At 37.7% G+C, this 72,089-nt stretch overlaps 2 protein-coding genes, 1 long non-coding RNA gene and 2 pseudogenes across 7 annotated transcripts in view; 3 read left to right on the top strand and 2 right to left on the bottom strand.

Moving 5' to 3' along the window:
• Positions 1–15,360: 15,360 nt before the first annotated feature.
• On the bottom strand, positions 15,361–16,404 carry LOC149848088 (uncharacterized). Its single transcript, XR_016432589.1, has 2 exons — positions 15,647–16,404; positions 15,361–15,555 (listed from the first exon to the last, which is right to left on the bottom strand). It is a non-coding gene; the product is annotated as an uncharacterized LOC149848088 (long non-coding RNA).
• Positions 16,405–17,890: 1,486 nt separating this feature from the next.
• Positions 17,891–30,691, top strand: LOC149848089 (exocyst complex component EXO70H1 pseudogene; annotated as a pseudogene).
• Positions 30,692–31,660: 969 nt separating this feature from the next.
• Positions 31,661–48,987, top strand: LOC149848090 (mitochondrial pyruvate carrier 1-like). Of its 3 annotated transcripts, none has more exons than XM_090018577.1 (5): positions 31,661–31,781; positions 35,380–35,502; positions 36,692–36,746; positions 36,837–36,972; positions 48,668–48,987. In XM_090018577.1, exons 2-5 carry the CDS (start codon positions 35,410–35,412, stop codon positions 48,702–48,704), a joined length of 321 nt encoding a protein of 106 aa, XP_089874703.1. In that variant the 5' UTR covers positions 31,661–31,781; positions 35,380–35,409; the 3' UTR covers positions 48,705–48,987. The 3 variants fall into 3 exon arrangements, with proteins under 3 accessions (XP_089874703.1, XP_089874658.1, XP_089874748.1); XM_090018532.1 differs by lacking the exon at positions 48,668–48,987 and adding an exon at positions 45,891–46,275; XM_090018622.1 differs by lacking the exon at positions 48,668–48,987 and having other exon boundaries at positions 36,837–36,976.
• Positions 48,730–53,416, bottom strand: LOC149848091 (putative pectate lyase 5 pseudogene; annotated as a pseudogene).
• A 13,999-nt stretch (positions 53,417–67,415) lies between these two features.
• The window catches only part of LOC149848092 (eukaryotic translation initiation factor 5-like), an 11,196-nt gene continuing 6,522 nt past the window's right edge, over positions 67,416–72,089 (top strand). Inside the window, exon 1 of one of the 3 annotated variants that reach the window (XM_090018867.1) lies at positions 67,416–67,485. The gene's annotated coding sequence lies outside the window, so the exon portion shown is untranslated. Of the gene's footprint in view, positions 67,486–67,607; positions 67,676–72,089 lie in introns of those variants that run through there. The other 2 variants (XM_090018725.1, XM_090018796.1) reach the window with 2 other exon arrangements.

Below are 72,089 nucleotides of genomic sequence, written 5' to 3' on the forward strand. Positions count from 1 at the left end.
ACACACCATGCGACGTACGTGTATGAGCATGGAAATGCAAAGAAGAAACAACTATAATTGAAATGCTAAAAACTACCTCTAATCCGCATTCCCTACGCATTTTATCAAATGCATGCAAAGTATAAGGCTTCATGCTTCATACGAATCATGCATAGCAATCTTTTTTTTTTTCAAATAAAAATGACAAAATAGATATGAAATCTCACCGTGTACTCTTCCGGAACTTCAAAAGAAAAACATGTTGATCTCCTCTTTGCTATATTGTGTAGGGTGGAGTCCGTTGGCAAAACCCTTGAGGTCCTAGTACCCACAAAAGAATACACCAGTTTCGACCTTGCATGAAGGGATGCCACCTGTTGGTTTTAAACTTATGATATCTGGTCAACTTAGTGACATCCGCAAGTCACCCCTACCTGATGAGTGGTGCCCTGTGGCATAGTGACAAAGATCACGAGATTTATGAAAATCTCGCGATAATATCGTGAGAAATTGCCCGAAAGTTTAAAACGGTAATTTCTTGTGAGTTTTTCATAATCTCGCGAGAATTATGAAAAAACATAAATACCGCAAATTAAACACGATATTTATGTTTTAAACGGCTATTTATCGTGAAAAAATATGTATTTTTATTTTTTAATAAATTTTATTAATATTTTCTTATAAAAAATAAACTTAATATTTTTAATTTATTTTTTTATTACAAAAAATTTGCCGAAAAAACATGAGATTTATGAAAAAATTTCAATTTCTCGCAAGCTTTTTGAAAAAAGAGAAATTGCCGTTTAAAACGTTTGTCACTATGCCCTGTGGGCAAGCGGTCTAACTTTTTGACACAATAAGTCTTTAGCAATATTTGACATGCAGCCAGCCATCCAATGAAGAACTTGAAGGGATCTAGATATGGATCTAGGTCTGAAATCATTTTTGATGGTGCTATGCCAAACAAAACAATTGGGACCTCCCTTTCTCTAATGCGACAGGTGACTAAACCACAAAAGTTTGAAGGGATCTCGATTTAGGTTTCAAAGCAATTTTGATGGTGTGGCTTTAGGTTTCAAATCACGTTCTGTCACAAAGACTAGTGGACACGAGGATATACGACTCGCAAGTCTGATTTTTTTTGAAAAATAGGACAGGACACATTTTTTAATTCTAAATCAATAAAATATAATTATTTGATATTTAATGTTAAAAATGCACTTTCATTGAAAAACCTTAAAAGATGAAAAATAATAATTTAATATTACACTATTGTCCATACATATCAGTGTCTTGTCCACAGCTCTCTCTCTCAATATATATATATATATATATATTTTGATGTGAGAAGTTGGTGACTAAATTACAGTGGCATTTAATGCCTCAATTTTTAGATCTGAGGATTGGGTTTTGTGTAGATTTGCAAACGGGTTAGATTCAGGATGGATTTTTTTGCAAATTTTGGCTGTCCTAAATCCGATCTGATCTGACTTGTCAATGTATTTTGGGATCCTAAATACAAACTGTTTGCATCCCTAATTTGTGTGATGCCTGTTTTATGTAATACAGAGATCTCTAATCATTGAGCTTGTGATCTAAGAAAGGCGTTAGATACATTTAGGGTGCGTTTGAAATCTAGGAATTCTCAGATCCTTGATTTGAGCTGGCATGGAGGGTGTTGATGTGGTACGGACCTCACACCAAGATCCCTTGGTTGATCAAATTTAGGATCTCAAATCCAACGGCTGAAAATCTTGAGATCTTCACTTTGATGAGAGTAAAAGGGAGGGGATATGACAAATGACCTCTCCTTTCGTTTTAACATCTTGGATTTCATATTCAAGGGATCTTTGAGCAAATCACCAGTATTTGGTAGATCTATGAGCAAGTCTCGAAATTTTTTTTTTAACCCTGGCCGAAGGGAAGAAAAACTCTGGGTAAGGAACCCACGACCACCCTGCCTTCCATGGCCCACCTCTGAAAGCCATAGACCAATGTTGTCAGTATCGGTGCATATCGGCCGATACTTATCATATTTCTCAGAAAATCGATACGTATCACCCCTGAATCGGCTATTTTTTAAATAAATGTAAAATTACTAAAAACAAAATTTCAGTATTATTTTAATAGTTTTAACATGTGTCACATTCTGATTGACACATAATATTTTTAACATTTTTTTGCTGATGCAGAACGATTCACTTGAGTATCCGTATAGGCTGATACAGCTGAATGGTTGGCAAAACGATTCAGGGACGATACCAATACCGACAACATTGCTATAGACACACCCGTGCAAGGCCCCATTATTTTTTTTTCTGAAAAATTATCTTTATTTTAGCATATTAGGGTTAAAAATACATGAAACTTAGACCCTAGGATCTAATCGCTTTGGTTTATTATAGGCATTCAAGCATAGTCCATGCTGGACTGGGACCCATCTAACTCTGTCCGGGATGTAAAATTTGAATAGGATAAGAGATTTGGATTTGGATTCAGACTTGGATGGTGAAGAACTCGTATTAAATTTGGATTCAGATATCCATCGTCGGATTCAGTGGCAAAAACCAGAAACCATATTCGCATCCAATTATAGTCGGATGTGGTTTCATCATTTCAAATCTGACTACATGAAGTCAGATTCGTTCAGATATGGATAAAATCCGATTAATTGACATCCGTAGATCACGGTGATGTTCCACATGAAGGGTCCGAGTCGATACACTTTTCTCTGTGTTCGCCCCCATCTCCCAAAAGCGTGATAACATAAATGACTCAACTCATATCAAAACGCCTCAAGATTGATAGGAGAAAATGATTGTGTGACTCAGCTGTTGTGTTTACAAACTAAGCACCGAGAACAGGCTTAGATGTTACAGATAAAATTGAAAGGGTGGGCAACGGCTTGCCAGGTCAAATCCCGGCCTGTCAATTGACGGGCTGGGCCTAAACGCGGTTTGGGCCTGGTCATTGAAAAAACCCCATTAGGCCCGTGGGCCTAGTTAGATTGAGTCGTGCCGGGCTCATGTGTGTATATATATTAATGCATTCCTTAGGCTTCCTTTTATGTTAGGCTTCTTCAAAAATAGTAGTTTTAAGTATTTTTTCTAATGTCTAACACCGTAGGATGCGATCTTTAGGTTTTGTTTAGTGAGAACTGACTTTTGAATCGTCAAAATCTGACCTGTATACATGTTTTTTAGGTGATCTAAAATCAATGCCTATAAGGTACCAGTTTTTTTCAACTCAGAAAATTTTATTTTTTAATCAAAAAACATGATCCAAGAGTCGAGTCCCACTAAATCTAGCATGCTAAATACATCTAATGGTTCAGATCTATCATAAAATACTTAAAACCTAAGCCCAAGCTTGGCCCATTGCCCACCTTTTCCTAAGCCAAACAGTTGAGATTATCCCCAAAAGGATCTCCTTAATATACAAGTGGAAGAATCAATATATGTGTTTGATCATTGAGAGGGCATTTTGATTTGCAGATTGGCCTGGACAAAGACACCTTGTCATGTTCGGTATGCAGACAACCTTGGAGAAAGATGGGAAATACCGCTAAAATGTTTTCTCTTTTTCAAAAGAGTTTGTCTTGTTATGTCCTGCAAAACTCACCCGGCGATATCGAGTGAAAAAGGAAAAAAGAAAAGAAAAGAGGAGTCCTGAACGAATGGAGAAGACGGTTCTCCAACCATCTCAATCACTCATTGCAGAAAGAGGGTGAGAATAAACCTCACCCCCATGATCATCGGGTGAAGGGGGGTGAGGTTATCCTCAAGGTGTGCCGTGTTGCCCTACTTGATCGAGAGAGGAGATTGCAGTGAGTGGGTGAGAAAGAGAGAGAGAGAGACAGCCGTCAGAGCACCGCAGGTAACAACCACCTATTCCCTCCTATTTTTTATTTTTATTTTTTTGTCTTCCTTAAGCGGTTGACAAGTTCGAGGAGAGATAGTCGGCAACCATGGTTGCCAACATCATAACAGAGAGGGAGATAGAGAGAGAGAGAGATAAGGGGAGAGAGAGAGAAAAGGGAAGGAAGTCAACAATAGAGGTTGCCGACAATCTCGACCCTCGACAGGAAGAGTCAGCAGAGCCGACTCGATCTGGGGTATACGAGACCGAGTCTGGTTTGTCAAGACTCAAAAGTGAACTTAACCGAAACGACTTGGTCTGACCAAACGGGTCTGAGTGTGAACCCAGACCGAGTCAGGTTTGACTAAGATGGACTTGGTCCGAGTCAATCCATACTGAATCGAGCCAACGAGTCTTGAACCCAACTCAGTTAACCAAACCAGACCAGGTCGAGTTTGATAGGGTCTCGATTCGTTGTTTGGGTCTAGATAGAACTGGACTAGATCGGGTCTAGGTTCAGTTCAATCCAGTTGACCTGGACTGATCCAAGTTGAACAAAAACCAGACAAAATTGGATATGGATCTAGTATGGAGCTGTATGGAGTAGTCATGGATCCAGATCGGAACATGATCTAGATCTAGTTTGAGATTATTCAGACTAGTTCTGGATTCAACATATAATTGGATCTGGATTTAGTCCGTAGTTGAATGGATTAGTTCTAGATCTAGATCAAAAGTAGGTTTTAATCAAATCTAACAATTCTGGATCCAGAGCAAAACTAGATTTGGACCCAGTTTGTAATTTATTATAGATCTAGTTTGAAACTGATTTGGATCCAGTTCAGTTTGTTCCTGACTAAGAAAGAACTGAACTAGTTCAGTTTGTTTTTTATTGAAACAAAACTGAACCTAGTTAGAACAGTTGGATCCAGTTCAGTTTGTTCCTGACTAAGAAAGAACTGAACTAGTTCAGTTTGTTTTTTATTGAAACAAAACTGAACCTAGTTAGAACAATTAGATCCAGTCCAGTTACGCCAAATTGGATATAAATCCACACTTGTTAGTAATTAGATCCATTATGTATTTTTGAGAATTCAATTGAGTTTGAACCCAAACCCAGTTGGGTCTAGACTAGGTTTAGTAAACCTTTTAAACTTAAACCAAACTTGTTTTGACGTAAGATGAGTTAAATCAAATCACATATTTGAAATAACCAAATTATCCTTGTATACCCAATATCCAATTAGGTAAAATAGGCATAACTTTGCACTCTGAACTCAAAATTGAGTGTGGTTTGATGCGTTGGATTCATATTATAAATATGAATCTTTCTGTACTATGATTCTGATAAAACTAAGAGAATGAAAATTGAGGTCAGATAGATCACCTCAGGAGAGATATTTTGATAATTTTGTCAAAATATAAATAATGTATGTGTATTAATATAAAAATGCTTGTGTGATGATCAGATTATATTGTTAGAGTCACTTGAGACTCGATTGTGACTAGAGTGTAATATTCACATTTGAGGTAAGAGATATTATAAGTGATCTTAGCTGTGAATAAATCATATTGTGTTGTGTATTATCATTGTTTGTTGTATGTTAGTATGGTTTAAAATATATATTTTTATTGTGAGCAAGATATGCATAGAATGACCATTGCAATAAAATGAATGTATACAACATAGTTTGATGATAATGTCATGCATGTTAGAAAGAATGATTAACTTTTTACAACATATTTATGTTATACTCTTTGAATAACATGCATGGTGATAAGAATTATAATAGGCTTGAGTTTTTTTTGTGTAGTCTTTTTGTCTGAATTTGAATAGCGATTAGCATGCTTAAACCCTTAAATTTTAGAAGTGACAAACTGTGAAAAGTGTTGCTTGGTTCGCGGTCAAAGTGCAACTATCATGGAGAGTAAGCCACCAGTGATATAATAATGTAGAGACTCTACCTCATTGCATGGTTAATATAATACAAAGTGTGAACCCTAGCGTAATCTTAAGATTGATAATGAGACCCGTTGTGATTCTTTCATGTTGGCATTCGTAAAAGAATGAGTGTGACACGAACTTATGAGTAATATTCAAGGTAATGAACATATGATATGACTTAGGGTTTTATATTCATATAATATCTGAGATATGAGTTAGTATTTTATATTCATATAATATCTGAGATATGAGTTAGGGTTTTATATTCATATAATATCTGAGACTCTAGACAACCATAGATGATTGAAAGTCATTTATGGTTAGGATGTAGCATGAATCATGTCAAGTTTGACCTCTTTGCTAGCTACTGGTGGGGTCCCCATTTTAGTTTCACTGCACTATTTGGTGATCTAGAGACCATTGGGAGCGTATGGTTAATAGTATGGCAAACAATGTAGAATTGAAGCATTTTACACGAGTTACTATGATCATAGACGTATATGACCGATATAGCCGACCTAGTGGTATAAGTGAGTGTTAGATTGAAAGAGTTAATGAGCAAATTTAAAAGATGCAAAACTTGTGTGGCGTGTCAAAATTTAAACTCAGATTAGGAGCTTAAAGTCCAATACAGTTGTAAGTTAAAATCATTTATTACTTATAAATATTCTTTTTAAGTTATATACTCACCCCTTTAATAATTACAATTATAGGTTTCAGGTACACTAGCGGATGCAGGACAAGATCAACTACTTCGACAATGCAACAACGATATCTATTAGTTTTATTTTTTGTTATTAAACATTTATATAATCTTTATTTTCATATGTTATGAATGGTGAACCTTGTTAAAGAATTTGATGTTTATTAAAGAAAAAAAAATAGTCATGTTTTCTCTGTGTGAACTTTGTCTGCTTTCCTCTCAGAAATAATACCAACCGAACCTAGACTCTAGCGGTCCCGGGTAGGGGTGTTACATGTCCTCTCCTTTTCTAAGGGGTGGGGGAACACTCTTGGACACGAGAAAACATCTTTGAGGGATATTTTTCTTTTAAATTACCCTCCCTACATTTGCGTGAGAGTGTGTGGGCCCTATGCATTTCGTGGATGGTTGTCTGCACTATAAAATGCTCCCTGAGGGTGTATTTGATTGTGCATCGCCCATCAAATGTTGGATGCACCAAATGCACATATTTCATGTCTGTCACAACGAGCATGGGACACCACAAATTCTAACCTCTCTCTCTCTCTTTTGTTCTTCCTCTTCTTCTTTGTTCCTCTCTCTCTTTACTTTCTTCTTTGTTCTTTGTTATTGTTCTTCTTCTTATTATTATTAAATTTTTATTGATTATTGTTTTTTCTTTGGTTTATATTGATTAAGGTTTTTTCTTTGATTTTTATTGATTAGGGTTTTTTTTTCACTGATTAGGGCTTTGAGTCAAATATCTTTAATTAGGGAATTTGTTATTTTATTTTATTTTATTGGGGTTTTCTTTGATTTGATTAAGATTTTTTTCTTGATTAGGGCCTTGAATCAAATATCTTTAATTAGAGCTTTTGATGTTTAATTTTATTAGAGTTTTTTTTTTAATTTTTTATTATAGTTTTGAATATTAAAATTTTAATTAGGGCTTCTTATACTTAATTTGATTAGGGCTTTTCTTATATTTGACTAAGGTTGTTTTTCTTTAATCCTTTTTATTAGGGATGAATTAAATATTTTTATATTTAATTTTATAGTTTATTTATGTTTTTTATTTTATTATTTATTTTTCTTGTAGTTTAGGGTTTTCCCTTTATTTATATTTTATTTTGTTGCATTTTAGGATTTTATAATTTATTTATGGTTTTTGCATTTGTACATATAAAAATATGAATTCTTATCTTTTTCTCAAATTACCTAAAATTTGAACTTTTTTGTACTTGGATTCAATTTGAGATCCATAATTTTTTTGATAAACTTTCATAATTAGATCCAATATAACATTGATGAAAGTATTTATATATAAAAAATAAATAAATTTTTATTTTTTCAAATTACCCGAATTTCAAATATTTTTTAGTTTTTGGATCCAATCCTAGATCCATATCTGAAGCTAAAATTCATAATAAACATGTTAAAACACTCATGATTGAGTGGGTCGAGTTGTATGATCCAAAATAAAGTTACCTGGCTCATCATTCATATATGTCAATTGTCTGTACAGTGTAAAAGTCAAATTCTGGACACAAAAAACACAATTTCTTCTTCAGTCGAAATAAACTTTGAACATAATACAATTGATATAGAACACGCTTTTTTCTGTTATGTCCTGCTGCTCTGTCCAGTTTTAGACGCACCATCAAATACAAAATTCTAAATGAGTACAGGTGATTACACACATAACTTATGGCACAAAGACACTAGGATTCAATGACACAACATTGTTCTACTTGCAAGTTAGAGCTTTTTTGTCCAAAATAGGACATGAGAACAAAGATATTTTTAATTTTGTTTAAAGGACTATTTTTTGATACTTTAATATATAAAAATGCTTTTTGTTGAAATATTATTAACAATAAAGAACTACTAAAAACTATGTCATAGGGACGTGCCATTTTTTTCGGTGTATTATTTTAATAAAAGAATATTTTTGATGTTAAAATATTAAAAAAATGGTTATTTGTTGATTAAAAAATAAAACATTTCGTCTCCTTGTGTCCCATTTTTGAAAAAAAAAAGAACTTTCGAGTCCCGCATCCTTGAGTCCAAGAATCATTGTGACAGAGAATAAAAATGTTAAAATAATGACCGTATTGATCCGTATCCTAATCAACATGCCATAACGTGTCCGGTCGTGTTACCATGGACACACGGCCAAAATGCTAGTGCCCCTGCTGCTATGCAAGTGGCAGCATGACATCAGATGGGCTTGACGTTTGGGTTTATTTTTAGTCCTTCGACAGACCAAGATCAATCCCACCCAGGCCAGAGAGAGCGATCGGGACTCTTGAGCCCAACGGTTCACCCAACGGTCAAAAATCGGTGGAGCCGAGAGAGAGAGAGAGCTCCAATGGTCACATCAACCGTACGACTCTTGGCATCCATCCCATTCCTCTTTAAAATTTAGTGCTCTCTCTCTCTCTCTCTCAAAAGCTGATTCATTGCCGGAGCGTCGCCGGCAATTTACTTTTTCGGTGTCCCCTAGTTGATCCTCCCACTCCCTACATTCCTATACCTTGTTGTTTTGCGCCAATGGAGAGAAGTTCTCCGATTAGCCTTATTCTCTTCATGGCGTTCGTCGCCTCCGGTTCCGCTCAGTCTCCGCCGACGATCTCGCCTCCGTTTCATGTATCGCCCTCGCTTTCTCCGCCGGTTTCCCCCGCTACTCCGGTCGAATCCGGAAGCCCGGTGACGTCCCCGCCGTCTTTTATCTCTCCGGCCGCTTCTCCGACGGTCTTCCTCACTCCGGCCGCTTCCCCATCGAGTCCCGCTGCACCGATGGCCTCCCCTCCGTCGATTTTGCTTTCGCCGGCGAACCCCATTGCACCGACTGCCTCTTCCCCATCGACCGTGCTTTCTCCAGCCGATTCTCCACCGAGCCCCCTCTCTCCGACTGCTGCCTCCCCCCTCGCTCCGACTGCTGCCTCCCCGTCGATCATCCTCACTCCGGCTGCTTCTCCACCGAGCACCCTCGCTCCGACCGCTGCTTCCCCATCGATCATCCTCACTCCGACCGCTTCTCCGTCAAGCCACACCATTCCGACCGCTCCTTCCCCGTTGATCTTTGTTTCTCCGGCCGCTTCTCCGGCGACACCCATTGCTCCAACGGCCGCTACCCCATCGGTATCGGTTCCTCCAGCCGGCTCTCCAGCGAGCCCCATTGCTCCGATAGCCGCTTCTCCATCGGTCTCGGTTCCTCCAGCCGGCTCTCCGGCGAGCCCCATTGCTCCGATAGCCGCTTCTCCATCGATCTCCACTCCGGCTGGTTCTCCCGCAAGCCCAATTGCACCGATAACCGCTTCTCCATCGATCTCCACTCCTCCGGCCGGTTCTCCCGCAAGCCCAATTGCACCATCAGCCTCCCCGTCAAGCTCCGCCTCTCCGTCAGCCGCAGCGCCGGCGGGATTGCCACCTTCTCCGCCTCGGACGGATGAAGCGCCATCGAGCCCGGCCACCGCTTCGCCAGCCCAGAGCCCGATTAACGACTTTAGCGGCTCGCCGGCGAGGTCCGCCAGGGAGTTCGTGGTGGCGCTGCTGGTCGCTGCTGCGTGCGTGGTAATCTCGGCTTATCACTAATTAAGAGGAGGTTAATTAATTCGTTGGTATCTCTGTATAGGGATTATTAGTTATTTTAGTTTAATTTAAATCACCATGTAGTATCATATTATGATATCCGTAGCGTCGTTGGTGGGGGATCTGTGTGTGCCCTCTATGTTAGTGTCGGTGGCGTCCGTACGAGTCGCTATTTGTTGTTTCGTGATGGACAGTGATTCTTTTGTTGTTGGTTGTGGCCCATTCTATACACTTTCAACCGATGGTGATTTCCTCTTTTCAAGTTTAGTGCCTTGTATTCTCTACGTTGTGTTCTTTTTTCTTTGTTTTACTCGTTTGAGAGAGAGAGAGAGAGAGAGATTTGTCTGTGCTCAAGTGAAGGGGTAAGTGATTTGTGCCAATCTAAAAAGTCAGTGCACCAATGACTTGCTGCCACACCTGCACGCACATGTATATATGCGTTTGATTAGGTTGGTGCAAGCATTTGTTTGGGTGCGAGGAGTCTGGATCGGGTGCACATGGCACAAGATTTGTGCACTTGATTGCCATCCATCAGGCTGTCCCCAAACCAAGATGGAGGGTGATCAGGTGCTTAATGCACAAATATTTGTGCAATCCTATTGCACCTGATCTTTTCACTGCGAGCAGTATCATGTTGCTTGCACCTGATCTTTTCTCTGCGAGCGCAGTATCTGTTCGATACTCCAATCTGATTCAATACACATAATCAAACTTTGAAGCGTGTCTTTCTAATGAGAAACGTGGGCAGTGATGCAGATGTTTGGAATGCTGGTTTCCGCCTAAACCGGGCTGGATCCAGTTAAGCATCTGGAGGCTTTAAGCGCGGCGGTATGGTTTCACCATTCGCTCCTACACCGTCGTCATATATATTTATTCAGGTTGTTTCTCCAAGTCTGGTTCTACGGAGGAAGAAGATGCCCAGGGGTGGTCAGAAGTTTCGAAGGACGATACCAGGAGCATATGATGTTCCTCAAGAAGTGAGGACTATTTTGTATAGTTATGATAAGAGTGAATGCACAAAAACCACAGTTTAGTTTCAATTTCATTGCAAAATATAGATGGCAAAGGGGGGGGATACAAAAATCTTGGAAAGATCACCCCCCACATTGGTTTCCCAAGGGGGAGGAAATATAATTTTGTTAATGATTTTATACGAAATTGAAAGAAACAGGTAGGGGGGCCTGCCTAACCCCAGCTTGCCTTTAAAAAAAAAAATGTACGTTACAAGCTCTTGGGTTTTCAAGATCTACTCAGACTGCACTGATATTCCATCACAAGAAAAACAAGTTTTTATGACGAAAATGGATATTCAAACCCTGCATTTTTATCAACCCCCTTTAGTGTGTAATATAGCTGTCATATGCTAGTGGAACTGGATCCAAAGTTGGTGTGCAGAGGCTGGTGTAAAAATTGCTGGCAAGAGAGTCCGCTATGTTTAGAGAAAATCCTTGTGAAGTGGGCTGGGCTATCTGTATATGAAGATTCTTTTAACAGTTAAAGATCAACTGTGTAAAAAGTTGAAGTGGCCTTTAAGATTTCCTGCGTAAACTTTTAAATGTATTCATTCTTTCTTGTTTATGGGAAATGATAGTTTAGATCAAATCAATTTACAGAGCTAACCCCTGTCCAGTGTCTGGTAGAGCTAAGGGGAGGGGGGCTTCCATCCTTATTCCCCTTATCCCCATCTCCGCCCAGGCTAACGGGGCCTTGCTTATTCCGGGGGCGGGGGGGGGGGGGGGGGGTGGGTGGGGGGGAGTGGAGCCTCGAGAAGCACTGTTGAGAGGAAGATCCCTTGCCCCTCTTCATTCTCTACAGGGGTCTTTGCCCACATGGAAGCGGGGCAAAGATGGAAGAGAAGGTAGCTTGCCTACCAAGCTTTTGGCCGGCCTAAAAATGACTCTATGTTAGCTATAGCCGCCTACTATAGTATAACGCAAGCCTACTTATTAACACTTCTAATGAGGGGCGGGCGAGCACCATTAAGTGAAGCTATCCGCACGGATAGCTGATAGAGTTAACCCTTGCCGATAGGGATGGCAGTGGGGCGGGGCTGGGCGGGGGACAAGGTTTCCACCCCCGCCCCGCCTCAAAATTTTATCCTCCACCCCCGCCCCGCCTCCGCGGCGGGGATGGATTTTATCCTCCACCCCCGCCTTCATCCCCGTTTCATGTCCTCCACCCCCGCCCCGTCCCCGTCCCCGCCCCGTCCCCGTCCCCGTCCCCGTCCCCGTCCCCGTCAAATTGCATCCCTACTTACAAATCATTCACGTTAATATTCCAGTTGATGATAAATGAATTCATCCACATGGAAAACAGTCAAGATAACGCATAACCTATAAACTTGCTACAGCTCTTTCCACGAAATTCATGGTATCAAACCAACACCAACAGAGAAATCAGGCCTTAGCTCTACAATAGCAGAAACTCAACAATACCGCCAAGGGTGACAAACCCAACTTGACTAGAAAAAAACATGTTGTTAGAGTTTTTTTGGGTATCTCAGTGAAATCAGGCCATTTTGTTCACAACAAATCTAAGAAAGTTTCAACCTTCATTTACTATTTTTTAGCTTTTAATTTTTGCAATGTGCCAAAACTCCACGCAGTCATGAAAAACAAGGCAATAAATGCACCCTTTCCCCCCACCCCCAGACCAAAGCATAAGTCTCACAAATATTCATTCAAGCAAGGGAAGGTGTTTGTAAACATAATGGATCATATGTTAAAAACCAATATAACCTGTAATACCACTATTAGTTCATAGCTACCTTATTTTAGCTCAATTATTCCATATAGCAACAGAGAAAACCCAACTTTTGATCAACATATCCATTTTTCTTCTGTAATTTGCAGATGCTCACAGTCACAGGTAACACTGCACTAAGTAGATTCAAATTATTTTTGAAGCTATTGTGACAAAAAAGGCGGAAAAACTTTGGGATTGAAGAGCTACAAACAGCATAGTGACGTGCCTGAGACTTTGTCAGACCTGCTAAAACCTACACATATAATTTGTAAAAACATTGAAATTTTGATGAAAAACTTCTAAGATCTTGTGAAAAATAAAGCTCAAAAGGCTATTTTCTGCTAGAGGTCATCACTATTCACCATATGACATGCCATATCTAGCATACCAATAGTATTGGGCACTTTAAAGTTAGAAAATAATCATGCCAACCCATGTCAAGAAGTGTTGGTGTCGGTGTCAGTATCAAACATGACTGAACACAAAAGTGTCGGACTTCTAGGCGTCTCCAAATAACATTTTGGTTCAGGATCCAAGAAATGGAACTTGGCCACAATATCTAGATAGCATTGGATTTACATTAACTTGGTTAATGTAGCAACATGCCCTTATCTCAATGGTACATAAATAATCAGCAGTCTTTCTTTAGCAACTGTTATAAGTAATCAGCATATGTGAACCAAACACTTACATATCAAAGCTATTTTAGATTGGACAGAATAATCCTTGAAGATAAGTTCTAACAAGTGACCTACTTGGATTTTGTGAACTTTATCAACTATCATGGGCTATAGTAGCCAAAATTCTCTTTAATCAAGCATACAGCAGATAACCATTGAACGTCCAGCTTGGCCTACTAACGAGACTATATATCAAACTAAGGGCATCTCCTTACAAATTACATGCATGAACAGCTTAAGCATCAGCAAATCCACAGCTAGACCTATTAAGATGTTTCACTGAGATACCGCATAGGTCTGAGCACTCACCCTGGCAGAAGTAAAATTGTGTCATCTACAGGAACTTTCATGAATAAAGGCAACTCGTGTAAGTTTGTAACTCATTGAGCAGCAATCTTCCCTTTCCCCATCTTCAAGTCATTTCTTACAACCAAGACCTGTGGAATAGTCAAATGCACTATATCATTAGCTGCAATACAACATTAAGTGATTTTGTTGAACATCAAAGAATTACCATTAGCTCATTAAACTCTAAATATCATCAGCATTGATAGCATTTGTATCTTCTACTTCACTTTCCTATGAACCAAACAAAATAGATTTTGTTAACAAGTAATAGTAGCAGATAAAAGAAGTGAGTAAAAGAATAAAATTTACCACATCCATATCTTCTAAGAATGTGTAACATTGTGGATCCTTCGATGATGATGAACCTATAAATTAAAAATAATGCATTAGTTATACATTATAACATAAGCATTCACTAATTATAAAAAAATGAAATTTCATTACCTCGTGCTTCAGCCCACAACCAATTTTGAGAGCACATTAAAGCCTCTACTGTAGTTGGAAGGAGTTTACTACGATGTGGACTGATCACCCTTCCGCCTGTACTAAAAGCAGACTCTGAAGCAACTGAGGAGACAGGAATGACAAATATATCCTTTGCAATCATTTGTAGAAGAGGATACTTGGGACCACTTGACTTCCAAAATGATAGTATATCAAAATCTGGAGTTCTTGGCATCATCCCATCTTCTAAGTAATGTTCAAATTCTGATCTCCCACATGCTTTTTCAATATCTTTAGATTGTATAAACTTATCAAAGTCAGAAAGATCATCAATTAGTGAACATTTGGATCCAATACTTGATTGAGGAGGAGGAGGAAAAAGTTCAGGTTCATTGGAGTTGTTTTCTTGTTTTTCGTATTCACTAATCAACTCCACACAAAGATTCTTAATCCTCATAATTTCATTTAAAGCCTCATTGTCTCCATAAATCTTCTTGTAATAATATTCCAACATGCTCAACTTGTATCTTGGATCTAAAACAGTGGCCACTCCCATAATACCATGGATCACACTCCAATACTTATTAAATTTTTCTAGCATTCTAAGCGCCATGTTTTTCACAACATCTTTTGGATCATTTAGCCACTTAGTCATCTCAACTCTAATCCCACAAATAGTTGGAAAGTAGGCATTTGCTGTAGGATACTTTGTACCTGAAAATAATTCTGTTGCACGATGAAATAACTCTAATTTCTCACAATTGTCTTGTGCCACCTCCCAATCCTCTTCCGTCGGACAACGCTTGTAGTGGAGATCTCGATATGTCAAACGAGTAAAAACATCTTTATAAAGCAAAGCAGTTTGAAGCATGATAAAAGTTGAGTTCCATCGAGTTTTAACATCAAGAGCAAGTTTTTTGGTAATTGAAATATGCATTTGATGAGCAGACTCTTCAAATCTTTGTATTCTCATGGGAGATGATGTCCAATAAGCAACACTATCACGAATTCTTTCAATTCTTTCTCCAATCACATTCAAACCATCTTGGACAATCAAGTTGAGAATATGGGCACAACAACGCATATGAAACAACCGTCCATGTAATATTAATGAACCAAATGGAAGTTTATCCAATAAAATATCTACAACTGCATCATTAGTGGTGCAATTATCCATCGTCAAACTTATCAACTTTCTATCAAGGTTCCACTCAAACAAACAATCCATCAAACACTCAGCAAGAACTTCTTTGGTATGTCGATAAGGTACATATAAAAACCTGAACATAATTTAATAAGGCGATTAAATATTGATATTGCAAAAACATGTTAGTAAGAATTAAAAAAAAATGATTGACATTTGACAAGTACCTTATGATTCGACTTTGCAATCTCCAAGAATTATCAATGAAGTGTGCAGTGATAGCCATGTATCCCTTCTTTTGATTGGAAGATGTCCACATGTCTGTAGTGATGGCAATTCTACTCTTAGTTTTTTCCAACAATTTTATTGTCTTGTCTCGTTCCACATTATAAATTTTGTGAATATCTTTCTTTACAGTGTTTCGAGTAATCATTTTGAACAAGGGTTGAAGAGTATTAGAATATTTTCTAAACCCATAATGATCAACCATACTAAGAGGATATTCATGTAGAATAATCATCATAGCAAGATCCCTTCTTCCAGCATCTTGAACAAATTGCCAATTCTCTATTGTTTTTTCGGCATTCACTGTAGCATTGTTTGTAGCCAAAATATATTGCTTCATATTATTATGCTTAAGCCTAGGACAAATCTTAATATGATCATGCAAATGAGTAGTTCCAGCCTTGGCACCACCAGCAAGACATTTATGACAATGATTGCACTCTGACTTATCCTTTCCACCAATCTTTTTCCTAGTGAAATGTTTTCATACAACTGATTTATGCCTACTTGTCTGTTCAAGTGCAAATCTACCTGAATCAGTTGATTGATCTTCATTATCTTCCATTGAAACATGGTTGCTATCAACTGGTGTAACCAGAGCTTGAGACATACTATGTGAACTGGAAGGTTGAGAACTTAATTTATTGGTTAATGGTTCTTCCTCTTCCATATCAAATTACTGGCCACCAACTTATAGATCTACAAAACATTCACAAAAAAGAGACTATCAACAAATATTAAGACTGCTTATCAGATATGAACTTTAATTGATTTCTCCATAATTAAATTTTATACAGAAACAACTTGAACCAACCAAAACCAACCAAAATTGAAAATGGCTTGGATGTTAGCAGGTGCAATAAGCTTGAAACTTCGATGAAAAATATTTAATAAAGAGAAAGGCACGCTATCAAGTAGTAGAGTGACACATAATTATCATACAGTCCAAGCTGAATATTTAGTATATCCAAATATTTTCACTGTACTCCAAATAAAAGGAAAATATCATTATAAACTTACCACGATTTATAGCAATGTACAGATCCAGACAACCAGACTAGAAAATAAAAAACATGACCTTTAAGGACAAGCTATTACCAACCATGGATTAATCCTTACAACTTTAAATTAATCCCCAAGAAATGCAGTTGAAAAATGCAAAAGCATTCCAGTCAGGCTTGCATGATTATCATAGTACATTCAAGGTACAGGTCAACTTGAGCACATTTGATATCAAAGATGCATCTGGACTGGCCTAAGGGTTATGACCATGTCAAGGTGGACGATTTTGCATGTGGCAACAAAAAATAAAACAACCAAGTTTTAAGAACAAGGGAATCTTAGGGCTCGGACATTCTAGAAATAGCATTGAACCAGGTGTTTCGCAAACCAAATTATAGTTGCACTAGTAAGCATAATTGTAAGCTGCCCAGAAAATATTTCTAGCTGATTACTTTATATAATTTATCGTAATTTAATCAGGAAACATTGACAGAATGAATTTCTTGAAAAATTAGCTTGGATTCAATTGCTTTCATACATCTTCATTTAATCGAGTTAGATTTTTGTGGTCACTTGCATAAATCAGAAAATCGCCTCACATGGTGACTTATAGACTAACAAGAAGAATGGTATCCAAGCCATGAAGTAAAAGCATTAAGAAAAGGAAGCATCCTTCACGAAACCTAGGATTTTAAACTTAGGGTACATTTGGATGATAAAAAAAAAGTAAAAAAGTCACGGTTTTTGTCATTCCAACTATTTATGTACTACCAAATACCAACAAAAAGTTCCAGATTTTCATCAAATCTAGGGAGTGGTTACATGAAACCAAGTGTGCAAAATTTCCAAGATTCTTAACATTTCTACTAATAGAAGATTCAAAATTCCACATTTCTCAAATATCAGCTTTGGAAAATTCCTGTTTTTCTTTTTCTCGACAAGCTACCTTGCTTGCTCTCTACCATATTTTAACCCCTTTCAATTTGCAAAGTAACAAAGGCTAACGCTTGATCACCTATCCCACCCAGGCCAAGCAAGTAGTTACTCTTATCACCTGACCTACTCATGATCAAGCGGGCGCTATGCTCTAAACTATTCAAGCTAAAAGAGAACTTACGCTGCTCCGACGATGCAAGGCTACAGACGGGGAAAGGAAAAAGAAAAGAGGGAGGAGATGGTCGGCGATGGCCAACGGTGGTCGGCGACGGCCAATGGTGGTCGGCGACAGCCCGGCTCCAATGACAGTGCGGATGGGGATTGGGGAAGGGGAAGAGACGATGGCCCTGCTCGGCGGCTCCAGGGTTAGGATTAGGAAGTTAGGGTTAGTAAATAAAACAACTAAGAGTATAAGGGTTGGGGGCGGGGATGGGGCGGGGCCGGGACGGGGATGGGGCGGGGCGGGGCCGGGACGGGGATGGGCCGGGGCCGGGGCGGGGATGGGCCGGGGCGGGGATGGGGCGGGGATGGGGCGGGGCGGGGCGGGGCGGGGCGGGGCGGGGGAACGTGCACGTCCATCCCCGCCTCCACCCCCGGACGGGGATGGATTTTAACCTTCGTCCCCGCCTCCATCCCCGTTTCATACCCTCCATCCCCGGTCCAAACGGGGCGAGGCGGGGCGGGGCCCCGCTTTCCCCCGGTCCACTGCCATCCCTACTTGCCGAACCCCCTAGCTCGTTCTTCATCAGATGGAGTCTCGCTGTTTCTTTCCACTCATCGGATGATGATATGGACAAAGTATCGTTCCGCACTTCCAAGTCTCGCTGTCGCCGCTCTAACTATCTATGTTGTTCGGAAGGTCAACTCACTCGCAGTCGCTTTTTGTTCGACGCGGAGCTCGATTAATGGGCTCGCTCGCTTCGTCAAGCTCTTGCCCATTAATCGAGTGTAGACGATCACTCTACGCTCGTTGCCTACTCTCGACCCTTCACTGCCCACTTCTAGCTTCTCTTCTATAGTGGCCCTTCAAGCCTTTGGTGTAGTTGAACATTGGTTTTATGAACCGCAAGCCCCACACTCCAGAAAGAAAGAGTACCTTATGTATGGAGTAATATGGATGGAGTCAGCCTCACTCCTAGTTTCGCTGACTTGGATGAAGTCAGCCTCACTCCTTCCTTCAAGTCGTGACGGATCCTTGGCACTAAGAATTGAGTTTTTTAGAATTGAGTTTTTTTTTACTTTATCAACGACAAAGGAGTTTCCAAGGGCGAACAGCCCCCCTCCCCTTCTATAAAAAAAAGCAGATAGTCAAAAGTAAACCAAACCGTAACTTTTCCAAAGGTTACCTTTTGAATCCAAGTAGCGACGAAAGGAGCCTCCTTTGATTCATTCTATGTCCTGCCCTCGGGACCGGATGGTGCTGGAGGACTATCTTCTGCGGTTCTATATTATCACCATCCATTCCATACAATATAGTAGATCTTAACGAGCGTGAGTTATCTCTATATGAAGATTCTTTTAACAGTTAAAAGATCAACTGTGTAAAAAGTTGAAGTGGCCTTTAAGATTTCCTGCGTAAACTTTTAAATGTATTCATTCTTTCTTGTTTATGGGAAAATGATAGTTTGGATTAAATCAATTTATAACTAAAAATTTTATTTTTTTTATTAGCAAGTTTTAGTACCATAAGAGCTGATGAATTTTTAACTCTTAATCATGAAAAGAACCTCATCTAATCTATGATAAAAATGTCTAATCTATGATAAAAATGTCTGTAAGTTCATATTAAGCAAACACTTGGGCGTCTATATATAAAGTGATTTAGGATGGTTTTTAGGAAATAAAGACTGTTTAGGATCAACTAGTTTTTCATAGAACTGTTACCCTAAATAAGGGGCATTGGAATTTTATCATCTTACTTTCCAAACTCAATCCAAGATATCATTTTCCTGTTGGAAATTGACAAAAAAAAAAGGGACATGTTTGAAGTGGAAACTGCAATGAGTGGCAAAAAAGCTTTCTTTAGGGCTGGTTTTTGAAACTCATGCAGAGTGTCAAGCACTCGCACTTCTTCAGAATATGATTGCAGAAAAGAAAAGGTTGGTGACCGACACTGAGAGTTGGCCGACAGATAAAATGCTGCTATGCCTAGACGCACGTTAACTTTTTCTACCCCCTCAAAATTTCCATTTTTATTATTTGTAAAATTCTCATCCTTCACACAAATGACAGCACTACTGCAAGCTTGACCTCTAGGTTCACTTATTGGTCATCTTATCACCTTATTTCTCTTTGCATCAAGTTCACAAATCTCGTTCTCAGGAAAATCTGTGCAAGGGAAAATCTCGCGATATTTTGAAAATTTTAGTTTTTCTTGATAGAATTTTCGGAAAATGTCAACTCATACAAAAATGAATAAATATATAAAAGATGCATAAGAAGTGTAAATAAAAACATAAATAATAGAAAAATCTGTGCCATATTTTTGGTACTGTGTCAACCATTGAGAATATATATCGCTATAAAGTTGTGATATTTTCAAAATATCGGCGATGTTTCCATCGATAGTGTATATTCAGGGGAGGAGGTTAGGTTTAGCCCGGAATTTCCAGCCCGGACCTGGATCGGTTGATTCTACTTGCTATTGCAATGGACGGTTGAAGATGGGAGGTGCCTTTGTTCCATTTAAATTATGGAGATGATAAACAAGATAAGATGTCGGTCGCAGTTGAAAGAAGCCATGCATACAAACAGACTGCTAGTCCTCCCAAGTCTCAAAAAAAAAAGCCAAAAACAAACAAAAACAAAGCTTCTCTGCCACCATAGTTATAAAAACACCATTAAATTCAAAAGGCAGATTCTCACCTTCTTATTTGTTGCAGGCATTGTCAGCTTTAGGAGCTCTCCCATCTAATTCATTCAATGGGGTTAGCTTTATGTCTTCTTCTAAGCATGCAGCATTAACCCTGACACGGGGCCACCAAGGTTACGGTAGCATCCCTTACAGCAAGGTTGCCAATGCGTAGCATAGGCCTCGGGGCAGGGTCTTAGCCTCGAAGTTTTACACTGCAGGCACGATGACTGTTGGTATGGCGGGCTGATCAGCCACAAGGTCTTCGTGCCAGGTGCAGTTTCTTCGAGTTATAAATAAAAAAAAGGTTGAATCATGTCGATTTGGGTCGGGTTGTATTAGATCTGATTCTAAACCAGGTCTAAAAGTCAGATTCAAACCCTACCTGATCTAATTCAGGTCTGGTATTGCTTGGAATTGTTGACCTACAGGTTAGCATGTTCAAGTATGTATTGGTTCAGGTTTGGGTTGGTTCAAGAATAAAATAGGTTCAGATACATAATCAGGACGAGATTGGGTCATTTTGGTTTTATAATATGGGAAACCATTTGGGTTGGGTAAAAAAAAAGTTTGGATCTGCATTTATAATACCCAATACCCATTTTCATTACAAGTCCATATTTTGGACCCACCTGAACTCATGAGTCTAATAAAATTAGGATTGGGTCATTTATAATCGGTTTGAGATGTCGGGTATGCCTGACCAAGTTGTGTACACCCCTAAGCCGGATGTAAGGATGTCAATGGGTTGAATGTAACCTGATATCTGACCCAAATCCGAATCTGATTAATTAGTCAGATTTGGTAGCCATTAATCCAAGTTTGATTAAAAATCTAATTCAAATTTGGTATTAATTTTGCATTGAAGTCCGAATCCAATAAAGTTAGATCCGATTAAATTGGATTCAGTAATGCCTAGATCTGACCTGTTGACATCCCGAGAAGGATGTGCCCCCAGTTGATAGGAGAGCAGATCCAATACTCTGCAACGGTACTTGGTCAAATGTATGAATGCCACGGATTCCCAACATCCCTCATCCTCTGCCTGAGGATGCATGACACCCATTGATTGGACCGAGTATCTTGCAAGGTGTTCTATCCGATCACTGAATATGCTCTCGATTGGTAGGGAGACCTCAAAGATTTTACCAACCAAATGCCTTACAATGTGTGTGATTGGTGATGGAGGAGTTACTTCGTCTGACCTCAACTAAATATTATTTGGGTTGACCTAAATCAAACCTGATTAATGCGTGCTACAGATTTGAGCTATGATTTTTGCTCAATATCCAACTCAACTGGGCTGTATTGTGCAAGTATTCTTGAATATATATATCTTTGGTGTGGATGTGCATGTGGTATAAATGAGTTGAAACTCATAGTTACAAGTTGTTTCGACCCAATCTAACCCTGCAGATGTGTTCAACATAGTTAATTTGTTAAAGATCCACCCTTGGATTATATTTTTTCAGCATAAAAATGCTTTTATTTAAGTCATGAAAATTCAATGTGTTTCTGGCCATTGATTTTTAAATCACCAAAAATATTGTACATACATTGGTAATTTAAAAGTTGTTTTCCACCAAGCCCATCATGTAGATTTTATAAGGTGAAAAAATTTAAAAAACACAAACAAAAAGATTTCACTCATTTTAGTCCATTGATATCGTATGCACATCTAACTTATGTATAACATTAAACTAGTTATGTTTAACACAAAATTAATTTAACCTTATTAAAATGATTAAAAATACCCTTAAAATAAAATATTACTCTTTTTGAGCATTATAAGTCTTTTGAATTAGGAAAGAATTGACAGGTCAAATACCTTTTTCAAAAAAGTAACTTTATAAAAGCTATCAAAGTTATCTTTTTTTATCTCATAAAGTAACACTGCATTTTAAAAAAATGTTATTATTTTTAAAGGTGTTCTAATCATTTTGTGCTGGTATGATCACACCCAAAACTCATGAGTCATACTATGAAACTTTGGGAGAGGGTGATTGAGTCTAGGTTGAGGAAGGTTGTCATGATATCAGAGAATCAATTTGGTTTTATGCCTGGAAGATCAACTATGAAAGCTATACGTCTTCTTAGACAACTTATTGAGAGAAATAAAGAACAGAACAAAGATTTGCATATAGTTTTTATTGATTTGGAGAAGGCATACGATAGAGTGCATAGGGACGTTCTCTGGTGGACAATGATGAAGAAAAATGTTTCTCTCAAGTACATTAGTATAATTAAAGATATATATGAATGAGTAGTAACCAATGTCCACATTTGTGGAGGGGTGACAACCAATTTTCCTATAACGGTTGGGTTACATCAAGGATATGCTTTAAGCCCTTTCCTATTTGCTATAGTGATGGATGAGCTTACGAGATCAATTTAAGAAAATCTGCCGTGGTGTATGTTGTTTGCTGATGATATTGTTTTGATTGATGAGTCTAGAGCTGGGGTTAATGCTAAGTTAGAATTATGGAGACAGACATTGGAAGCAAGAGGTTTTAAGTTGAGTACGAGTAAGACAGAATACATGAAATGTTGGTTTAGTAAGCAACGAAGTAGTGATGGGAGTGTAATGAAACTTGGTGAGCAAGAAATACCGGTGGATGATTGTTTCAAATATTTGGGATCTATCATTCAAAAGTATGGAGAAATTGACGGAGATGTAAATCATAGGATAATGGTTGGGTGGAAGAAATGAAAGAGTGCAATTGGAGTGTTGTGCGCTCGTAGATTGCCATTGCGGTTGAAGGAAAAGTTTTATAGGACGACTATTAGGCCCGCTTTACTATATGGTACGGAATGTTGGGCTGCCAAGAGACAGCATATTCAAAAAATGAGTGTAGTTGAGATGCGTATGCTGAGATGGATGTGTGAAAATACAATAAAAGATAAGATCCAGAACAAGGAGATACGTAAGAAGGTAGGCGTTGCACTCATTGAAAATAACATAAGAGAGAATCGTTTACGGTGGTTTGGACATATTCGGCGAAGGCCTAATGATGCTCCAGTTAGAAGAATGGAGAAATGATAAAATATACTAGTTAAAAGAGGTCGGGTAGGCCTAGGAAGACATGAATGAATGTGATAGGAAAAGATATGAATGCTTTGAACCTCATCGAGGACATGGCATTGGATATAAATGATTGGAGGAGAAGGATTCATGTGAAAGACCCAGAATGATTTTCTTTTTTTGTTCATATCGCCGACCCCAATTATTTTGGGATGAAGGCATAGTTGTTGTTGTTGTTGTGTTCTAATCATTTTGATAAAGTTGAATTCATCTAATATAAAACAAAACTAGTTTAATCTTAAATTAACCTATATATATATAAGTAATATTTGCTACCTTATGAGTAGGAAATCACTTAATGAAAAATATAATTTTTTTATTTGTTTTTCAATTTTTTTACATATCTATTTTTCTAGATGTGATCTACACATTAAGGTGTGTAGCAACTGACCTTTGAATTATGTTTTACTATTGTATATGTCGGATTTTATGCCTTATAGCGTACCAAAAATTTAAACCTCAAAAACTATATTTTTACATTGAAAAACTATAATTTAAAGGTTGATTCCTACCATTTTGAGCACATCCATACGGCCATATTTTAGTCAAAACAACTTTTCCTTATGAGTTTCAACGAAATGGTTCCTTACCCTCGAGGGTTGCAGATGTTATCCCATGCATGTAGTTAGGAAAATACGTCGTTATATTCTATGATGCCATATGATGGTCTAGACTCTTGTTTGTATATATCTAGTTACCAAATGTTAAATCTTACTGTATAAGTTTAACATCATTTATTTGTTTTGTTAAAAGGTTTTATTATATCTTCAGACGGTGAAAAATCATGGGCTCACAATTCATAAAGATAACGGTGGTTTAAAAAATGATAGAAAATAAAAGGTTTTATCTTTTACACATGAATATAATAAAAATAAAACATGATTAAATGTGTCTGCCAAACTAAGTTAGTGTGATACACTATTATATATATCGTAGCTATGACTATTTAATCTGAGTGGGTTCACGGGCGTGTTAATGGGTTGGAGTCCTGACCTTTGACTGCATTCAGTGGTTACTATGGCCGACAAAGTACAATGACCCAGAGATCGATGCTGAAGGTCGCTTTGAGGGATAGCGAGTCTGTACTTCTAAAATGTATGGTTGTCTCGGGGGCTATGTGATAAACACATGGTGGTAATTGAGTTGTAACAGAGTTAACACCAACTTTAAGACAATGCAATTTGTAAAATAACTTCAGCCCCCCACCTCCAATCCTTCCAGCCCAGCGATTCCATGTATTTAGGGAGGGTTTTAAGATAACTTCAGGACGTCAGGTCCTCTATTAAAAAACATTGTAATAAAAGAAAAAGATCTTTTGATTAAAAAAGCCCTCACAATTATTTTTCACTATCCATCATCACCCTTCATCTCACCATTACCACAAACACTCATCATCACCCACCTCTCAAAAAATAGCACCGGAGAAGATCCAGCACTACCTTCACAATGATTTTTCATCATAACCACCATCTCAACACCACTCACCTCTTGAAAAGCCGTCTTCCCCACCATCAATCACTACCTACCATCACTTATATCCCAAAAAATAGTGTCCGAGAAGTTCCACCGCCACCTAAAAAAATAGTGTCGGAGAAGTTCCACCGCTAACCTAACGATGATTTTTAACCACCACCACCATTACCCACCTCGCAGAAAATTGCATCGAAGAAGCTTCACCACTCTCCCTCCTTCTCTTCTCTTTTATTTTTTCAAGTTTTTTCGTTTTATTTTTCTCATGATGCCCAAATAAGTGAGATTTTCATTTTTAGAAAATTTATCGTATCAATAGTTCTCAAAGGCAAAATTTTTTATTTCTATCAAGATTTTAACATTTGGAAGCAAGAAAAACTCTTATAGAAAAAGAATATTTTGCATATGAGAGGTTTTGATAAAATTAAATTTTCTAAAATAAAAAAATTTAATTTGTTTGGGTAGCATGAGAAAAATAAAATGAAAACTCTTAAAAAATTAAGAGAGAGGAGGAGGGTGGTGGTGAGCATAGTGACAAATATCGCAAGATTTATGAAAATCTTATGATAATATTGCAAGAAATTACCAGAAAGTTTAAAACGGCAATTTCTCGTAATTTTTTCAAAATATTGCAAGATTTATGAAAAACACAAATATCATGATTTAAATGTGATATTTACGTTGTAAACGGCTATTTATCATGAAAAACCCTATATTTTTGTTTTTAAATACATTTTATTAATATTCTTTTATAATTTTTTTTTTTTTTATGTTTTTTAATTTATTTTTTTATTGCCGAGATTTGCCGAAAAAACGTGAGATTTATAAAAAAAATTCAACTTCTTGCGAGTTTTTGAAAAATGAGATTTTTGCCAAAAAAAAACGTTTGTCATTATGGTGGTGGTGGAGATTCTCCCACACCATTTTTTAGGAGGCAGGTGATGATGCATGGTGGGGAAGGCAGTTATTCAAAAAGTGGGTGATGATGAAAAATTATTGTAGGTAGTGGTAGTAAAGCTTATCGGACACGATTTTTCGAGTTGTGAGGGATGCTGGTGAGATGGATAATAACAAATCACTTAGGGAAAGCAATTTTTTGAGAGATAAAGTGGTGGTGAGATGGATGCTGAAAAATTAGAGAGAGCAATTTCTTGAGAGAGGTGTGTAGTGAGATGAATGGTGGTGGTGAAATGGGTGATGGAGGGTGTAAATCACTATTTTTTCTTGGTAAGAATGTTCTCTGTCAAAAGAAAATAGTGAGGTCTACTAAAAAACAAAAAGTAGTGAGATCCACTCACCACCATCACCCACCTTTTGAAAAACCGCTATCCACAAGATGATTTTTCACCGTTCCTAGCTTCACCATCACCACCTACAATGATTTTTTATCACCACCACCCACCAAAAAGCTGCCCTCTCCACCATCCATCACCTACATCCGGAAGAATGACGCATGAAAAGCTCCACCACCACCCCCACCACCATGATTTTCCACAGTCACTCACCTTCCAAAAAAGCTCCACCACCACTCTCACCTCATTTCTTTCATTTTTTCCCTGTGTTTGGGAGAGAGATGTTGTGAACTCCCCGTCTATCGCCATTCTGGTCTCCCTCTCAAACCTCAACTCCGGCTCCCGAGCAGAGCCAGTGTTAATCAATCATTCTCACTTTTTTCCTAGCTCCGTGATCGGCCCATCCCTTTTCAGACCTTAGTCACGATAACTTACGACAGATCTGTCCATCCGTACTTATCCCAATCCACGACAAAAAGACAAACGTAGTTTGATAAACGTAGTTTGATTGGGTGGAGAAAATTACTCTTTTGCCTCTATTTCGAAACATAGTGAAGTCCGCCCGGTCTATCGGGGGAGGCTGTTTCTCTCTCTCTGCCGGCTGACTGAGGGAAGCCGCCGGAAAAAGGGCAAAGGTAAAACTCTCCTTGGTTTATTTTTTGTTGATCGTTCGCCGGTAGTGCCACCAGCGCAACCATTTTCCTTTCTCTCTCTCTCTCATAGTAAGAGCACATGAAAGAGTGAAGCTGTTATCCTGAAAGTAATAGCTAAGTTTGTTAGAAGTCTTTCATTCTCTCTCTGCGTGTGGAACGCGAAGGAGGGATGAAGCACGACAATGGAACCCACCTTGCTGGGGTTTCGGATTCTCCCCTCTCTCTCTCTCTCTCCCTTCTTTGCCCTTTTCTCTTCGTTTCCGCACGGATGAAGGCACGGACTTGATGTTCCTTCTTTCCTGTTTTTCCCTTTTTTGAAAAAAGCTTGACTGGTTTGTTAGATGGAATAAGAACTTAGAAGATCCATATGTTCACCAACCCATCGATCGCAATCAGCATTTATTAGTTATCATGAACATAAGCCATGAAAACCCGAAGCATTTATGTCACGTTTGGAAAAAATAAATGCTGGATGTTTACGCGGAATTGATGAATTTCAACTCAGGCAACTTGACATTTTTTTAACTTCTTTTGGGACAAACTTGGTTCCCAAAAACATTCTTTTTTGCAGCTTTGTCCAAAAGGGTCCATGCCTTTTCACTTTTATCCAAACTCTTATTCTGATCATCTTTTACACCGATGCTTGACGGTTCCCGTCAAAACCCTTGACCCTAATTTAAGCCTTTCCTAGTTCCCATCCTAACGAGATGAAAAGTATTTATCAGATGTTGACTTCGGATCCTTCAAAATCTTTGGTGTCTGTAAAGCATGTGAATCTTCTTTTCAGTCTAAATTGTGTTTGTATCTTGATTTTTTTTTTTGTTTCTTTTTTATTGGATTCACCCATGGCACTTTGCTTCCGCGAACACCTGTTCTAAAGCTCTCTTTGGTAGCGGGAGATAGAAGGAGAGATGAAGAAGTTAATAAATGCTACAATGAGGTTTGTAAGTAAAGTTGTGGGAGATTTATCTCCTTGAGGATGCAGTTGACAACTCCACTGTCATCACTTATTTTCTTTTCTACTCTCATCGGGTTTCTATCGTCTGCAATGATTGTACCTGCAATCAAGTACGAATCTCATCATGCAAGATGTTTAGATGTGTTCAGTGGGCTTGATTTAGTACGACTCTTGGATCATAAAAACATGATTTTATGAGTCAAGAAAAATCAATGCCTTCATGGCTGTTGATTTTTTTTATCACCTGTAACTTTTTATACTGGTTGAACAGCCCAACTAAATAAAACATGTAGATCACGTCTACGCAGGACGGACCCAAAAACTTTTATTGGGAGGAGAAACATAAACAAAAAAATATTTCGTGTGTAGGGGGAACAGAATTTTTTTCTTGGTTTTTTTGTGGTATTGTAGCAGAACATTTTTCTTGGGGGAGACTAATTTTTTTTTTAACCTATGAGGGCAGTATAATGTAAGTCCATCTTTGTATCTATGGTGTTAGATGTGAGAAAAAAAGCAAACATGAAGTTCCACCATACAATGGACTGTAGCAAATATCAACCCTTATTCATCTTTTTATTTTTTTTAATATGACATCTAGCAGTTTTATTGAAATTAGACTTTTTTTGCTTGGGCAAACCAAGGGAAACCCCCCCTCATCATCAATTGCAGGTTGGCAGGCCTACAATGGACAAAACCCATAAGGACCCTCTACCTACCGAGGAGTGAACATAGCTTCAAACTTGTCGCAATAAACACTCTCTGTGGGTTTTGAACTTGCGCACGTCCTCGTCGACCATGTGATGTTCACATGTCACCCTTCGTCCCTTACAAAGTTACATTAGTAGCAACTTGATGAAAGGGAAACATGGGTGCCCCAAAGCTGGGTGGCGTAGGGATGGCGGTGGACCAGGGGAAAACGGGCCCTGCCCTGCCTCACCATGTTTGAATCGGGTATGGAGGACATGAAACGGGGACAAAGGTTAAAATCAAAACCCGTGTGGGGATGGAGATGGGGATGGACTTACGCATTCTGCTGCCCGGCCCCGTTCTCAATCCTTCTTTAGGGATGACAATGGACTGAGGGGAGCCCTGGCTCGCCCCACTTGAACCGGGGAAGGAGGCAGGCTGGGCGTGGCGACCTTGTCCCCCGCCCCAGTCCACTGCCATCCCTGGTGGGGCCTTGGTAGCTAGACGTCCAGTCAAAGTTTGATTCTCATGGGCGTCACTCCTCTGCACAAGCTGTGAGCATAGGCCCCCAAAACGGGGTTCCAAGTCTCTAAGTTTTACACTGGCATGACAACGGTAGGTACGACAGGTTGAGCCAGGGCAACCAGGTCTTGATGGTGGGTGCAGTTTCTTCAGGTTATAAGAAAAAAAAGAAAAACATTGGTGCACTCTCTGATAGTTCCATTGAGATCAGCTCAAATTCAGGCCGGTCCAACAACTTCTGCATCATTCCGTTTGGTATATGATTAGCATCATGTGTTCAACCCGACTTGACAACGGTATTGGGTGTCCTCTATTCTTTTCTTCTTTATTTGAGCAAGCGTGTCTCTTTATATATACGTGACTGGGTGCAGGGCTAGGTCATCTAGACCTGAAAAAATCCTCACCCCTGCTATCACAGGGACACGTCAGTTGGTGTCACTCTTCAGGGGAACGAGATGCGATGGATACAGGCCAGGTAACATACCATGACGCGTTTAAGATATTTCTATACATAATCCTTATTTATTCGTTATGAACGTATTTTCTTTATTACCAATGGGGTCTCTGCTTGTCTGGCAGGAGTAGTCAGTGCACGTCACCTTGTGTTGGGACGTTGTAAGTTCGAATCTCAATGGTATAGTTGTATCTGGTAGGGGTCTGCCTAACCCAGCTTTCAATGTAAAAAAAACAACATATTTTCTTTATTAAAATAGCCCCACCTCTTCGGTGGTATTTCAAAAAATGACTCATTTTAGGACCCAACTTTTGGCTGAGACTAGGGATGGCAGTGGACCTGGGGAAAGCGGGGCCCCGCCTCGCCCCGTTTGGACCGGGGATGAAGGGTATGAAACGGGGATGGAGGCGGGGACGAAGGTTAAAATCCATCCCCGTCCGGGGGTGGAGGCGGGGATGGACTGGCACGTTCCCCCGCCCCAGCCCCGGCCCATCCTCGTCCCGGCCCCGCCCCGCCCCATCCCCGTCCCGGCCCCGCCCCGCCCCATCCCCGCCCCCAACCCTTTATATTTTTACTGTTTACTAACCCTAACTCCCTTCCCTAATTTCTTAACCCTGGAGCCGCCGAGCCGGGCCGTCGCCTCTTCCCCTTCCCCATCCGCATTATCATTGTAGCTGGGCCGTCGCCGACCACCGTTGGCCGTCGCAGGGGGAGGCCTCCACCCTCATACTCAGCCTCCTCTGCAAGCTCGACAGGAGGGCGGAGCTCTACCGAGACGTACCCCTCTCCTACCTCTTCCTTACGAACAATCTTCAGTACATCATCGTTAAGGTGCAGAGCTCCGATCTCCGACTCGTCCTCGACGACGCTTGGGTGCGAATGCACACCAAGAAGCTTCGACAGTACGTCGCTAACTACGAGCGCATGGCGTGGAGCGAGGTCGTGGCGGCCATGGCGGAGATGCCGGTGGTGATCGATGCCGAAAGCGCGAGGCGGGCTTTCAGGCGGTTCAACTCCGCCTTCGAGGAGGCATACCGGGCGCAGACTGCGTCGATCGTGGTGGACATGAAACGGGGATGAAGGCGGAAACGGGGACGGGGACGGGGCGGGGGTGGAGGACATGAAACGGGGATGAAGGCGGGGGTGGAGGATAAAATCCATCCCCGCCGCGGAGGCGGGGCGGGGGTGGAGGATAAAATTTTGAGGCGGGGCGGGGGTGGAAACCTTGTCCCCCGCCCCGCCCCGCCTCACTGCCATCCCTAGCTGAGACAATCAAGCATATCTGAAGTTAATTCCACGGTTAAGTTCTACATAAAAATATCATTTTAATCTTTCGTTTGAAAATATGTGTTTAACCTATTTTATTTTACGTAACTCATGGTTAACCTGAGTTCTTTTCAAAAAAAAAAAAAAAACTCATGGTTAACCTGAGCTACTCCAACTCTAGTTAGACACACAGACATAACATTTTAAATAAAAAGTTGAGCTTTGAAATGTCTTTTCAGAAAACATAATTTTTTTTTTTAAATATCATGCAAAAAGGCGGAGAAAGTAGTTGGTACCCTTGTGGTGGTGGGTAAGGAACTCTCAGTTAAACTTATATAGGAAGATCGTTTCGACCAAATCTAACCTCATGGATCCGTTCAGTATAGTCAAAATAGTAGGCATGAGCTCTGGGATTGTATTTTTTCGACCTAAAAATATGAGATTACGACAAATGAAAATTTGATACATTGTGGGCAGTTAGATTTTTCAACTCCTGCAAATCTTGCATATACATTGAAATATCATGATTTAAGTTTCGATTGCAACTGTAGATCACATCCAAAAGGTCAGACGGACAAAAATATTTAAAAATTATTTTTTATTAGAGGATTCCCTGCCCACATGGGTAACAAACATTAACCTACAAGGGCGTCTCTCTCAATGGAAATTTTTCCAAAAAAAGAAAATGCGGTAAGTTAATTCCCAACTACTTTTATTCGAACTTCATGGCATAAAGAATTAAAATAAAATACAATACGTTTAAAGACTAAGAAGGGGACAGAAGAAATTGATGGTTAAAAAGAGTAGTGAAGGGTTAGCCCAAATCAGTTGAAGAGTCGGGGCACACCGCGTCCGTTTTTTGGGGACGTCTGGTTTCTCACCCACCCCTTCAAAGGAAGCCAAGGTCAAACACCTGATCATCATCTCTGCACATATCTCGTGCCCAAGTGAATTTTTTGCTGCTTTTACGATCTGGGCATCGTGCTTGAGTGTTTTTCTGTAGTTGGGGCTGATGGTTTCCTCTTCCCCATCTTGAACTTTTGGTTTTATATTGAATCTGTTGATGCCGTCTTTGTTATTCTTTCGCATGTTGACTTTTTTTTTGTGAAATCTTGAATTTTTGGTTTTAGATTTAATCTGTTGGTGATGCTATCTAAGTTATCGTATTCATGTTGATCAAGAAGCTGTCTCACGCGATTCTCTGTGTGATTCTTTTGTTTTTCTTTGATGGGTATAATTTTTGTTGCGTTGTGTTCGTGAAACTAAATGATGGGTTTTGTTGGTTGAGGTTAGACTTTTGATTGGTCACCTTTGCTCGTGTTCTGAGTGCCTTTTAGGGTTTTGCCCTACGTTTTTGTGGATTCATTGGTGGCAGGATGGGCCTGCCAACTCCATCAGGCTCTATATTTTCGGGATTTGATTTGTGATGCTATGATACTTGGATTTGATATCACTTCACCATTCACTCCTTTGTTGGTTGTGCGTATTTTGAGTTCAACATGATTTTTCTCGTGGGGTTTTCCGTTAATTTTGTGCTCCTGAATTTGTGCTACCTTTTGAAGTGGAGACAATCTGAAATGATACTTGCAAACTATTTGGTTTGATAGAGAAATTTTACTATGTAAACTAACCGTTAGTACATGCCTGCAAGAGTATTGAATTGATTAGTCGTGAAGTCATGTTTATGTTCCTGATTTTAGATGCTATAGTCTTATGATTGATGGTCCCGTGAACCGTATTCTGGAAATGCATCAGACTTAAAGGTTTCTTTTTGTATATCAATTTTTCGATTGTGGTTAGTGTATAATCTGTTGATTTCCTTTACTGGGTGTGATGGATTTAAAGTCTTGTGACCTGATTCCTATTCGCCTAATTTCGTATCGACTAATACCGCACACATCATGTCACATCAAATTTTGTGATTCATGATCACATCACATTGGTCTGGTCTAATATGTGCTATATTAACCAATTGAAGACGTAATCGAGAATCTTAATGGACATTTAATACTTTATGTTTCTGTGCATTCTAGAGCAGGAAATAAACCAGTTGATCTCAAATTGTTTACGGTTGCATAAATAGATTACTTTTATACGTGAAAGTTGATCTGATAAAACTCAGCCGATATGCTAAGTTCAAGTAACTTATAAGAAAAATGCACAAAAGATGGCAAAGAATGTGATCATTGAATTTTATGTAATCTAATAAATTTCTTCAAACTGTGTAATATCAAGCTTAGAATAGCAAAAGAATTTGATTCTCTTCCTTCTATATGACATTAGTCTTGAAGTTATTTGCATGTTTTGAATAAGAAGAAATAGGGAGATGCATGGTACCTGTTATATCAACTTTTGAATATAATGACCTGGACGTTTACAATAGATGGTCTGTAACGGTTTGTGGAGCAACTTTGTAGCATTCTACTTAAACTCTTTGGTTGTTTGCATCAAATGATTAATGCTAATCAGGAGTGCAACACAGAAATAATAAGACATGTTTTAGCAAAATAACCTTGGAAACAAACATATAACGACATGTTTTGGCAAAATAACCTTGGATATGAAGGGTTTCCTTTTGGATTTCATTCAAAAGTTAAAACATGGTAGTGAGGGTATGAAAATGCATATTTTGCCTTATTATTTGGAAAACTGTGACTTGAGAATAATGCATACAGCAAAACGCCTGCACCTTATATACAGATTTAGTGAGTGTATTCTGTAGTTTTAGCAGGAGTATGTATCTCCAGCTTCCACTGGATATTTGTATGTTGGCTTGCATGTATAATGGGATGCGCTCAGCATCACCCTTGTATACCTCTACAAATGCATTGCTAGAAATTCTTTATGAATGAAGGATCTATACTTGATTCTTTCTTTGAGAATATATGGGACACCCTATCTCAATGTGAAACCTTTAACAAGAATGTTTTGTCTAAACAATATTTGGCCTTAGACATAGTTAAACCTGTGTAACATGGTCAACATTGTGTCACTAAATTTTTTTGTGATTATATATAATTTTGATCCTTTATTTTAGAGATATTTTTTTAGAATTTGTTGTTGATTGTGTACATTTTAGTTTCCAACCTGGATTTGTTTTTTGATATCTATTAATCATAATGACTTTGAATTGCTTAAGATGTGCAAATTTAAAACTTATTCTTTATCGCTTTAGATTATGAATTTTGAATGCACATGATCTCAAACATATCATTCACTAATTCATACTTGTGCGCATGTTTGTGTGTGCATGCGTGTGCATGTGCACAAGCTAGTTTTGTGAAATCTCCTTGTAAAAGCATGTAACTATTATATCCTGTGTCTGTGCCCATGTCAATGCGTCTATGTGACAGCTTTTAACTACCCTTTGAAGCTACTCCTTGCCGTGTAGTAGAGTTTCAAAACTAATTGGCTACAATATTACCTATAGAAATCTGACTTCTAGGTAATTCTTTAGTTTGAAATTTGAATGATCAGGGAACTTTGATGACGTAAAAATTACTTATCGTAATATATTATGAGTTTGTATTCTACCAACTTGTCGAAACATGTTCCCACAAAAGTGTATTCACAAAATGAATAAAGAACAGGAGAAGTTTAAACAATTGTGTATGGGGGAGATAAAACAGTAAAATGTGCATAATGATGGATGCAAATTATGACCGTAAACATCCTTGGTGGGTTATAAATATTATGGTTTTAACACAGTCACCTGTATTGTTTAAGGTAATTTCTCAACGAGGGTTCTTCTTGGTTATTTTCAAAAAGTGATTTTTCTCATGAAAATCTTGGAAGCTTTAGAAATTGAAAAGAATGTAAAAGTGTATTCACAAAATGAATAAAGAGCAAGAGAAGTTTAAACAATTGTGTATGGAGGAGATAAAAAGTAAACATGTGCATAATGATGGATGCAAACTATGACCATAAACATCCTTGGTGGGTTCTAAATATTATGGTTTTAACACATAGTCACCTGTATCGTTCAAGGTAATTTCTTAGCGGGGGTTCTTCTTGGAGATATTTTCAAAAAGTGATTTTTCTCAGGAAAATCTAGGAAACTTTAGAAATTGAAAAGAATGTAAATAGTAAAAAGAATGATAGGAAATAATAGGTTTTCTGTTATTTTTCTTGCAAAAAATATAAAGAAACAACAAGTTTTTAAAATACAGAAGAAAACAAAAAAATACAAAAACTGAACTTAAAATATATAAAAGTAATAACTTTATAAAAAAAATGGAAAAATATCGTGATAATTTTGTGATATTTTGCTGATATTATCTGCCTAGCTGAAATTTCTGATAATATCACTATTTTTTTTTTCAATATATCTTCGATACCGGTGACTATGCTTCGTCATTGCTATGTAACTGGTTCAATTTTTATGCCATAAAAGATGAAGGCAATTATTTTTTTCAGTATTTATTCCTGTGGCTTTTCTTCTGTTCAACTTTGAGATGTATCCAAACAGAAAATACATAATTCTAGTTATCTTGTTTATTCAGGTCACAACAGGAACAACAAGCTAGTCATACATGTCTGCCTTGAGAGCTTTTTGGAGTAGTCCTGTGGGACCCAAGACAACTCACTTTTGGGGCCCTGTTGCAAACTGGGGTTTTGTTATAGCTGTATCGCTCTTAATCTCAATCACTTTTTTCTCGTAAAATGTTGACCAAAGTATGGTGTCGTGTGCATAATTTTTTCTTGCCTTGCCATTGTATTTGTGATGGTCTGTATAGCTGCCCTCTGTTTTTTCATCTCAGAAAATGGAAGCTGAGGCCTTTACATTCTAGATATTTTTAGGATTATAAATGCTTCCACACTTTTATTAGTCTTAAACTAACCATGATGTATACACCTATCACAAAAAGAGATTTTCAGAAAGGTGAATTTGTGTTTTTGATTCTCTATAGGGAAGAGGTCCGCTTATAGCCATGTGCTGCTTATACCTCAATGCCTCATGGAGTGTTCCATTAAAATATATAATACACCCCAAGAGTTGCTTGTCCTTTTTCTGTGGTTTTTTTATAAGAGTTTTTTATCTTTTGCTGCTAGACACTAAAAGTTTTTTGTTGAAAATTTTCTAATTTCTCCTGTCTTGTTTTCTTTTTCTTTTTTAACAATGGGGTTGTAGGGTCCTCTTAATCCTATTGATCCAAGTCCCACTTACTGTTACTAGTATTTTTGAAAATCTGGATATTTGATGCCTCAGTGGTTGATTTGTTGTTTTTTATCTTGTAGTTTACCTTTATTTTTAGTTTATATTCTTTTGGATGTGTGACTAATTAGTATTTGTAACATTTTTGTTATTAATATCAGATTCCTTATTATATTTGTTATTCATTTGCCTAGCAGTACAGCAACTCCCATTAATTCTATTCAACATTTTAGCTTTTTTTTTGCTTGTTTGTGATTGTTCTTTATGTATAGGCTAGATAGGAGTAGTCCTGGTGGGTTCTAACCTGAGACCATTGGTTTAGATAATTGATATTTCTTTGTGAGTAAAACAATAATAGTTAGTTCTATCTGTGGTCAAAAGGTTGTGTCATTTGGTGCTCTTTTAATTTCTTGGCTTGAGTGTCCTTCCTTTCTGCATTTTTAGGTTTTTATATGCAAAATCTTCGTGTTAATGTGTTAAAAAACTTATATGCATATTTAAAATTTAATATTAGCTTAAGCTAGGTATCAGTCAATGCATTTGAGCTTATGATGAAGTCTGGGGATATGTTTAATAACCTGACCTGTCACCATTATAGCTTGAGAATATATTAAAAATGGTCTGTCGGCTAAGCGATAAAATTGTGAATGATTGTGCAGGGTTTGGTGGATGCACAAAAGCCTCCAGAAATGATCTCTGGAAACATGACAGCAGGTTAACACATCTTATGTATGAGCATTGAATATTCATAGTGATTGTAGTAAGAGAATGAATCAAATCTCACTTCTATTCTTTGTGTTCTAGCAATGTGTGTGTATTCTGGACTATTCATGAGGTTCGCATGGATGGTGCAACCCCGCAATTATCTTCTTCTTGCTTGTCATGCCTCTAATGAAACAGTCCAACTCTATCAGCTCTCTCGGTGGGCAAGAGCGCAGGGGTAAATTTTTCAGAGTGAATCAGAACTATTGTCTTCAAATTCCTTTGGATATGTAGTTAAATAGTGGAGTTTTTTGTTTCATTTATGCACTTTTGGATCTTTTTATGATTATATTTTGGTGTGCATTTTCTCATGGTATTTACTTTCTTTGGGATGATTTATTTGCTTCATTTTCTAACATTCTTGTTGTGTGGCCTTCTCTTTTTAAGTCATTTACTTGCTCGTGGGCATGGAAGCTAGTTGAATGCTACCAAGACATTGAACATGGCATAAATCTTTTCCAAGTGCTTCCACAACTTATAATTAAGAGATAACCGAATGATGCATATTATGTTGGAAAAATATCTTATGTTGAAATAGTGGTATGCTATAAATCTTTATTATTTATGGACAATCTCAGAAAATAAAAAAAGTGACATCTTTTTCACGCTGTGGCCTCTAGTGAGATTTTCCTTCCTCTATAGTATTTTTTTTCTATATACCTTTATTTTTGCCATTCTTAAGTTAACTAACCATATTGATATTGATTCCCTAACTATTGTGCAAAGGGAATTTCGCAGTATTTATGAAGGAACATATAATTTATGGCATGCTATATACTACTATAGCATATTACAATTATTTATTAAGATGCATGGTGCATATTGGTACTCCAATGTATTTCTCCTGTTGAGTCGGTAAGTTTTTTTGCAGATCCTCTTTCAAAGGGAAAGTGAGAATTGGAAAGTAATAGGTAATCTTTTAAAATTTATCATTCAAGGTACAACTGGTTGCAATAAAGTATTGCAATATTATCAAATACCGAGCAATGATCCAATATTGCTTCACAGGTGGCAATATGTAAAACCTATATATTTTGTTTAATGTTTGCAACCACGGAGTACACCTTGTATTAGTGCATGCCTCTTCTTTCTCTTCCGCCTCCCCCCACCAAAAAAAAAAAAGAACTACCTTCTCTTTCTCTCTCTCTCTCTATAGAAACATCTTAATGTTATAAGTTATAACGTAATACATAAGAAAATGATATCTAAAATCATCATTTTAAGATTCTTATGTATTGATTTTTTTAAATGCTGAAGAATATTTTAAAAAACATTGGTATATTCTAGTCTAGATGACATTGGGTAATACCTATAGTGTTTGTGAAACAAAATTTGGATTCCCAATGGTTGGCTTCATAAACTAATTATGGAAGTTGAGAAAGAAAAGTGGTAGCAGCCTTGAAGGAGAAGAAATGTGATGTGATGCTGACACAAAATAAATTTTATTGGTTCTTCCATTTATGTTGTGGATCACGTGGTAATCACAAACTCTATGATCAATGCATTGCTGTTGATTTTCTCCTCATAGCAGATAACCGGCTTTATGCACAAAATTCTTGCAATGGCAGTGACTTGAACCTATATGTGGTTTGTCTTCTCCAGATGTAGTTCTGAATGATTGCAAAACAAAAAAAGAAAGGGTGTATGGAGGGTCGTGATAGGTATAGACTAGATTGACTTCTTGTGGTCTGCTTCCACCAACATGGGATGGCTAAACCCTATTTTGTTTGGCCATGTCTCTTCTGGTTCACCTTTAATAGAAGAGGTGACAGGTTAGTTGTTGAGGTGAGTTGGTTGATAGAAGGTTTTTGCCTATGCCTGCCTTGCCTCATGGTGGGCCATCCCTAACATTAATAAGTCTGTTTGAGGGGGAGCCTTCTTTTCTATCAATGGAATGATCTCCATGCATGCAAAAACTGTGCTTTGGACTACATATGTGTTTATCTCTGTGTCAGTTGGAGACTTGCTATAATGCTTTGCTACACATTATTGTAACGAAACAAGCAAAAATACAAAAACAATGTGCTTAAGCACAAGTCTTACAAGGGACAACACAAATGTCAAAGACAATACACAAGCACACAAGTGCATACAATGGCTACAAAGAGCCTAAATGTGCATAAGGACAAGTCCACAAAGGGACAAAACATAAGCCAATCAATGGTACATACATAAGATCACAAGCGGCACTAATAAACACATACAAGTAAACACAAAAACATAAAAAATATAATCTTTTATTGATGTAGAATGCTTAGAAAAGGCATTAATTCTAGTAGGACAAGAGGTTCCTATTTATATACAAACAAGAGGGCCAAGAGGACCCGTATTGCTGTTGGAAAAGGCTAGCTGTTGGAGATTTTCGACAGTTATATTTACTAAAAGACAAAACTGAATATTAGCTGTTGGAGATTCCCAACAGCTATATTGACTTAAAAGACAAAACTGCCCTTTACAAAAGTGTAAAGGACAGAATAAAAATAAAATAAAAATATGTCAGTTTTGTCCCTAAAGGGCAGAACGTATTACATGTAAAAAATTACTATTCTGCCCCTTAGTGAGCAGAGCCTATTACATGTACAAAATTATCAGAATACCCTTAAAGGGCATTGCCTAGTGCAAAGGGAAGAAAAACTGTTTAAATTATATAATATATACATATACACTCATATATGAATATACGTATGAATCAATACATTTTAATACTCCCCTTCAAACTTATGGTGTGATTACCGAAAGCTTAAAAATACAAAACAAAGGGAAGGATCCAGGTCTTCATTTGATAATCTTCACCGAATGCCTTCATTGGCTATCTCCATCTTCATGATATGATGCATCAAAAACAAAATTTCTTTCTCAAGCCATATCATCTTTAAGAACCTTCAGAGAGAACAAACACAGGTTTCAACAACACAAAGGAAGATATCCTAACTAAATAAATTTAAAAGAAAACATTTTAACACAATAGTTAAAAAATAGTTATAGGTTATATGTATATAGTTTGTAGTTTCAAACAAATATATTTTGGGCAAGAATATATATATATATATATGTATATATATATATATATATATATATATATATATATATATATATATATATATATATATATATATATATATATATATGGAGAGAAGTTGGTTAAGTTTCATGACAAAACATAAAGGTACTATAAACAAAACAATTTTAAAAGCAAGATATGCATCGTAATCAATAATTTAAATTTTTTAGAAATATTAACAACAATTCAAGCAAGATACAATAACCATTATGCTAGACAAAGGAATATACTTCAAAATCATTTTTTTAAGAATTTCTTGTTTAGACAATCATAACCACAAAAACAACATATTTTAACATAAATTCTGAACATAGTAGAATTTTGACCACCAAAGTTCAAAAGACAAACACATATTAAACATAAAATATCAATAAGATATAAACAATTTTGCAATAATGTCCCAAAGGCTTAGTTCAACATTTCAAATAAAGATACAACTCATTAATTATACTAAGCAAAACATGACAACATGCATACTAAATGTAAGATCTCAAAGGAGCTCACAAAATGATGAAGAATTAATTAAATTCATACAAAAAAATGCAAGATAACCATCATGGAACAAATATAAATACCCTCAACATATATATCCAACATACAACTAAAGCATATTTAACGCACATAATAATGCATGATAACCCAATAAGGTTCATGTAGAAAAGGTAGAAGAGTCACTCACACAACCCAAATATGGGTTCAAGCACAAAAGTTACTAAGGTCTAAGAGGACACACATAAAAATAATAATTTTATTAAGGATAGAATGCACATAAAATGCATGTAAAATTTTCAAGGGATAACCATTTTCCATATAAGGACAAACAAGCAGCGAAAAAGATTAGAAAATACATGAAGAGATTTTAAAAATCCCACATATAACAAATCATAACAAGAGAAATGATATTTGCAAATCTCAACAATAGTTTGCTCACGACAAGCAATCACCTCTTTGACGTCTAACTCATCATCTTCAAAATTCAAGTGTATCAACACATAAGACAAAAGATCAAACACAAATGTCAGCAATAACCAAACCAATGACCATGCACCAATAATACCAGATATCTAAACTGACAATAAATACCAGCTACAACCACAAGATGTGCACATCCCTCATCTCATAAATGGTTGTAAAACTGCAATCGATACTATTAGCTACAATGGGTGCACATAACTCATCACAACCATGGTTGTAAACTGTTAAACAAAAACTCTTATCCAAAGAAAAAATACTCAAATAAGATGGGAGAGTGGAGAAAACAAGATAGACAAAAATACTGTAACGAAGACAAACTGAGATCAATTAATAAGAAGATTTGAAAACAATATTCAAATCAAAGCAATAAATTTTGCAATAATATGATAATTAATCCATAATGATCAATATGATCACAAGCAAATAACAATTGAGTCATTACTAACAAATATTGATACGAGCATCCAATATACAACAAAGGCCAAATAAGCAATTAAGTGATACAACTCACTCAAAACCAGAGGTCAATCAACTGTCAGTCAGAGCCAAAACAAGTGCCAATACAACACTCATAAACTTGGCAATATATACTGACAAGAAGATAGAGGTGCACACATAACTCACCCCAACGACTAACTCTGGCTCTACAACATCGAGACCAAATAAGCAATTATGTAATACAACTCACTCATAGAACCGAAGGTCAATCAACTATCAGTCAAATCCCAAACAAGTGCCAATACAACACTCATAAACTTGACAATATATACTGACAAGAAGATAGAGGTTCACACATAACTCATCTCAACAATTAACTCTTGCTACACAACACCGAGGTACACACAACTCACCTTGAAAAGGTCAAACAATAATAATGGATATATCGAAATAGAAAGGTGATGGACTAAGCCCTATGTCACAGGGATTCGGCCAACCAGCTGCCGCGCCCGCACCGACGTGACGCGACGCGGGTGCGGCACCCGGTGCAGTCAGGGTCATATTCATCCAAATTTTAGACTTTAAAAAAAAATATATCGCCCGATAAGGGCTTGAGGATTAGGGCAAAACTGTTTGCCCTTTTTCGAGTTTCCTCTGTCTTCTTCCGACGCTGCTGAGCTGCGACACCCCGACGCCGGCGACGTGGATGAACTGCTACCATCCGGCAAGCACCACCCTTCCTCTTTATCTCCAAGGTACGTTATTCTCTCTCATTCTCTCCTTCAATCTCTCTCTCCATTCGTCTCTCAATTTCTCGACTACCTCTCTCTATTTTTTTTCCATTTTCATACTGCGTGCCTCTCTCTCAACTAAATCTCTTTCCCCTTACTGTGTACCTCTGTCTCTCTCAATCTCGGCTAAACAAGCCCATTTTTGAAAAAAAATATTTACCCATTTTAGGGAAAACTGAGTTTGGTTGGCTTGTTTTCTTAAAAATCTATCTATTACATAGTTTTTACATGTAAAAACTATGTAATATAAACATTATATTGTTTATACGTAGATATATTATATTAATATGACGTTGCAAGTTCGAATCCTAATCGTATAGCCCGAATCCTAATGTAATATAAACAATATATATATATATATATATATATATATATATATATATAATTTTTTTTTAGATTTTTGCCTTCCCGCACTCCTGCACCCAAGTTTTTTTAAAGTGTCGCATCCCCGCACCCGCACCCATGTGACATAGACTAAGCCAAACAAAGAGGCAAATAGGGAAGTCTTGATATAGACATTCCAAGAATAAAGGAGACAATAATTAATTTGACAAAAAATTTCAAATCAAGTGAAACAACAAGAGTTTGAATCCTCAAATAAGTTTTAGTGAAAAGCATGCACTTCATGCAATCATATGACAAGATAAAATGTTCACTAACGAGAGTCTTCAATTATTAACAAGCATGCCCATCAATAAATACAAATTGGACAAGTACAAAAGTGAACCACTGAGGAGACACTTACAACACCCACAAAGAGCATACACAAAGAAGGCTCTCATAATTTATAAAATAATATTTTATTAATACCAAGTATTCAAAAAACATAATACTTAAATCCCATGAAAAAACATGTAAGAGCCATGAGACTACGAAATAACACAACCACAAGGCACAAATGCGACTAAGGTCTCCATATAAAGTCCTCACCAGTGTTGTTAAAAACGCGCCTCAAGGCGCAAGCCTGAGGTGTACTTGCCTTGAGGCATGCGCCTCAAGCATGACTTGTGTGCCTTACATTTGTTGAGTCAAATGGGGGTCAAAGCCCCAATTTGATTCAATTTTGGGGTTAAATAGCAAGGAGTCTCCCTTCCTGCTCTCTCGGTCTCTCTCCATCTCTGGCATAAAAGGAGAAAAAGAAGAAGGTACGTCTCTCTCTCTCTCTCCCTCTCTTTCGTCTCTCTCTCTCTCTCTTTGTTTGTCTTTCCCTCTCTCCTCTTTCACTTGTCTCTCTTTGTCTGTATATCTCTCTCATCCCTCTCTCTGTCTGTGTCTCCCTCTCTCTTTGTCATTCTCTCTCTCCTCTTTCTCTCGTTTCACGCTCTTTGTCTTTGTCAAAAGTCTCGTTTCTCTCTCTCGTCTCGTCTCTATCTCTTTCCATTCTTTTTTTTTTAAAGGCAAGCTGAGGTTAGTCATACCCCTACCAGTTATACAACTATACCATTGGGTTTTAACCTGCAACATCTCAACACAAGGTGACGTGCACTAGCTGCTCCTACCAGACAAACCGAGCCCCTGTTGGTTTTTTTGGCTGCTTTCTAAACATATCCATGTTTGCCTTTGATTTTTTGCTTATATTTGAATTTGTTTGGTTTTATTTGAATATCAAAATAATGTTATTTTTTGTTGTTTAATGTACAATCAATATGGACAATAGGGAGTCATCCTTTAATGCGACTCCATTCATATCTCAATTTTTTTCTCTTAAAGTTCATTGTAATATATGTTGAATATGAATTTGAATTCATTGGATTAAATAAAACATTGACTCAATTCTTTTAAGGGAGCCATGTGACTCTTTGAGTTTTTATAAATTTCTTTGTTAACATATTATATGCATTTTTGCATTTGAACAATGAGAAGAGATGTAGGATGAGATCATTGAACTAAAGTTTCAAATCCCATTAAAGATCCCAAACTCATAAGACATGTAATTTGCAATTACTGTCATAAAGAGACTACATGAGGCATCTACATGCTGAAACATCACTTAGCTGGCACGAAATATGGTGTAAGCTTGTGCGAAGCGGTTTCACATGATGTGAAAACGTTTTTCATAATCATCTAAGGGATCAGAAGCAAAGAAAACAAGAGGAGGAACAAAACACGTTAGAAATTGGGATGAGTGTTTATTTTGGATCATGAACAAACGATAATGTGAACAAAGAAGCCAGTGGATCATGTAGTATTGCAAAAACAAACACAACTGGTCTCATGAACCTCTATGTGGACAAAGAAGCATGACAAACCACAATAAACACTGCTTTCAGAAGGGATGAGAGAAAAAACATATGTCATGCCATTGGTAGATTTTTTTATTCCAATGCCCTATCATTTAATCTTTGCAACAATTCATATTTTAGTCAAATGGTAGAAGCTATTGCAAATTATGGGTGAGGGTTCAAACCACATTACCACGAGATCAGAACGTAGATTATGAAGGATGAGGTAGATTGTACTCATGAAATTTTAAAAGAGTTAAAAAATGAATGGCTAAAAGTTGGTTGCAGCATTATGACATATGGAAAATGAAGAAACATAATTAATTTTTTTGTGAAGATCTCATCTGGGACAATATTTTTGAAGTTTGTTGACATCAGCGACATGAAAAAAACTGTTGTAAATTTGTGTAAGTTTGAAGAAGTTGTTAAAGAAGTTGGTGAAGGGAATGCGGTGCAATTCATTACAGATAATGCACCAAATTATGTGGTAGATAAGAATATCTTAACAACAGAAAAAAACATATTTTTGAACACCATGTGCGGCGCATTGATTGGATTTGATGTTAAAAGATATTGGAAAGATATCAATTTTTAAAAATACGGTGAAACAGGCAAAAAAAATTATAAGATATATCTATAGTCATGCATGAATATTAAATTTAACGAGAAAGCTCATAAAGAAGAAAGAACTTCTACGTCCAATTGTCACTCATTTTGCCATAACATATCTCACGCTTTATAATATTGGATGTTGCAAGAAAGAGTTGTAGTCGATGTTGTCTTCAAATTTTAGATTATCTAATTACTATAAGAAATCTAATACTAAGAACATTTCTTCTATTGTTCTTAATGATCATAAGTTTTGGGCTGTCATATCATATGCAGTTAAAGCTACGTTGTCTCTCGTGAAAGTGTTGCGATTAGTGGATGCGGATGAGCCTGCTATGAGATTTTTGTACGGGGCAATAGATAGAGTAAAGGGGAAAATTGTTTCAAATCTTGACAATGTTGAAAGAAAATACAAACCTATTTGGGACATCATTGATAGACGATGAAACTTGCAACTTTATAAGCCTTTGCACTGCCTATTATTTAAATTCTCAATTTCATTATGCTGACAACTTCAACCCGGATGGAGAAGTTATGAGTGACTTTTATGATTGTATTGAAAATTTGGTTTCTGATGCAAATGTTTGGTTGAAAATTACAACACAAATCAATGTATTTAAAAAGGCAAAGGGATTGATTGATAGAAAGGTAGACAAAAAAATTAAAAAGTCTTGATAAGTTTGCAATTATGCTATTATTTGTTAATATTTTGTTTATATATATATATATATATATATTGTTAATTGTGACATTCTTAATGTTTTTATCATTTTTTATTGTTTTCGTTGAATGCAGTTGATTGGTTGATTTTATTTGGGCACGAAAATCCCGAATTGATGAATTTTGCAATTCGAATTCTAAGTTTGACGTGTAGTGCATCGAGCTGTAAAAGAAATTAGAGTACTTTCTCATTGGTCTGTGACTTTGCATTTTATTTTTGAAATACAATTGTATAAGTTTAATTATTTTATAATTGATTATCAATGATTTGGAATTATAGGTACATACAAAACAGAGAAATAGACTTGAACAAGAGAAGATGAATGCAAAAGAAAAAGGGAAAGCAAAAGAAGTGATTAAGGATGTGGAGGAAGAAAGTGCAGATGATGAAGAGTCAGAGAATGTGGATGAAGGAGAACCTGTTTATATGGATTCATCAGATGATGACATTGAAGACTTAGATATTGATGACGACGAGATAAAGAAGAGCCTAGGCCCTAATTCATATCCTAGGCTATGGACATTTATATATTTTTTGGGGTATTTCATTTACACTTGTGAATGTTAACACTGTCATTTTGAAGAATTTTGGACAAATATATTAACATTTGGTTGTTAATGCTAATATGCATTTTCTAATGATGACATGATGTTGTTAATGCCAATATGCATTTTCTAATGATGACATAATGTTGTTAATGCCAATATGCATTTGGTTATTGATGCTAATTTTTTATTGAATGAATGCTCATATTTTATTTCTTAGATACTTACTTAGATCAAGTTGTGCATTAATGTTACTTTTACATGTTAATCTCATATTTTTTCAGTATTTATTTGAGATTTTTTATTTCTTGTTGGTTGTTGCTTCATCAATAAAACATTTTATTTATTTATTTGTAATTTTAAATATTTTTTAAGTTTTCAAAAATAAATTTTTTGAGGCTTATGCTTTACACCTTGCCTCAGTTTTTGGTGGAGCACCTCGCTTCGCCTCAACGCTTTTCACAACATTGGTCCTCACACAAAAAAATCTTTTCAATAAATAATTTTATTAATGATTATGATACACTAAGCATATGGGACACAAATCATTCAAGTGCAAATAAGTGCGCTCACAATAAACACCTCTCAAGAGGCAAGAACACAAGCCACAAATGAGCACAACCACAAAGGCCAAGAGAACAACACATGCATAAAGAAAAACATTATAATAACCAAAGAGCAATATGATCATGTAGATCTAATGCATGTCAAGATACAATACAAGACTATGGTACCCGTACACGCCATTTTTCCCTCCGTATCCGTGTCAACACGTGTATCCCCGTGTCGACACACGACTTTTTATCCTCCGTACCTACAAGTTTGTATTCAATTTATAATTTATAATTATATTTTTAGTTTATAGTATATATTTTAGATATAGCATATATATTTAGATTATATTCAATTTATTTTGTATTTATGTGATATATATATATATATATAGCCGTGTCCCCGTTCCTACATTTTTTTGGAATTGTCATGTTGTGCCCGTACCCGCACCCCAGGTGACAAATACAAGAGCATGTATTACAAATCTAAGCAAGGTAAGAATATGAGCAAGTCATGTATAACTAGAGCATATCAAAATCTTATAAAGTGCTCACACATGAAAACATTCTCATGCATATATAAAAAAACATAATAATATATATTATCAAATGAGACTACAAGGAACTTTGCACAAAGGATAATTTAAAAGTATGCAGTGTACATCCATTCCATTAGAAACCTTTCAAAAAAAGTTTTAAGAAATAACAAATGATTATTCAAATATAAGAAAATGAGTATTTTTTCATGCATGATACATGAGATAGACAACTCAAGAAAAAATAACTAAAAGATTTAAGATACATAAAGAGTCAAGATCTCCCTTGAATCCAAACCATACATGGATTATGAATTCTTTACTAGGCTCAAATCCGAACCAAGGTGTCCTAAAACCCAGAGGCAAAATACCAAGAAAAAATTCTTGGCTCTGATACCATGTAATGAGACAAGCGAAAATACAAAAACAATGTGCTTAAGCACAAGTACAAGTCCTACAAGGGACAATACAAATGTCAAAGACAATACACAAGCACACAAGTGCATACAATGGCTACACCTTCTGGATGTAGACCCATAGGCCTCAAGTGGCTATTTGTGCATCGATGCTAGCTTTTGATTGCTTAGAGGGCAATCTGGTTGGAACGTAACTCACAGATTTTTAATGAGTGTTCCAAGCTGAAAAGTGTTATAATAGGTACCATTCAATGAGAGCTATGTCAAAGGTGCAGATTGAAATTTCCTGATTCCGAATTGGGCTGGATCGATCTTCCCAATTTCGGATGTCGGTGACATTATACTTGAGACTTTCTCTTTTCTGTTTCCTGTTTTTCTGTTTTTTTTTGGCCTTAGGGTGACATCTTGTCCCCTATGTATTCACTGTAATTGCTGATTTATTCTGCCAATAAAAGGATGTTTTCTTTCAAAAATAACATAAAAATAAGAATTTCTTAAAAATGTCACACAAATATTGTGTTAATATCGTGATATTATCGCGATATTTTGCTGGTTTTATCGGCAATATCGCCATATGTTCAAAATATCGGCGATATAGGTGACCGTGATTATAACTACCATTCCTGTTACGTTTCAGATTGAGGTACTTAGGTTGGCAGTAGTTTAGATAGTACCTGTTATGTTGAAATGGGATTCTGTGCCATTAGTTTGATCCGCTTTAGACTTCATGTTCATGGCTTTCGGTTGCACTCTCACTCTTGGTTTCCAGGTATGCATTTTGTGCCTGCTATGCCTGGTTGCATTTCTCTTTCCATGTTTTTCTGGTTTTATTATCAAGTACTTTCTAGCAATGTACTTGGCAGGAAGTTGGTCCATACTGTCGGTGAAATAGATTTAGGGACTGACACTTGAGATGGAGTGTGCATGGAATTTTCTTGTTTCTTCCTTGGTTTCTTTTGATTTGTTTTCTCTAAATATATTTTGTTTTCCATGTTCTTCCCCTGCCAGATATCTTGACAAGAAAGAGGAAGCTGACAACCAGTAGCTTTATCACGAACCAGTGAAGCGACTTGTGAAACTCCTCACATTAACAGTGGCACTTTACACGCATGTGTTCCAACTGAACAACTTTTGAAAAATCATTGACAAACTTGATGTGCCTTCCAGTAGGATTTTGTTTTTCCTCTTTACAAATTGCTTCTAGTGAAGCAGCCTCAAGTGCCTGGAGAATTATATAATTCTCCTTCCAGCCTATGTTTTTAGTTTTACTACCATACCTAAAAGTGTTCCAAGGCTGAGATGCTGTTAAGAAATGGCTTCATTCTTCACTGTAGCCTAATTTATTCTTGGCCTTGACTCCGTCTATAGTTTGTTCACTAGTCACTGAACGCACACACACACAGCTGCATCAATCAGTTGACTTCATATACTTGTGTCAAAAGCAGGTGCTTCCACTGGTACAGTTGAGTGGTCCTGCTGAACCGGTGAGCATGAACACATAAGATGCAGGCATTGCCTCCAAACTCGATGCCCATACATAGCTTGAGGGAGACTCGTCTCCTGACTCTGTGAAAAATGCACCATTCAACATCATGTCTCCATCTGATCTCCAATTCCAACTTCTCCACTCTCCCTCTGTTGCACCCTCGTGCTTCGTCACCTGTTAGACAAACAGAATGTAATTTTTTCCATTATAACAACAAAAAACAGAGATCAGGTGCAATATAATTGCACAAAAAAAAGATGCTGCCTCATCTCCTTGCTCGACGCCTGTTGTGGCCTGACAAAACATGTCAACAACTGGTCAACTTTTGTGGGGACTCGCAAGCTGAACAGGATGCATGTTGACCAGCCCATGGGAGCATCACCTTCTTTTTGCATAGTATGTTAAGGATGAGCTCACCTCTTTCGTCCCATCATCATCAGAGGCAATAAAGACGTTCCCTTGGCTATTGATCGTTGGATTTGCACTTCCCCCTATTGCATACATTTGCCAGTGACTGTACAAATTGTTCACCACATGGAAATATCCAAGTCTGCATCTGCGCATACCAAACAAATTAAATAGGTAAACACGTTCTTGTGATTTTTTTTTTCAGAAGGGAGTTGGCTGGTTGTGTGATGTGGTTCTTAAATGCCTAACTTAATAAAGGCCTGCAAACTAAGATTTGATTAAGTATTAAGTTAATTGCATTTGGATTAAGTTTGGATTCTGCCAGCCGACCCGCCCTGTGATCTCACTATTGCAGGTTTGCAACTTTCTTTGATCAAATCTAACCCCAGGGATGATCTACGTGCTCTATTTAGTTAAGATGGACATTTGAATTGCTGGAATCCGACCTGTATATAGGAATTTTCATACAATAAAAAAATTAGTGGGAGATAGCGAAATTTTATGATTTAAAACATCATATTTTTGTGTCAAAAAACAGGACCCAAGGGTAGATTCCTACCAATTTGGCCATGCTTAATCTATCTATGGGGTCAAATTTAATCAAAACAAGGTGCAACAGCTGCCTCTGAGTTTTAGTCCAAGTAGATTTTAGATGCAATAATGCTTGGACTTGGTTATACCTAATAGTTGGCAAAATTCCATTTTAAAAAGCATCTTTTCCAATAAAACTTTGAAAAAAAAGCTCCATCTTTTTCAAAAAAATAAATAAATCTGAAAGAACCTCATTCTTTTGATAGAAAGGTTTAGAGAGAGAAAATCTGTATTTACAAATTTTTTAAATACTCAAATATGCATTTAGTTCTGTAGGATCTCGAGTTTGAATCATATTGAGCCATGAATTTGAATATAGTAATTCCTATACCCTAACTTGATTTTCAATGAAAAATCTCATATACAAGTCTTTCCATGACCTTGTTTTATAAAATTAAAACTGAATCAAAATGATTTATTCTATTTACTGTTTTTTTATTACTCATTCTTACTTCTTTTTCATCTTCCTTTATTTGAACATCAAAGCTTTTTTGAACACCAAAATTCTTTAATGAATTTTTTCTGCTTCACAAATTACTAACCATACTAGAGAGGAGTAGGGTGGAACAACAATTTTTAGACCATGAATCCGGCATGTAATGTTGCTTAGTTTTCTATCACTGAAGTTTTAGAAATATAAGATAAAATATCAGAAATATAAAAATTATAAGATGCAAAAGAAAGTTAGTAAAATTTAAATATTGCAAATCCACACGACTTGACAAAAGAATAGGAAAACAATTTTTTTTTAAAATTTTGTATCTTGCAAAATATAGAAAACAAATAAAACCAACTCTGAGTCCCGGCCGTCTTAACACTGGGTCAAATATATTGCTCTTCCTTTCAAATAGATAAAACCAAGGTTGTTAAATGCGATGAGGCGATTGCCACTGCTTCGTGGTGCCTACTCCTATACAGCCAGGAGGCATCCGACAACAACAATGGAGAGGACCCCGTTAGGATCCAGGTCGTCCTGGCGTGCTGCTTGAGGGTTTTGGTGTCGGAGGAAGAGCAGAGGGCGAAGGGTTTTAGGTTAGGGCTGCAGAGGCCGGGGTTTCTGATCAGGGTGGAGATATAGAATGGGGGTGTCGAAGCTAGAGGGGGTCCTTTCGGCAAGGCTTCTGGAGGCCTCTCATGCGGGTTAGGCATGACGGGAGGGCGCCGGAGAACCGGTTTTCCTCTGCCACCTTTCCCTCCACAGGAACAACCTCTCTGGCCCCTTCCCCAGGCCATCGCCTCCTTCTCCCTCCTCCAGTGCCTCGTCCTCTCTGGCAATGCCCTCGCTGGAGCGCTCCCCCCGTGCCGAAGTTCCTTGGGAACATTCCAATTGCCGTGAGCCTCGACCTCTGATTCAACAACCTCAGTGGCCCCCTCCAACAGTATGGCTCCTTAACCAATCAAGCTCCCACAACATTCATAGGAAACCCGCTCCTCTGTGCCTTTCCCCTCTAGAACCCCTGTGAGAAGCGCTTGAACTCCACGAGAATACAACCCGAGTTGGCCCTACTAACTAACCCGCTGCCACAGATGGCCGGAGGAGGGTGTTCTCCAGTGCTGCGACGTTGCAGTGTCGACCGTCGGGGTGGCTTTGGTGTGGTGCCACACAAGTCTGAGTCTACGATCGTTGAAGATCGGGCTCTCTAGCGAGATCTTGGTGTCTGTCCCAGTTGTCCGCACATTGTCATCAAAACAATGGACATTTAAAACACATCTGAGTACCGTCCAAACAAATATTATACTTGGTATAGTTGTTACGGAACGAACAGAACCAATGCTCTGTTTTGTCTTTTTTTGTTCATTTTATTCAATCCTGAATAAACCATCAACCATACCCTAATGGTCCCCATGGACTGAGTTCTACACGCCAAACTTGGTCTGGATTTGACACATTGACAACCATAGACGAGAGTTGCAAGCTTCATTTAAACCAGTCAGTTTTCACAATGAAGGCCTCTAAAGTCGTTGGTAATTAGTATCCAAGTAAATGCCTCCACCTACCATGATTATGCAACACATCAGCCATATGGGCCATTTAATCATTTTAAAGGATTTCCTTAACAGGTTAATATATGGTGCTATTGAAGGATTGTGCTGGAAATCAATGCTTCAAGCTTTATCAACTAAATCTGAGCACATTGATGTGTTCAGCATGGTTTGTTTGCCAAGGATCAAACCTTGGATAGTGTTATTTTGATTTAAAATGTCTTTTTGAGTCTTGAAATTTTAGTGCATTGTAGGCCATTGTTTTTTGAAGCTCCCAAAAAATCTGCTTACATGTTACAATCACATGAATCAAAAATCATTTTCTATTATTGTAGATCAGATCCATAAGGCCTGATTTATAAAAAAAACTAAACAAATATGAAAAAAGGTGATTATACTCAACGGCTCCGTGTAGCATCAAGTATTAACCCTCTTGTTAACATACTTTAAATTAAGAAATTAAATTAACAAACAAAAGGAATCAGTTTGACATGAGATAGAAGGAAATCATACCTAGGCATCCTTTGCACCAGGCCTTCTCCAAAGTAATTATAAGCAATGGTTACCTGCATAGCCTGATCTTGAAGGAACAAATCACTGTGACCCATGAGCATGACTTCATCATGATGAGTCATGTAGTTATTTGATATGGTTATGGCATTAGACCCATAGATGGCATCAATAAGACCATCATAGCAGTTGTAGAGAGTGCAATGGTCTATCCATATATCAGTTGAACCAAAAATGGATATCCCATCACCATCTGAGATGGTCCTCCACCCATAATGTGATGGGGAATCCCTAACAAAGGCATTCCCCCCAGGAACACAGTCATGTATGTGTATGCCATGGATGATGATGTTGGTCACAAACTGCACAGTGATGCATGGCCCGTTGGTTATGTGCACATTAGCACCCCTGCCATCAATAGTCTTGTAGGAGTTCACCATGAGCTCCTGCTTGATCTTGATGACCATGTCGTGATCGAATACAATCCACAGGGGCTCGCTCTGAATGACGGCATGCCGCAGCGTGCCGGGGACTGGGTTAACAGGGTCTAGATCACTAGGGTCTGTTACCACATAGAAGCTGCCATTGTAGCCACCCAAAGCATGGAGACCAAACCCAGTTGCACAATCGGCTAGCCTCTGTCGATTGGAGTCCCAGTCAGGGTCACACCTCCAGCAGTCATCTATTGGATTCCTTGTTTGACATGAGTTGGAATCTAAGTTTCTTCTTGTGGCCTTGATGCTCCTACAAAGAAGATCGAGGCAATGAGCAACGGAATATATATATATATATATATATATATATATATATATATATATATATATATATATATATATATATATATATATATATATATATAGAGAGAGAGAGAGAGAGAGAGAGAGAGAGAGAGAGAGACCAAGTTTCATGGGCATTTCTGGGCATAACCAAGGTGGACAATGAGAGGAGTGTGAAGAGAGAATATGAAGATGTTCTTTTCATTCTCCAGAGAGAGAGAGAGATTGGTACAGGCAGCTTGGCTACGTGCTGGTGTGGTAGTTTCACAGTTCACTCATCAAAGTAGTAGAATATTGTCGATTTATAGGGAAGCGAGGTACTTTTCTTGGCTTATTCAGTGTCATTTTCCCTGGTAAATAATTATGGGAACAAGCACCAACAAAAAATAATAGAGCAGTTAATGCCTCTCACAAATATACGGGTATGATTGCAACAAGACACGCCAGATTAAAATTTTTCTAAAAGTAGGATACCAGAACGCAGAATTTTTAAATTTAAATCAATAAAAATTTTGATATTGTAATATAAAGTGACACAAACATGCTAAATAGGTTTTCTGCATTTTATTCTATGGACATGATCGGTTTACTAGGAATAGACACCCGAATCATGTATTTTCAATGAAAAGATTGATGTTTGAAGGGGATTTTGGACTCTTGATTTTCACCCATGTGTCAGAATTGAACTCTCCAAATCCCTGTAAACTCAAGGATGTAGTTTGCATGGTCAGAATTTAAAAAAAAAGCCTTTATTTAGCCTATTTCATTTTGCATATTTTATTTAGGATGTTTGAATCACTTTTATAATATATATAAAAAAATTGGATATTCTTAAAAATATTTAGAAACTCTGGATGCATCTGGGTCATGTTAGTGGGTTAGTGCGTATTTGACCTGTGTCACCAAGGACATGCGGCTATACTCATCACCATAGTGACAATCGTTGAAAACGGCAAAATCTCGTTTTTCAAAAACTCGCAAGAATTCGAATTTTTTTTCATAAATCTCACATTTTTTCACAAACTCTCGGCCATAAAAATTAAAATATGAAAATTATTTTTTATAAGAATATATCAATAAAAATTATTTAAAAATAAAAATAGACATATTTTTTCACGATAAATAGTTGTTTAAAATATAAATATCCTGTTTAAATCACGCTATTTATGTTTTTCCATAAATCTTGCGATATTTTGAATATCTTGTGAGAAATTACCCACCTATAATGAATCTTGCGATATGGTCATCTGTCATCGGTGGCAATTAATTCCATTTCTCCCCACCTATGTTGAATGAGTAAATGAGCCGCCAATCCAGGTAGTGTTGCACGAGAATGGTGGATCAGCCTCGACAAATAAGCTCAATGATATGCCAAGGACATGTACCAACTTCTTTTGGCTTCACCAATTAAGCTATGCGGTCTCCTGTATATTATTAGTATGTGATAATGAGTACAAGAAATCAGGAACCAAACTAGAATTAAGGATGTAAACAGGTCAGACTTGCTCGGTTCTGATTTAGTCTTTACTGGATCCACTTAATCATATCTTGTCTAATTGGATTCAGATTCAAAATGGCCTGAGATAAAGTAATATCATATACAGATTTGATTAGGTAATCAGGTATGTGTCGTATGTTATCCGGTCTGATTATTCATCGATTCGGATTCAGTTCAAACTCGGACCTAAACCTGCATACTCAATCCGAATCTGATTATTAATTGGATGGTACCTCAGATTTGGATTCAGTAAGATATCTGATCGAAATCCAATCCATTGACATCCATCCGAATTCAGTTTTAATGAGTGTAATCTAAGTGTGATTTACTAGCCACCCTCCACTCATTGCAATGAGATCTCATAAAAGTGACTTCATTAAACTCCATAAGTTTCCCTTAGTTCCCATAGGGAGGAAAAAAAAACTGTATACAGCTTGTGATATAATGGACTCTTAATTCGATCTTGTGACGTGTTGTCAACTTTTAGGGGTGACAACCGATCCGGTTTAGTTTGTACCCAGGTGAAACCAGACATGCATGGACCCAAATTTCGGGTATGGTATCAGGTCTGGAACCGGGTCTAATTGGGTCCACTATAAAAAACCATACCCAGACCCAGACCCAGACCCAGACTCAGACTCAGACCCAGACCCAGAACATACCCGGTAAAAGTATATTTTTTTATCATTTTTATATTGAAAAATTGCAGGTCTTAATCAAAACTTAGGTCCGGTCCGAGTCTCGTATAAAATTTCACAAACTATACCTGCGTCCATGTATTGATCTGACCTTTGAGTCCAGACCTGGGTCTTATTATTTATCACCATAACCGGACCCTATAGGGTTTTTGGTTCAGGTCAGGTCCGGGTAAATCCGACCCGTTGACACCCCATACTTGCAAGTCGAGGTCAAAACTGAATGTACTCCCTGGTGGCAAGGAGACTTCGGGGTTTTATGCGGATGAACTTGATATGCAAGGCATTTTTTTTTAGGTTATTCACAAAAAAAAAACTTTTAATTAAAGATAAACTTGATTAAACTGCATAAGTTCAACTTTGTCTGACCAACTGTGTCTATCAATTGAATTTAAAAGTTTTCATCGGTTTGTCTAGGCTTAGGTTGAAAATTATTATATATAAATATTCTTTTTATAAATATAAATAACACACAAACATATCATCATCATCAAGCCTTATCTCAACTGCACGGGTCAAGTTTACGAGACTTGTTTCTCTATTCTTGTCTAAAACTTGATCACTTTACGATCTTTCATGTCACCTTTTACTTCTTTCCAAGATTTCATTGGTCTTCCTCCTTTTCTAACTCTTTGTACTTCTAAGTGCAATATGTCCCAACCATCTTAAATAGCATTCATTTATTTTATTATTTATTGGTTTCTCTTAAACGCATTCAAATATATTTAATTTTAATTTTATCCTTTCTTATAACTTTAGACAGCCATCTTTTTTTTTTTTTATCATTTTTAGCACATTCAGCTTCATATAATAGTGTTACTTATAAAAACATCATTTTAGTGTACTCTTTTATCACATAACACCCCATTAGCTTGTTTCCATTTAACCCAATGAGCAGTGATCTTATTAGTAATATTTTCTTCAAATCCCTCATGCATAGGCCTTAAATACCAAAATTTATGGTGGTGTTGAATAGACAATATATATATATATATATATATATATATATATATATATATATATATATATATATATATATATATATATATATATGAGAGAGAGAGAGAGAGAGTTTTGAATTTGAATATTTGGCCACTTTTTATTGCATTTGTCTTGATTTTAAGATGGTGTCGGCAGCCACCTGCCATCCTAAAACTTCTTTAATGTGTGTACTATATTACATTTTAATTGTTGGTTGTGCTTAGTGAAAATAAATTCCATCAAAAAACAATTTTAGGAGAATTCTTAACCAATGTTGTCAAAAACGGTGTCTAAACTGAATCCTAAAAATTGAAAACTGAATCAAATCGTTTTGAATTGGTTTAAAACTTGATTTCTTTAAAAAAATCATAAAAATCCAAAAAATAAAGAAATTCAGGAAAATTATCTAAAAAAAGAAAAATCCTATGTAAATAATAACTTGAAGGTTCAATCAAAATCTAAAACACACATTTAATACTTAAAAAATATAACCGCAAACAAACGTCATAGTTTGCTACAAAACATTTATTAAAAAAACTGATTCAGGGTGATTTTCAATAAATCGGCAAAGTGCCGAATCGATTTGATTTTAACATTGAGAATTCAAACGGGTTGGCGTCCAACCCATCAAGATGTGCTCACAACCTGCCCAAATAACGAGCAGTGAGTTTGTTTCGCGTTATTTTAGGTCGAGAAAATGAAATCCCAAACTTGGTTCATTTTACCATGAGAATGAACTATGTAAGGTAAGTGGGCCCCACCACCATTATCGGCCGACCTGGTAGCTTTGGCTGTGGCCACTTGATGCATCTGATTAATTCATGGTGCTTTTTAAAAAAAAAAAAATTTAATCCAAGAGAAAAAAAACCCAGCACCCACCCTACTGTGAAATGATCAGGTGCAATATGATTGCAGAAACATTGGTGCATTAAGCATCTGATCACCGTCCATCTTGAGGACAGGCCTGTCAGTTGTGGGGCCCAAAGCCTGATGGACGGAGATCAGATACTTAATGCACAAAATTTATGCCATGGGATTGCACCTGATCCGGACTCACATTGGCTGACCTTTATTTTCTAAGCGGTGAACGAAATTATAAAAAAGGGTCATGATATTCTGGTAAAGGGCAGCGTCTGCTTGACCATATCAAATGAGAAGGACATGCCTTGCAATTTTCTGGTGGGTCTTGGAGTGGATCTGTTGTTACTGACTTTGCCAGTTGAAGGGGCAGCATGTGCGGGTCCAATCCAGATCCGAAATGGATGTGGATCAGACTGAGTAAAACAGCTAAAATATGGATCTGATTCGGGCTTTTTTTGTTTTTGCGTGGCAAAAACTTGAGAATCGATGGGGCCTAGTGGTCTGGACCAGTCAGAATGGTTGTGGACCGACAGTTCACATTTTTCATTTTTTGTGAAATGTGATTTCACCTTATCTGCACTCTAAGCCAAGCAGCACTGGTTTTGTGAAATGTGATTTCACGAAATTTTAAATGGAAGTAGGGATGTGAATGATTTTGTTTTTAGAAATAGTGGATTTCATTCATAGTGGTGATGAGAAGTCACCAGTTTGAACAGCAGAACAGGATAAATGAATACATAGTGGTAAGTCAATCTTGAATACTGCCTAGCCGAGCTTCCGTAATCCAGTTGAGGTCCGGACCAAATGGTTCGGATTGCAGATGGTGCAAAGCTCTCATAACAAATCCGATTTTTTACATGTAATCGGATTTGGTTATCCATCAAACCTGGATATCCATTGAATGGATTCGATAGTAAAAACTCAAAACCATATTCGTGTTCCATCATAATCGGATTGGTCAAATATTGGATAAAATCCGATCCACTGACATCCGTAAAGGAAGGTCCCCACCAAGTTTAGCTCATGAGGTAAGTGCATGAACTAAGAGCCAACTATTGGGCCATTATGTCAAATGCAGGCCATTGGTTTCGACCCAGATTTTAATCTGACCTCCTTCTTTATCACCAAACCTTGATCATATCGAGTTCGGTATGTCCGAGTCGGGGTCAAAGCCGAACCATTGACAAAGTAGCTTTGACTCCTAGTATATCATGCTAGGCCAGCTGAATTGCGTCCCTATGGCTCAGTGAGCAATCAGCTGTGCCACTAGAAAAGCATGACTTATTAAGGCCAAGTTACTTCAAGGAAACCTCTTTTATTGGACAGTTGAGATACAGCAAAATAGCACCGGATACAATTGACCAAGTCCTTTATAATCAAGACTCCCAGTCAAAGGGTTGGTGAGCGAGGTGAATTCAAGAACAATCCAAACCATTTAGTAGGGATGACAGTGGACCGGGCCAGGGGCGAGGGACAAGGTCTCTACCCCCGCCCCATCTCAAAATCCTGCCCTCCATCCCCACTTCCATCTCCGTTTCATATCCTCTATCCCTGGTCCAAACTGAGTAAGGCGAGGTGGGACCCATTTACACTTGGTCCATTGCCATTCCTAAAGAAGGATTGGGGACGGGGCGGGGCATGGCGGGAATCGGGACAGGGACTGGGCGGGGCAAGGGAAAGCGTAAGTGCATCCCGCCTCCATCCCTCATGGGTTTTGATTTAAACCTCCATCCCCATTTCATGTCCTCCATCCCCGGTCCAAACAGGGCGAGGCAGGCCCTGTTTCCCCCCGATCCATTGCCATCCCTACCATTTAGGTAAGGATCTAACTTCAATAAGTCACGATTTCATCTATTAAGATGAGATTTAATGATTTTTAGACCATCAGAAAACTTGTTCAAAGAACTACATTTAATGTGTTAATGAAGATTGTTAGATGATATTTTCAAACCGATCCAAGCACATTCAATGAGTCTTCTAAGATGGTCAATGTTGAACTTATTATGTCTAAGAAGGACGGACCAAGTCACATCAGATTATCTGAATAGAAATTAAAGGCTATATAAATGATAGAGTTGATGTATTGGACAAATTTGAGGGATTTAGAGGTTAATGAGACCAAAATAGGTTCAAACTCAAATTCAATTTGTCTAGTATTCTTCCTCTCAAAAAAAAAAAATCTCCAGCAATATTAGCGTTCTCTCTCATTATTTTCTAGTAATTAAATTTTTTTTTTATCTGCACCCACTGAAAATAAGATAATAGTTTTTTTTTTTCTTCTCTAGAAATGAACCATTCGAAAGACTTTGTTATGGCACTGTAAACCTGGCTTAATCACCTAGGCCCTAGGGGTTGCTTTTTTAGTATAAAATAGTCACCCACTTTATCAGACTGCATGTCCCCTACTTGGCCATTAAAAACAAGGGAGTTACTATTTGGGTTTATGTCACAAGGACACGGACAAAATGACACGAGACACATCATTCGAGGGCAAGTTGAAGAATCCCTCTGACATAGATCTGAGCATCTTCACGGATAGAGGTACAAACTTGGTTGGGTGTGTTCAATAGGCTGTTGAATGCCTACCTAGAGTAGGATTGACCAAGTTGAGTGGCAAGTGCATCACCAAGACTTGGGTCTTGCTTGATCAAATAGCTAATCGCTTAGGTCTATGTCACAAAGATACGTGGACGTGAGGACACGGGATGCGGGTTTGACTTGCAAACTCGAAAATCTTTTAAAAAAATAGACATTTTTTTTAAAGAAAAGCTGGGGTTAGGCCGACCCATACCGGTAATACAACTATACCGTTGGGTTTTGAACCTGCAACGTCTCAACATAAGGTGACGTGCATTAGCTGCTCCTACCAGACAAGCTGAGCCCAGTTGGTTTTTCAAAAACAGACATGAGGATATGGAAATTTTCTTAATTTTTAATCAATAAAAAACTATTTTTTATTCAGTATTTTAATATTTAGAAAAGCTTGTAGTAAACATATTATTAAAACACAACAAATAATATTAAAATGCATTGTCTAAATCAGTGTGTCCATGCATGTCACAAGGGACACAACCAAAATGGAGTGTCCCTGACTCATGGGAAGGTTATAAAAGTACACACATGCATACATGGAGATATAGTCATACGGAAGCACACACAACTTCATGCATGGAGACATACAGGTACGCATGTATGCACATACATACATACACATACGTGTGCATGGAGGAAGCTTTTTTGAGATCTCGCACATTCATGTTTTTAGTGACACCGACTGGAATCCAAAAATCAAGTCCCCATCATGTGATTCTATCAGCTGTCCAAAATCAAAGGGTACTTTTCAAGTTAACAAAGGGATGGAGGAGATTTTGGATCTAAGACTACCATAACTTTTATGTGACACTTACAGTTAGATTTTGATTAGGGATGGCAGTAGACCGGGGTAAACCGGCCCCGCCCCGCCTTGTCTCATTTGGATGGGACGTTCCAGACCGGGTATGGCGCTGCCACACCCGACAGCTTCAACTGAACCGATCTCGGTTCAGTTGCTGCTGACACGGGTGGCCTGGGTCTGGACCGACCGGAAACCCACGCCAGGGTGCTTGGGCCCTGAGCCATGGTCTGGGTTGGGGTGTCCAAACCTGTGGGTTTTAAACTTATGATATCGGGTTAACTTAGTGACATCCGCAAGTCATCCCTACCAGATGAGTGGTGCCCTGTGGCATAGTGACAAAGATCACGAGATTTATGAAAATCTCACGATAATATATCGTGAGAAATTGCCCGAAAGTTTAAAACGGTAATTTCTTGTGAGATTTTCATAATCTCGCGAGATTTATGAAAAAACATAAATACCACAAATTAAACACGATATTTATGTTTTAAACGGCTATTTATCGTGAAAAATGTGTATTTTTATTTTTTAATAATTTTTATTAATATTTTCTTATAAAAAATAAATTTTATATTTTTTAGTTTATTTTTTATTACAAAAATTTTGCCGAAAAAAACATGAGATTTATGAAAAAAATTCAATTTCTCGCAAGTTTTTTGAAAAACGAGAAATTGCCGTTTAAAACGTTTGTCACTATGCCCTGTGGGCAAGCGTCTAACTTTATATTTAAATCTTTAGCAATATTTGACATGCAGCCAGCCATCCAATGAAGAACTTGAAGGGATCTAGATATGGATCTAGGTCTGAAATCATTTTTGATGGTGCTATGCCAAACAAAACAATTGGGACCTCCCTTTCTCTAATGCGACAGGTGACTAAACCACAAAAATTTGAAGGGATCTCGATTTAGGTTTCAAAGCAATTTTGATGGTGCTATGTTCTGTCACAAAGACACGTGGACACAAGGATATACGACTCGCAAGTTCGATTTTTTTTTTTGAAAAATAGGACAGGACACATTTTTGTAATTCTAAATCAATAAAAATATAATTATTTGATATTTAATGTTAAAAATGCACTTTCATTGAAAAACCTTAAAAGATGAAAAATAATAATTTAATATTACACTATTGTCCATACATATCAGTGTCTTGTCCACATCTCTCTCTCTCTCTCTCAATATATATATATATATATATATATATATATATATATATATATATATATATATATATATATATATATATATATATATATATATATGTATATTTTGATGTGAGAAGTTGGTGACTAAATTACAGTGGCATTTAATGCCTTTCCAAAAGGCCTTTTCTTTTAACTCCGCCTGTGTAGTTATACACTGCCGGTCCCAAGCCCGGATAAAGGAGGAGGGTTGCGGTAGGCCTGTGACAGCCAGCATAAAAACTTTGTCATATCCTATGAAAATGAACCAATATGAGAATTTCGTTGGGGCGTTCCCTACTGAGCGACGCGCTGTACTCTCTAGGCCCGGAGGCAGTGATAAATGTGCAAGGGTTGCTAGGTCGTCGCCCAGAAGCGACGCGTCACACCGGCGCCCGGGTGTGGTGTCAAATAGGCAAGGGTTCCCTCACTTTGTTGGACGGGTGGGGGTAAAGAAGTTAGTCCAAGACCATAAAATTAGGTTAGCCACTTGGAACATAGGGTCTTTAACTGGTAAGTTGGTAGAGTTAGTAGATGTTATGTGTAGGAGAAAGATTGATATTTTATGTCTTCAAGAGACCAAATGGGTAGGTGAGAAAGCTAAAGTGATAGAACCTTGGGGATATAAGATTTGGTATACAGGAATAAATAGGAATATGAATGGAGTAGGGATTGTTATGAGTCGTCAGTTTATAGATAATGTAGTTGAGGTCCGTAGGAAGGGTGATAGAATTTTACTTATTAAATTAGTATTAGGTATGGATATTATTAATATTATTAGTGTTTATGCACCTCAAGTAGGTTTAGATGATTCCATTAAGCATCAATTTTGGGAAGATTTAGATGGAGTAGTACAAGAGACATCTTATGGAGAAAAGCTTTTCATCGGCGGTGACCTTAATGGACATGTAGGCATTAGTAGGGATGGATTTGAGAATATCCATGGAGGCTATGGTATAGGAGAAAGAAATGAAAGTGGAGAAAGGATTTTAGATTTTTGTTTGTCCTATGATATGATCTTAGCAAACACTTGGTTTAGGAAGAGGGAGCCTCACCTAGTAACATTTAAAAGTGGGGTTAATACGAGTCAGATAGATTTTTTCCTACTTAGAAAGAGAGATAGGGGTTGTTGCATCGATTGTAAGGTTATACCAGGAGAAAGTGTAGCTACACAACATAGAGTCTTAATTTTAGATCTTAGAATTAGATAATGCTGCAAAAGGGATAGACATAGGATAGATCCTAGAATTAAGTGGTGGGCACTGAAAGGAGCTGAACAAGGAATGTTTGTAGAGCAGGTAGTTAAGGAAGTTGATTGGTGTCTCGAGGAGGATTCAGAATCAATGTGGAATAAGATAGCGGGTGGTATGAGAAAAGTAGCTAAGGAGGTATTGGGTGAGTCTAAAGGCGGTGCACCACTAGGTAAGGATACATAATGGTGGAACGAGGATGTCAAATTAGCTATTAAGGTTAAAAGAGAGTGTTATAGAAATCTAAGTAAGAGTCGTGATAATGAGAATTTGGAGAAGTATATGATAGCAAAGAAGGAAGCTAAAAAAGTTGTTCGAAACGCGAGGGCTAAGGTATATAAGGAGGTTTATGACAAGTTGGATACCAAAGAAGGCGAGAAGGATATTTATAGGCTTGCAAAGATGAGAGATAGGAAATCGAAGGATTTGGGTATGGTTAGATGTATCAAAGATGAAACGCAAAGGGTTTTAGTCAAAGATGAGGAGATTAAGGAGAGATGGAAAGATTATTTTGATAAGCTATTTAATGATAGTCATGCTCAAGATCTTGGAGACTTCTCCATTCCTTTTCATGAGATAAATCGTGACTTCATGCGCAAGATTCAAAATAAAGAAATTGCAGAGGCTTTGAAGAAAATGAAATCAAGAAGGGCAGTTGGCCCAGATGGTATACCTATCGAGGCTTGGAAATGCTTGGGAGAGAAAGGTTTAGAATGGTTGACAAATCTTTTTCACTTGATTTGGCGAACAAATAAGATGCCTAATGAGTGGAGGAAGAGTACTTTGGTGCCTTTATATAAGAATAAGGGTGATATACAAGATTGCACAAACTATCGTGGTATAAAACTCATGAGTCATACTATGAAACTTTGGGAGAGGGTGATTGAGTCTAGGTTGAGGAAGGTTGTCATGATATCGGAGAATCAATTTGGTTTTATGCCTGGAAGATCAACTATGGAAGCTATACATCTTCTTAGACAACTTATTGAAAGATATAGAGAGAGGAACAAAGATTTGCATATGGTTTTTATTGATTTAGAGAAGGCATACGATAGAGTACCTAGGGACGTTCTCTGATGGACAATGATGAAGAAAGGTGTTTCTCTCAAGTACATTAGTATAATTAAAGATATGTATGAAGGAGTAGTAACCAATGTCCGCACTTGTGGAGGGGTGACAACCGATTTTCCGATAACGGTTGGGTTACATCAAGGATCTGCTTTAAGCCCTTTCCTATTTGCGATAGTGATGGATGAGCTTACGAGATCAATTCAAGAAAATGTACCGTGGTGTATGTTGTTTGCTGATGATATTGTTTTGATTGATGAGTCTAGAGCTGGGGTTAATGCTAAGTTAGAATTATGGAGACAGACATTGGAAGCTAGAGGTTTTAAGTTGAGTAAGAGTAAGACTGAATATATGGAATGTCGGTTTAGTAAGCAACGAAGTAGTGATGGGAGTGTAGTGAAGCTTGGTGAGCAAGATATACCGGTGAATGATTATTTCAAATATTTGGGATCCATCATTCAAAAGTATGGAGAAATTGATGGAGATGTAAATCATAGGATAAAGGTTGGGTGGATGAAATGGAAAAGTGCTACTGGAGTGCTGTGCGATCGTAGAATGCCATTGCGATTGAAGGGAAAGTTTTATAGGACGACTATTAGACCCGCTTTACTATATGGTACGGAATGTTGGGCTGCCAAGAGACATCATATTCAAAAAATGAGTGTAGCTGAGATGCGGATGCTTAGATGGATGTGTGGAAATACAATAAAAGATAGATTCGGAACGAAGAGATACGTAAGAAGGTAGGTGTTGCACCCATTGAAAATAAGATGCGAGAGAATCGTTTACGGTGGTTTGAACATATTCGGCGAAGGCCTAATGATGCTCCAGTTAGAAGGTTGGAGAAATGGGAAAATATATTAGTTAAAAGAGGTCGGGGTAGGCCTTGGAAGACTTGGATGGAGATGATAGGAAAGGATATGAATGCTCTGAACCTCACCGAGGACATGACGTTGGATAGAAATGATTGGAGGAAAAGGATTCATGTGGAAGACCCAAAATGAATTTCTTTTTTGGTTCATATCGCTGACCCCAATTGTTTTGGGATGAAGGCGTAGTTGTTGTTTGTTGTTGTATTTAATGCCTCAATTTTTAGATCTGAGGATTGGGTTTTGTGTAGATTTGCAAACGGGTTAGATTCAGGATGGATTTTTTTGCAAATTGTAATTTCACTTAATTAAATAAGAAAAAAACTATAAGACCCCAAGTTACACGATTATAATTTCTATCTTTTTAGATGATATTTGAATTAAAATGGAAGAGGTATATCTTGTCCTTATTTTGGAGGATTTTAAGATAATAGAGCAGAAGTAGAACAAATGAAACTTAAAACAGAAAAAAAAGTGCAGCCCAATGAAAATCCTCATACTTAAGGCCTCCAAACGAGTTGGTATGATCTTGGCTTGGCTTTCTTGCAGGGTCCAAAGCTGAATTTGAAAAACTATGGTACGATCTATACTCTTGTACGCTAAAATTGTTATTACTAACAAATAATAAGGATAATCAATCATTAATATCTTTACTGAGTCTCTGCAACAAACTTTTTAGAGAAAACCTAACTCTAATATTTTATACCTAACTATGATCCAAAATGTATATATAAAAAAATCAAATAATTAATAAGAACTGATCCAAATGAATATAGGCTGAGGGTTTGGTGACAAGGAGAGTCGGATTCACTATTTGCAAAGAACCCATAGTGTTTGGTGAACCAGCCAACAACAAACTGAACAGAGGGTGTTCAAGCTTGGTGTGTTTCTTGTGTCAAGCTGAACTGAGCTTGAACTCATGAAGAGCCGAGTTAAATGAGCCGAGCATATAAACAAATATATTTTTTAATCATTCAAAATAATAGAATTTAGACCACAAAGCTACCAAGCCAATCTTGAACTGACTGACCAACGGGGGCTCCGATTGTCTGGTAGGAGCAGCCAGTGCACGTCACCTTGTGTTAAAAAGTTGCAAGTTCAAAACCCAATGGTATAGTTGTATTGGTAGGGGTCTGCCTAACCCCAGCTAGACTTAAAAAAAATATATAAAAAATTGAACGGGCTCATCTAGCACCTCAATGTCACATCTTAGTCTGGACCACTAAAGCCATTGAAGGTTCAACCCGTTGCAACCCCAACCCAAATTGGTCTGATTTGGAGGGAGACGACAGCGTACTTTGAAGGTAAACCCAAGTAGACCAGGTTCAATGTTGAAGTATTTGGGTGTCAATGAAAATTCTTGATTACAAATACCTCAGGATCAAATCCTGCTGGTGTATTGGGGCTGCCGATGTTTTGTCACTTTTTTTTTTTGGATAATCCATGGGAAAACCCTCCACCCCGACCGCGACCTGTCTGGCCTCCGGTTGGTAAAACCCTTAAGGTTTCCCTGTCCACCTTAGAGTACACCCAAATTCGACCTTGTGGCAAGGGACACCACTCGTGGGTTTTGAACTTGTGACGTCCGGTCAACTTGATGAAATTTACAAGTCGCTCCTACTAGATGAGGAGACACCTTGTGGGCTTGTTGTATCACAATTGAAGCATGTAAGACTGGGTGGTTGTGTCCTCAAGGTGAGCCCATTAAGTGACCCGGTTCTCGGTGAAGGTTTTTCTTGGTCATAACAAAAAAGTAAGGCCACAAACCAGACTAACAATTCGTGTCTGGGCTCGGTTCGGTTGCGCTCACCGAAGGCTTTTTCCAACTTATAAAATAGGTTCGACGATGGGAGCCTCAAGCTATTCATGAAGGATAGATCATGAGCCAAGCGCGAACAGGTTACTCATTTGTGGTTCATTCTAAACAAGCCAAGGTTGAGAAGGTCAAGTGACACAGGTTGCGAACATATATAACACTACCGTATCCAGTACGTGTCGGGATCGAGTCACAGCCTACTGGTTGTCACCTTTCAATCCGTTTGCCGGGATAGCGCGGCGCTACTCAAATGACGAAAACACCCTTGCCTAAAACGGCATCAACGGTGTAAGACAAGGGTACTTTAGTCGTTCGTGCTTCGTAGAAGGTCCAAAAGAAGTAACCTAGATTTCGTTTTATAAATAGCCCTTTCAATTTCAGGGAGAGCATCTGCCTACCGATCCGATCGGCGTCCCGTTCATGACAGAGCTCTCCTTCTCCTTCTCCTTCCCCTTTTGGTAATCTCTCTCTCTCTCTCTCTCTCTCTCTCTCTCTCTCTCTCTCTCTCTCAGAAACCCTTAAAATTGTCTCTCTCTCAGAAACCCTGAAAATTGTTCCCTTCGCTTTCTATCGTTTCAGAGTTTGCGATCCATCGTTCGATCAATCTCAATCCATCGACCGATCGATCGATATCTTTCGTTGTTGAAGGTCGATCTTCAATTACTCTGTGATGATGATGGAGAATGCCGTGAAAACTTTTTTCCCTGATTTTGAGTTTTTTTTTTTATTTTATTTCCGGCCTTAATCTTCTAGATTGATTGATTTGAATCCGATGATTATGTTCAATTATTTTCTTTTGCTTGATGATTGCTTAATCCGGTCAATCTTTCTTAATATCGTCATGGTCGGTTGCGGTTCAATTATTCAGGTTTCTAGGGTTTTGTTGATGCCTGATGGTTGTTTTATGCCGAAGATGATGATGTTTCGAGATTGGAATTTGATGCTTTTCTTTTCCTTGATGATTGTTTCTTCATGTCATGACTTTCTTAGTATGGCGATGTTGGTTGCGGTTCAATTATCCGGATTTCTAGGGTTTTATTTCTGTCCGCTGTTTGTTATATGCCCTATTATTTATCTTTGGGCTTGTTTGTTTGATGTTTTTTGTTTTCTTTTGGTATGTAAATTCTTCTGATGATCTGATCACCTTGTTCGTGATAGAAGGTAATTGTGTAATTAGTTGAAGGATATATTTTTAATCATCTGGTGGCCAAACTTGATATTTAGAAGATCTGCTCTGTGTTTTTTGGTATTAGGGTTATGATCCTTTTGTAATAGCTTCGTTGATATATACTTTGTGCCGCAGTGTAAATGTTTGGCATAGTTGTTTAGCAACGCAGTTTTGCTGTTATTGAGATTAATGGTGTGTTTTTTCTTGATGTTTTGCATTTTTGGAATTTTCAGTGTTTATTAATCTTTTGGCGTGTAATTGGTGGGCATAGCTGGGGGATGATATTGTTTGCAGATTTTAAGGTTTATCATTTATTGATGTTTTGCATTTTTTATCTTTTTTCAGTAGTTAATGTTTGTACGACATTCTCATGGGTGTTTCGTTAGGCCTATTTATCCTGACATATATGATATTTTGAAAGAAATTGTTTTGATAACTTCAGTTATTTGGTGTTGGGTTAGTTAAAAAGAATAGCAATCTACAATAACTAATAAAAAAGATAAATGTGAACCCTATAATAGTTGGAATTACTGAGATTTTTTAAGAAATTATTCCAAAATTTGGGCTCACCCCTTCCTCACTAAGATTGTACCCTAATTGTCCCTCTCTATTTTACTATTGTTATTTCTTTTCCACGCAGGTTGTGTCTCCTGTGGCCATTTGCTCTGCCAAAGGGTGATCCACCTCTCCTTATCTGTCTCTCTCTCTCTCATGCATAGTTTTGTAGGTTTCCTTTTTATTTTTTCTTTCTTTTACTTTGGGGCTTGGAGTTAGGGTTCACTTCCAATAAATATAATCATTTGATTTGTAGGATATTTTGGTTTCTTAGTCGTTGAATCAATTACATAACTAGGGTTAAGTTCATAGTAGCAATGAGTCTTGAAATTGCTCAGCTAAAGGACTTGTGTTGCTTGTCCTTTTTTCTTCTTTGGTCATATTTTGGAGTGGCATTGGTAGGAGTTTGAATACCAACTCAAAAGGATTGGGTATTGATAGGAGTTCGAATGGTCGTCGTATATGCCCATAATGCATCATGTGATTTGTCATGCCAATCATGATCCCTAACTATGGCTATTTATATTATCCTAATGCGGTTTTTATTGGTTGCCTCTGCATAGCCATTTCCTTGTGGGTAATAAGGGGCAGATAAATGTTGGGTTATTCCCAACTTCCTGCACAAGCCCACCACCTTTTGGTTTTTGAAATGAGTTCCATTGTCACAGACAATGTCTTTGGGAATGCCAAACCTACACACTATATTTTTTTGAATGAATGAGGCTCCATGCTGACCTTTGACACGAGCTAGAGAAATGGCCTCCGCCCACTTGGTGAAGTATTCAGTGGCTACTAGGATGTACCTATGACTATTAGATGTTGACTGGTTGATAACTCCTATGACGTCGAAGGCCCACATGAAAAATAGCCATGGAAAGACTATAAAATGCAATGGTGATGAGGGTGCATGGATTACTCGCCCATGATGTTGACATGCTTTACACCTCTTGACATGTTGGTGACAGTATAAACCCATGGACAACCAATACTACCCGACACCCAAAATTCTCTTAGCCATCATTTGAGCACTGATGTGTCCCCCCAGATACACCCTCATGATACTCACTAAGGATTTGTTGAATTTCTTCTCTATCGATGCACCTCATGAGCTCTTGGGTGAACCCCCTTTTGTTCTAGACCCCTTCTATGATGATAAATCGAGATGCTAGACTCTTAAGGGTTTTCTTGTTGTATTCTCAGGATATTCACCCTTTTCAAGGATGTTCTTGATATCATAGTACTAGGGTTCTCTTAGCTTAGTTTCAGTCAGGTTGACCTGTCCTATGAGATTTTGTTCGACTTCAAATGCGGGTCGCTCAAGTTTCCCTACGGTGACAGTTCATTCTAGCAGGTCTGAACTAATTGGGATATTAGAGGCTAGCTTGGCTAGACTATCAGCAAACTGATTGTCGTCCCTACCTTAATGGGAGAAGGTACACCTATCAAAGTTTTTTAGAGAGGCTAAACATTAGACTATTGTATGGGATTAACCTTTCTTACTTGGTTTGTCACTTCTTGTTAACTTGATTGATGACCAATAGGGAATCTCTTATGATATCTACCTTCTTAACTCTGAGTTCTATCAACATCTCCATCCCTTGAACTAAGGCTTCATATTCCGTCATGTTGTTGGTGCACGAAAATTCTAATTTTAGGGAATATGGTATTTCAATTTTCTCGGGGTGACTAGCACAAATCCAACACCTACTCATCGGGCATTCTGGATCCATCAAAGAACATCTTACAAGATTGTGATTCTTTTTCTAAGGTAAGGATATTCTCATCTGGAAAATCATCTGCAACCCAGCCTTTTCCTCTAAGGGTAAGTTAGCTAGGTGGTCTGCTATTGCCTGACCTTTTATGAAGTTTTGAAATATATGCCTTAAATCAAATTCCATGAAGATGACTTGTCATCTAGCAATTCTCCTTATGAGCATGAGTTTATCAAAGAGATACTTAATCGGATCCAGTTTAGAAATCATTTTCACCTTGCTAACATATAGTGTCGAAGTTTTCAAACTACCCAAACCAAAGCTAAGCATGTTTTCTCTAATCTGGTATATCTCTTTTCATAATCCAATAAGGTTTTACTCAGATATTAGATGGTATATTCTATCCATTCACCATCCTCATATTGGGCTAGCAAACATCCAAATGCAGTTTTCCTTATGGATTGATATAACAATAGAGGTTTACCTATGATGGGGCCTAAGGACAAGAGGGTTGAGAAGGTACTCCTTCATACGGTTAAAAGATTCTTGATATTATCGGTTCCAGTAAAACTCAACACCTTTCCTAAGGAGTTCGTTGAAGGGCTTGCAACGGGTGGCTAGGTTTGATATGAACCTCTTAATGGCTTGAACTTTCCCTTGAAGACTCCTAAGTTGTTTGAGGTTCTGTGGGGGAGGCATGCCAATGATGGCTTTAACGTTTGCCGGGTCGACTTCTATACCTCTCTTACCTGAATCATAAGAGTTTACCTAACTCGACTCCAAAGACACACTTTTGGGGGGTTATCCTAATATTGTACTTCTGAAGGCACTCAAAAACCCTAGCTAATGACTCAAAATGACTTTCTCGAGTTTTGAATTTTACCAGGATGTCATCAACATATACCTCTAGGCAATCATGGATTTGATCATGAGAAATGACAACCATGGCCCTTAGGTATGTTGCCCCAACATTTTTCAATCCAAAGGGCATGATTGTGTAACAGAAAGTGCCCCACAGAGTGGTAAATGTTGTCTTGGATGATTCGTTGTGGCCAGTTCATATGATTATGTCCAGAGTATCCATTCATAAAAGAGAACATTTCATAGCTTGTCGTGTTATCAACTATAAGGTCGATATTGGGCAATGAGAAGTCATCCTTGGGAATGAATAATGATTCACATCGTCTCAAACAAGCAATGAGAGATTTTCAAAACAATGGGTACCCTAGTTCTCATCGAAAACTGTATCGACGAAGGTGTCTTCGGGTTTTGCAGATTATTCTCATCGAAAACTGTATCAATGAAGGTCTTTTCGGGTTTATCAGATTAGGGTTTTCTTTCGAGTCTACACTGATATACCCAAGCTAACAACTTGAAAGTACTAATGCTGATTATCTAGCTCTAATGGTATCGCCACCGATATATCCAAACTAACAACTTAAGAGTATTGGTGAAGAGATCCGAAAATCCAATTGATAGGACACAAGATTTTAAAAAAAATGAATAAAAGAGAGGTTTTAACTTAGAAGAAGAGAGGATAAAAATACGAAGAGCACATAATAAAAGCAAACAATGTCTTAATCAAAATCCTAACTTCTTGGAGGTAATATTTTTCTAATTTCTAATT

Source organism: Nuphar pumila, chromosome 1 (assembly GCF_984573655.1).
Source record: "Nuphar pumila chromosome 1, dmNupPumi1.hap1.1, whole genome shotgun sequence".
Lineage (NCBI taxonomy): Eukaryota > Viridiplantae > Streptophyta > Magnoliopsida > Nymphaeales > Nymphaeaceae > Nuphar > Nuphar pumila.

Coding starts and splice junctions, on each gene's coding strand:
- LOC149848090 (XM_090018532.1), top strand. CDS start 35,410: ATGTCTGCCTTGAGAGCTTTTTGGAGTAGTCCTGTGGGACCCAAGACA. Junction 36,747..36,836: donor CTCTGGAAACATGACAGCAG/GTTAACACATCT, acceptor TTTGTGTTCTAG/CAATGTGTGTGTATTCTGGA. Junction 36,973..45,890: donor CGGTGGGCAAGAGCGCAGGG/GTAAATTTTTCA, acceptor TTGGAATTATAG/GTACATACAAAACAGAGAAA.